Genomic DNA, 72,089 nt, shown 5'->3' with positions numbered 1-72,089 from the left:
ACCTTTTGCAGCTTATGCTCCAACATTAATAAAAGTCCTGTTTGCTGTGGCAGCTGGCATCAGCAACGGTCAGTGATCCAACAACCTTGAAAGTCTATCCTGCTTCATAGACTTCCGAGGCAAAGGTTGCATGCTCAGCAGATGCTGAAAATGTGTATGAGCTGAAGCCTTTGTTCTGAAGCACCTCAAACCTGGGTAAGTCCTGATATGACTTTAGATCCAGACTTAAAAGACATGCTGAATATGGGACATCTAGAAAGCAGTTAATGGAGGGAGGAGCTGGAAATTTTTTAAATCCACCTTGTCTATAGAAAAAGCATGTTTAAAATAATCCTGGATTTTTTTAGTAAGATGGAAGTACCTATTCTTTGAAACTGCTGGCAGTGTCAGACGTAGCTCAGTAGACCACTGATGGAGCACCTCTTGGATGGTGCTTTGATCCTTGAAGTTTCTACAGCTCTGAATGCATGAAAGGTATCTTTCTCCCACTACTTCATGATCCCTTTCCTTCTTTGCCAAATTCCAAGCAAAATTGTTGATGTATTTCAGCCCTCAAAGATGATCGAAGGACTGGCATATAGATTATAGACCCATAAAATGAGATCATCCCATGAATATTTTCTGTGGTTCAGAAAAGTTCAATTAACTTTCTTTGCTCAGTCTTCCCCCTTCCTCCCTCCCCCATCCTGTTTTGTGGCTTCTTTGGTGTTTCCTGGCTCCAGCTGAGATCAAAAGCAGAAGAGCAGGGTATTGTAAGGATGGCTATTTTAGCAGAACCACTGGGCCTGTGGAAAGCAGAATGGGAAAAATGGGCTTGGTTTGGTTTTGTAAATATCAGTCAATCCTTTCCCCCACAAAATCAAAAACAGGGATGTTTTGGAGTAAGTGATCCTTATACTGAACTGTTGCTTGGGGAAGGTCCAGAAATGCAACAAAGCCATATTGCTCATTGATGAACTTGTACTAAATGGGGGAAGGTTGTTTTAATCTGTTCCAGACTAACTTAAATAACAGACTTGCAGGATAGGATTCGGTTCTCTTAGCTGTAGAGGTATTGAGAAATCTGTAGGCTCCTGACCTATGTAATCTCAAAAGAAAACTGAAGTTTTTCAAGAAGGGATGTGATGCAGACCCCATTAATGGCAAAAATCACGTTGCTCTCAACATGCAATGAGAAGACCATCACCACAAGGACAACCTGGAAGATGATGATGTTCCAGGCAATGGTAAAAAGAATGAACATTTCAGCTTCCCTTTAGCCTTTGATCTTTGTGTTGGACATACAACACTGCTTCAGCTGAAATGGTGAGAATGCTAATGACAAGGGTTTGACAGGTAGAAGTAGGGGAGGAGCTCTTTCTGCAGGGAAGTGATGCTGAGGCTGGATTTATGCATACCAGAGTTACTCAGAAATGCTGCAACAGACAGGCTTTCTTCTCAGAAAATGCACTTCTATCTTAAATACTGTATAAAGCCAATTTCTTGAAGTACTGATATCACAAAAGTTGGAATCATCTTTTTCAATGAAGTGTTTCCTTTTTTCTTATATAAATCTGACTTTTGATTTTTGCTAGACGTTATATCAAATGACAGCAGTTTAACTGTCTTTTTAGTTTTTTTGTCCTAGAGATACTGTGGGGAAACACATGTGACCTAACAATTCCTTTCTTTTTGTCAGAATACCTCATTAACTTTAAAAGCTATCATTATTCATGTGGAGATGAAAGTTGGTCTTGTTGATAGGTTCCATCATTCCTACTTGATCTAAATTAAATATTTGTGAGTTGTCTAGTCTAAACAAGTAATATTCTGGGATTTCCATGTTGATCTGAAGGATATAAGACAGACAAGTTTTGCCAGGGGAGAGGCAGTAATGTTTGTTAGATGTATTGGGATAAATTGGTTGCATGGACTTCCCTCGTCACTGTAGACAGAGCCATACTTCTGAGAGACTTCTTTCTCAAACAACCTGCACATCCATCTTGGGATGGGACGAACAACCCTTAGGATACATTACTCCCACTCTCCTGACAGAGGGAGCACAAGCTGTGAGCTTAGGTTGAATGACTGACATGGAAGTTGAAAGTCAGGTGAGGTTAATATCACAGAACGAATACAAAGCATTTTCTTTAACCAAATGTGGCATACAGGAGAGAGAGTTTCTTGCTCCTGCTGGCTGCCCCTCTTTCCTTGTAGGGTGGAAAGGTTTCTGATTTCTGTGTCGAGACATGGGTCCCTCAATGCTGTTGCCCATCCCAGGATTGGATGTTTCTGAAGCTCTATTAAGCATCTGCAATTCTCAGGGGGAACTGCTAACTAGCCTGTTGCTATATGCTGGGGCAGAGATGATGCTATAGGGATGGGAGCGTGAAGTAGCTTCCTCCTAGCATGTCACACTCGAACTATATTTGTTCATACTGAGCAGTGCCCTGTATCTCCTCACCATTTTGTTTTTTTCCCCTCCCTTCTCTGGGTTATTTAGCGCCTTGGGCTGGGCTTGGAAGTGCTACAAGTCCATCCAGCCTTGGCTTCTGTCAGCATAAACTCACAGGTTCTTGAGTCAGCAATGTCTGCTCTGGTTGAGGCAAATGTCTTCAGCTCCAGCGTTTCCTCCCTCTTGGATTCTCACGCTGTCACTTGCTGGGCCAGGTGGCAGTAAAAGCCATCACCAGGGTGGGGCTGTCCCTGGAGCAAAAAATGGGTAGGAGGACTTGGAAAGTCATGAATGTGAAGTTAATAAGCCAAAACTAATAACATTTCCAGGGATGCCAGTGCTGGGGCCTGGGAGCCCGACGTTACCTTCATCACATGCTCGTTGGAGATGATGATCACTGAGTTTTCCCATCATAGAATGATGGTTATAGATTGGTCCCAGACTCCACTGCATGTTCTGCACTGGTGCAGGACTTGCTTTGCACTGGCAGTCCAAGGCAAACACTGCAAATAACAATACAGAAAATCTCCCAACAGGGGTGGTGCTAGTTAATTTGTAAGTTAATAAATTAATAATATTGATGTAGCATGGCTTCTGAAATTTAGGTTCTTTGCAGAACTCTTCTAAACAGGCAAATTAAAACCTTGCATCTCCATGCAGTCTTGATATTCTTTTCACACATATCCAGCATTAGCTCATTGTTTGGATCTATCTCTATATTCTTGCCCTTTGCAACATGTGGCAATCAGTTTCACAGTCTGATAATGCTTCAACTAAGCCTTTGTGTGGAGGGGACCTTTTTCTTCAGTTTTGTTTCAGTTTTAGTTTAAATGCTGAGAGCTAAACTGAATAACAGGCTGCCATCTGTTTTCTCTAAACAGAAGAAGAGAACAGAGCCCTCTTGTGAAGATTCCATATTAGCCTGTGTAGGTGAAAAGTGATTGTAAAATTTGGTGATTTTACTTGTGAAATTTTGGGATCTCTCGTGTAGCAACCCTTTGATATGCCAGAATAGTAATGAGATTAAGAGAGAGTTGTTGCTTTGTCCATGTGATATTTTACCTTGGTTTTATTGAGACACAAGTGAAGTACTGCGTTTTCTTCCTGGGTTTTCCCAAAGAAAATGCGCACAGTCATTTGACGATAACATAGCTACCTTCAATCTAGAGGTAAATACCACATAGGGAACATTTGAAAATCGATCCCTTATTAAGTAACTGAGAAGAATTGTGGAGAATCACCTCTGTTTTGCTTTAGCTGAAATTTTTACTGTAAATTTCCCACTGCTCTACACTGTAAAGATGAAAGTACAATCCCTATGGCTGGTCACCTGGTACCTATGTCATTTACAGACTGAAACTTTTCCAGACTTCTATGAAGAATGAGGGAGAAACTGTATTCTCAGCTTCTGGGTTTCTTTTCTTTCCAGACTTCTTATGAAAAGCTTTCTATGCATGGTTACACAACAGAAATCAATGCATTTCAACAATATTACTGTTATGGTCAGTCTGCCACCCCAAAGCTCAGCTACCTGCCAGAGGATGTGCCTGTACTTGGAAACAGGATGGCTAAGAAGCTTTTTGGCAACACCAGCTTTCATCTGGGACAAGCATGCCAGGACAGCTGTGTTTAATATCTTCATTTGGCCCTTTCCACTCCAGTTCCAGACAAAGCTTGGGTTAAAACAAGGAATGGTCTTGGGCCAAAGAATTGATCAGTCTCAATTCCTTACATGGTCTCATCGTTGTATATCAGAACTGAAAATCATCTGGGGTCATTGGGCTGAAGTCCCTGTGGTTGAGGGGTGCTAGGTTACATGGCAGTTAAATGATCCAGCTCTCTTACAACTCTGGGAATGTTTTGGCCCTTCTCTCCTACTTAAAACATTTCTTCAGAGCCTTCTTGTCTCGGTGGCTGGAAACTTGCTGGTAATTCTCTGCCTAAAATGACTGAGTGATTTATACCTATTCTTCCCTAAACAAACATTACTCTAAGGGTTGTTTTTTTTCTCTATCTTGGTGCTTGTCTCTTCAGCTCAGATCTTATGTCCTTAAAGCCCAATTTCTTCTGCAAAAGACAGGTTATATTCTTTCAGTATATATTCCTTATGATACCTGAGTATTTCACAAGCTCTTGGGAGGAAGAAACAGCACTCTGCAGCAGTATGGCTGTTGCCATTTTGTGGTGGGACAAAAGGATATGAAGAACTATTAAGTCTTCAATAGCGATATCTCTACCTTGATTTTAGTTTGTATTTGGTGGAAAAAGGATTATGACTCCTCCCAACCTCTGTTTCAGAGAGAAGTGTTATGACCAAGATCAGAGTTACTGGAGGGAAGAAGTTTGCTGCACCTTCTCAAAGCCATGTCACATACAAGAAGGAAGCCATGACCTCCCTCCTCAAAAAGAGGTACCCTGGCCCTCTTCAGGGTATTTTATCATATAAAGGTAAACCTCTTTTTTCTCTCTCTTTATTTCTGTTTTATATGAAGAGGTAAATTCATAATATCCGTAGGGTCTAGATTTCACAACTACTCACTTTGTAACTGGATCTTGGATTCACTCTTCCCCTGCTTCTTCCAGTAGCTGTGAAGTCATGAAGCTTATGCTTTTCTTTTTTTCTCCTGGAAAAAAAGCTCTTCAGCTTTCCTATCCCCTGGCTTGCACTCTCCTCCTTGGCATACTGTTTCTTATGATTCCTGTTTTACAGGACTGACCCTCCTCCCCTTATTTGTCATGTGATGAGGTGTAGATGGGTTGGGGTCACCCTCTTCAGCAGTGCCACACTTTTGCAAGGCAATAGAATTGTAGAATGGTTTGGGTTGGAAGAGATCTTTAAAGGTCATCTAGTCCACTCCCCCTGCAATGATCAGGGAAATCTTCAACTGGATCAAGTGCCCCGTCCAACCTGGTCTTAAAAGTTTCTAGGTATGGGGCATCTACAACCTCTTTGGGCAACCTGTTCCAGTATTTCACCAACCTTCTTCCACTAATCACAAATGGGATAAAAGGGCCAAATAAAGTTATTACCTTCTACTGTTTTTAAAACCTGTATTTTCATGCAGACAAGCTGCTCGTGGTCCCATGATATTAAGTCCCCTCATCCCTTGGCTGTTGATGGGAAATAGGAAACTAACTTTGCAGGGCTGTTACAAAAATCTCATTCTGTCTCAGTTTCAGTGATATATGCTGCCTTTGGTACAGATCACATCTGTAACTCTTAGAAAAGGAGCTTTCCTATAGAAAAAAAAAAAAAAAAAAAAAAAAAAAATAGACAAGTCCTTCTCTAGGACTACCCTATGTGACTTGCCCAAGGGCATAAAGGAAGCTTTTAGTGGAGCAGAAATACATCCTGGACCTTTCAGAGACCCCTCTCCTTCTACTATTGCCTTCCTCAAGAAGGCAAACTTGCAAAGTGAATGACATTTCAAATCTCTTTCCAGAGACCGTAAGAGGGAGTATAAACAATCCCCAATGCTCTTTGTAGGCAGGTCTTCTGCAAACAGTGACTTTCTGTGTATGCAGACACGGAGGAAAGGTAGAGTGGAAATAACTGACTGTAGGTTCCACGAGTTTGAAGTTGTCAGAAGTGAAACCAAATCATGTGCCTTGGCTGGGAGACATTACTCTTTTAAATTCTCCATCGACATTAATTAGGAGTCCCTTACATGACCTTGCAGATGATGGTTTCCCCCCTTCCAAATTGTATTTAATGAAAAAGCCTGGCTTGCCAGGTGGGTGACTTTTCCCAGGATCTCACAGCACTCAGATTTGTACTGATGAAAACCTCTTAAGCTTCCTGAGAGTTTAGATCCAAGCACTGTTTTTTCTTTAATTTCCCCATGATTTTCCATTCCGAGAACTATCCTTTTGAACATATTTATTCCAGCTTGCACAGTTCAAGGGCCCACAATTTGACACAACCTCTTCTACCTTCCAGATGCTTGTCAGAATGGGGCTGCTATTCCACCTCCCGAGGGTTGTATTTTACAGCACAGGGTGTGTCTCTCAGTACAATTTAAATCAGCAATAATTAGGGGAGACTGAGAGCTCTGAATGTACCAAGGAAGGGGAAAAAGGACTGTCCTCACCCTTTACTTTCTGAAATGAGACATTTTCCCCATCAGCCATTGCTTGATTCCTCAGTCTTTCTCTATGGAGTGTTTGGAATCAGGGGAAGAAAGAGGAAATTGAATGATATGTCAAGTCTCCATGAAAGTTATCCAATGTCTGCGCCCTACCTAAAATGAACAGTCTCAAAAGTGCGATGCCAAATCCGCCCTTTTCCTGCCTCTGCCACTCTTGCTGTCTAAGATGGCTTGGCTGAGAGACAAATTTCCTTGCAGTCAGGAAAGAAAAAAAAAAATCAGAAACAGAAGTACTTCTGAGCCATTACCCTGTGAATTACATGGACGTGCGGTGGGAAACAGAGCACTCATCCTCGGACCCCGCAGTGGCTGAGGTCTGCCCCAAGATGCATGGAGCCTCAGCCTGTCACCAGGAGATCTTCAAAGGCTCCTACATTTGCTGCAGATCTGCAATACAGTCATTGGCTGCTTACACTAGTTGGAGACATGCCCAAAGGGAGAGGAATTTGTTAAAAACAAGAGCTGCAAAATACCCTATGCTTCAGATCTGTGTCTCCTTTGTGGAGCAGTAATACATACTAGACATGATCTGCAAGCAAATGCATCCTCTTCTAGACTGTACCATGTCCCCAAAACCCAGTTAACTGAAATCCAGTGTCCTAGAATAGAATAGTTCTGCTAACTCTCTTTCCCGGGCACTGCACATTGTTTGAGTTTTAGGTAAAATTTCCTTGAGAAATAAATTTTAGGTTGTCATACCTTGTGTGCATGTCCTTCTGCTTGATTATGCATTTCTTCTGAACTTTGATACCCATGGATGATTGTAATTGCAGTGGATTTGGGGCTGAAGTGTCAAAGTTATGAGGCTTTGGCCTATTTTAGGCAATAAAAGAGAGCTGTGTGATGAATTACATTTATAAACATCCCAATTGAGTAAGGCAGATGTGTTGTAGATGTTCATGTGTTATTAGTCAGTGCAGAGCCAGTAAGGGCAGAAACTTTGTGAAAGAGTGGACTGGGGGAAATCTGGAGCTGGGGGCTGCCTGGCTGGGGAGCAGCTGTGCTGACCAGCATTTGGGTGGCCAACAACATCCTGGACTGTATTGGCACCAGCACAGCCAGGAGCTTGAGAAGAGCAATTGCCCATCTCTAAACAGTTCTTATTGGACTACATGCAGAGCCTGCATCCAATTTTGGTGATGAGCATTGCATGGTGTCACATCAAAAAAAAAAAAAAAGACACTTTCCCTTCGATGCACAGGTTGGTGAGATCCATGGGATCTATGTGTTCCTGGGAGTTGCCTCCCCAGTCATGCATCAATCAACTCTTCTTTCTTTTCTTTAGCACATAATTGTTTTTTTTTAACTGCCCTGTGATTCTTTTTGCTTGGACTTTCAGAGACAAGAAAGGAGGCTTGGAAGTTGCTGCTTTGGTCACTGCTAGGCTAACAGGCAAGTTGGAGCTGCTGACTGAATACAGCACTGCTCCCTTGCTTCTACCTTAACACCTAGCCCTATCTCACCTGTCTAACCTATCCTAGTGTCTTTTAAAGAAAATGAGCTGTTAAAGGTAGCAAGAATGATTAAGTTTATGTCTATGTTGTTCAACCACAAGAGGGACTTATAGCCCATCAGGCCACTAAATCTCACTGTCTACCAGTCCTTTGCAAGTCCATAGTGCTGCCTGCACTCCGAGGAAGGCTGCGTCAGAGTTTGTAGGGATAGAGCCTAAATAAACATATTGAATGGGAACAAATGTTAGAAACGTTCCTGGACTTTTACTGTACGGTATTTTGAATTGCAAACACAAGCAACTCAGACTTTCTCTCTCCATGTTCTGGCCAGTATTGAGACTTGCCAAAGAGATTCCTCCAAGAGAATTAATTCCTGGATTTGTCTAAGGCCTTGTGCATCATGGAAAGGACTTAATGGAGAGATTTAATGTGAGCAAGTTCATTCCTTCTTCTCAAGGCCAATTTCACAGCTTTAATACTGAAAAGTTGTGTTGTTCACAGCTTCCTTGGAGCTCATTGCTGAATTGCCACTGTAATGGCTTTACTCCTTTTAACAGCCTATGGCTAAGAGTGTTGGGAGAGTGAGAAGCACAGATTTCAGGCCCAGAATTAGTCTTCTGGCAACAAAATGACTACCAGCAACAACTGAAATTGCAAAATGGACATTTCTAGGAAAAAATAAAATCTTTCATGTTTTCATCTCAGGTTGGGCTGTTTAAACTAAAACTTAAATTGTTTTGATCCAAATAAAAAAAACCAAACACAATCCAACCAAAGCTTTTGAAAGATGAACATCCCCAGACAGAAATGTTGTCTCTGTAACTTCTAAGAGTTATCATTTAAAGGTTCATCACCTCTTTTTTGCTTCTTGAAGGTAAGAATCACATCTATCCTGTCTCTCTGAGCTGCCAGAGAATATCAGAGGAGTGCTGTGACTGGGGTTTCTTGCACAGCTGTAGCCTGGCCGAGGAACCAGATTCTTGGGGGGACTACAGCACACATCAAGCACTTAAGCTGCCTCTCTGAACCAAAAATTGCAGATGTGAGCTGAGAATGGTTTTGGCTTGTTGCAGACCAACATTGCTTGCACATTCATAAACTAGGAAGTGCCTCTTGACCTGTAGAGCTGGGATGTTCAGGGTTGAGAACCAACATGAGTTATAAAGCAGAAGGTACATAACCAGGTACATCCATCCTTGAGCACCTCCATGGACAGGGTGACGAGGGCGATGCAGTGTGTAATGTGCTCTGTGGAGTGGAAATTGCTGTGAGAGGTGTGCGTGTGTTTTGGGGGGGGGGGGGGGGGTGTGTGTGTGTGCAGAAGGCATAGCATTTAGTCCCACTGGGAAAGCTTTCAGGAGGAGGAGGTTGACACATCTCCCTTGGAAAGAAAAACAAAGCAAAACACAGACATGCCAGAGCCTCCTGAAGGCCTGAGCTGGGACAATGCCTTTTTCTGTCTTCTCCTCTGCCGGCGCAGCGCCCTCTAGTACGGAGAGGACAGTCCAGTGGGAGATGGAAACCTGCCACCCATTGAGTCACCGACGCCACCTCCCACATCACTTTCCAATGTGCCTGTCTCCTAATTAGCCAATAAATTCACAAGCGCTTTTCTGTCATCCGAGGGCCACTCCAGCAGCCTCGCGCTGGTAACGTTTCAATTGTGAGTCTATGTACGCGCCGGTTCTGCCAGCTTCTGGGGCTCGGGGCAGGCGACGGCGCCCAGCCAAAACCACAGAAAGGCTTTAGTGAAAAAGAATATGCTCCAAGTACGAGCAAATTGGTGTATTCCATTTGAGGTGATATTAACTGCTTTCTGCACAGTGGCTTCTAGGGCACAGTGCCTCGGCCCTGGAAAAAAACAGTGTTTTTCAGTTGAAAGGGTTGCAAAGCCCATGGCACACAAATGCTGCACTGTGCTGAGCCCAGGGAACTTTGTGCCTGATTGCCTGTTGATGTCCAGGTCATCTCAGGAGCTGCTCTGGGGTTTGCACCTCAAACAGAGACAGAAGGCTCAGGCTGGTGCCTCTCTTCACCCCTGAGTCTTGCTGCCTGATGATTAAAGCTCAGACAAGTTCCCTCTTTCAAGAATCCTTCTCTACCCTGCCATAAAGACATTCAGTGCCTCGAGTCTGTCGTAAGTTGGCTGTGGTACAAGGACTCAGAGGCTCCTTTGGTATGACAGCTGTGATTGATAGCAGTTTGTCTCGCTGGTTGCAGCCACTGGGGCTGGATTAAGTACCTAAGCAGGAAGGGGAGCATCCAAATGGCGTGAGAGCATTAGACCTGAAGTTACAAAGTCTTCATCACAGGAAGAGGAGACAGTGTCAAGAGATTTTCTTCAGCGTATCTGGCTGTTTGATAGATGTCCCCATGCAGAGGTAGGTTGAAATGTGTTGCTGATGCTGTGTGGACGCTCTGGCACTCACCTGCAGAAGGCTTGCAGGCTGTATTTCCAGGCACAGGTCCCTTAGAAACTGCAGGAGAATGGCATTTCCTTGGCAAAGAAGGGACTGTGGGTGTTAGATTATGTGAATAAGGGGTCATCTACACAAACACAAAGGACAGCCCAGGCCCAGCTGCCCCCATGGATGGGGTAATTCCTCTCACTGTGAGTCAAGGCAAGGTGGTCTCCAGGCCACCTCACAGACTAAGTGATGTGGAAGAAGACCATTTCAGGATTGTGTAAGACTTAGTGTGGTAAGTGTAGCATATAACGTGACTTTTAGGGGAGAAACCAAAGTCAGGCAATGAGAGGGATCAAGGTGGTTTTGGGAGGAACAAGTTTGGGGAAAATAGAGGGATAAGGGGATGAAAAGGGCTGGCCGCATGTAGACATGTGGCAGGCTGGCATAAGTCTGGCCATGCTCTGCTCCTGACCTATCCAGGCTGTCCCTTTTTCTCATTAAACTCCATTTCTAGCCGGTTTACTGTGTGAGGGACTCTCTGCTCTGTGTCCAAGTGTGTGCACAGAGGGCCAGGTGCCAGAAAGTGGAGTGACATCACGGGTCACAGCCCAGATACTCAAGAGACCGTGGACCCTGACAGTTATCTGCTGGTGAGGTCCTAAGTCTGAACTAGCTGGTTGAGAGGCATATATTTGCGTTTGCATGTCTGTGCATGAAGCAACTGGGAGACGAGGGATCTGGGGCCAGCTACTGTGTTAAACCTGCAGGAATCTGTATTGTTTATGTATTTACATACGTATGTATTTTGCACCTTTAGGATTTAATCCTGGTTGCTGAATATTACTGAGCAACCCGAAGGATGTTACATCTCTAGGAGACACATCCCAGGCTGGGGTGTGGGCTCTTCTTAGTCACCACAATGGAGTGTGGGCTAAAAAGCTCTGGAAGTGCTGGATGAAGGTAGGGTGAAAGTCTGAAACCCTAGCGCTAAATGGTTTCTGCAGCCAGATGCTAGACGCTCCCCGAAAAGGAGAGCATGGCCTTCCCATCCCCTCTCCTCTTACAATTTTATTTCATCCAAAAGCATTTATAGTAGGAACATTCATTTTTATAAACTCTTCCATCAGCTGGATGTGTCTCTGTGGGGCATGTTGACACATCGAATTAGGTTGTGGTTTGGGTGGCAGCCGCCATGGGCTCAAGGATGTGAAGATGCGAGTAGGAACATTGCAGAGAGGAAGGAGGAAGGCTCCTAACAGCTAAAAACCTGCGGTCAAGAGCTGGCTCTCAGCAAAACCACCTTCATCAAAGCTGAGCCATCCTTGCTGCTGAGCAAGGAGCTGTGATCCTTGCAGTCTGCACGTCCTCGTTGTCCCTTGGGCATGGACAGGAGGGATGGTGGGGATGTTCAGAGGTGCCCCTGTGCTTCAGCCCACGTCTCATCCCACACTGACCTGCCTTTGTGAAATATTTACTTGCTTCACTCCTCTTCCTCTACTATTTTTCATGTCTTTGTGCTTCCCTTTTCTGGCTGGAAACATGAAAATCTATGCCAGGAAAGGCTATTTTCATAGCATCTTGAAACTGGCTGACCCAACCCTGTGAGATTCCCACTTCCATCCAAAAGCTTGTCCTAATTTCAGGCCAGCCTGGGGAGATCACTCATGGTGTGAAATGCATTCCCTTTCCCCTCCTGCCCTGGGGACTCAGGGACTCACTGCAGCTCCCACCTCTCTACTTGCAAAGACCCCAGTGATACCCCTTTTCTGCTGCTCCCCAGCTCCTCCCCACCTGGTCGGCACATCCTCAGCTGGGGCTTACTGAGTCAGCAATGGTGGTGAAATGCACAGCTAGGGAGGGGAACAGAGAGGAACAGAGGGCATTTGGGAGAGCTGGGCACAGTGGAGACAGCAAAAAACCTTAACAGGCTTTTGCTACTAGTTTTGGATTCAGCCTTTCGGCACAACTCTGGTGTAGGTTGAAGCTCCCTGAATTTCTGTCAGATCATCATCCCTGGAGGTATTTAAAAGACTTGTAGATGTGTTGCTTGGAGACATGGTTTACTGGTGGACTTGGCAGTGTTAGGTTTATGGTGGGACTCAATGATCTTAAAGTTCTTTTCCAACATAAATGATTATATATGCTTGATGTAAGAGACTCATCCAGGTGCTTCCTGTGTCCTGCTCCTCCTCCTCAACCCAGTTTTGCAGTTTCTTCCCTATTCTAGAAGCCAAGGAGCATCTTACTGGCTTGCAAAGCCATGGTGTTGGGGATGCGCAGCCTGGCACAGTGTATGTTTGCTTGACTCTGGCTGCAGCCTCTCAGGCTGTCTTCTTGCCTGAAACATGCTTGGATCTGGAGAAGGCAGCCCCTGCCCCATGGCAGGACAGGGAGTAGTGTGTGGGTCTTGTCTCAAAACCCTGGCATGAGGATGCCTGGTGTAGACCATCAAATGCTGATAAACCCACAAATATCCATGGTATTTTTTTCTCTCTGTGGAGTTAGACGAATAGACGAATAGGTTGGTTTGCTAGCAGAAAGTTTTAAAACTCTGTGGCTGGACAGGACAGAGCAATCTCCAAGAGTGGGACCATACCTTGTAACCAGACTTGCCACTGCCAGGTAACCCCGACCCCAGGCAGATGAGACTGCCTGAGGCCATCCCTAGAAAAGCCCAGATGTTTCCTTCTGATATGGCAGTTATGATGTCTAGGCAGCCTGAATCCAGTCTTTAAAGAGTGTGATCTCTTAAATATTATGGATATTGGCAATTGGAGCTGCAGGCTACCTCTCAGAAGCTGGGACAGGATGCACTCAGAGCTTTACCCACACCATAGCTTTTCTTTCTTCCCACAGCAGGGATGTATAAACCACCCTCTGTTCAAGACTAGTAATGGAGACACTGTGGAAATGTCTTATAAACATGTCTGCTTCCACCTCTCTCTTTGTTGAGACTTAGCTTAGCTGGAGATTTCAGATTTGCAATACCCTGGGACTAAAGACCAGCCCCAAACCAATGTACAGATGTCATTGTTAAGGATAAGAAATAAGCTCTGTTCTTGCAGGCTTGCTGAAATCTATGCACGTCTGCAGCTGACCTGCAATTCCTAGCTGCTCTGCAAAAATAAAGGCACTGCGGCTTTAAAGAGATAATAAAGAGATAATAAAGAGATCCTGCGGCTAAGAATTGTGTGGAAGTTGGTGGTTCTGCCAAAAAGAAACCTGCAGGTTAGATATGGCAGATACCTCACTACATGCACCCTTGTAAGAAGAACCAAAGTACTTCCTTCCATACTGATGGATGCTTTGGAGGGTCCAACAGAAAAAGGGACCAGGAATAATTAGTTTTCAAAGACAAAAATGTAACGTGGTTACTCCAAGACAAAGCAGGAGGAAAAAGCAGTGTGGTGAAGAGGACATAGAGCTGGCACTGAAGTCAGTGATGGTATCCTCTCCCTATCAGGAAAGGGATTAGAAAAGAAAAAAAAAAAATCTGAAATGGATTGATAGACTAAAGGAATCCTGCTGGACATTAATCACTTGAAATGCAGCCTTTCAGGGGGAAAAAGGATCCAAGTCCTGTAGCAAATGGTAGATTCATCAAACGTAAGACAAAAATAGATCTCTGACCTCCCACATAAATCCCCTTGCCTGCCCCAGAGTTCCTCTGCCGTAATTTACAAGGGAGTTCATGCATGTGTTTTACAAAGACATCCCATCTTGATTTCAAAGGGAGAACCCACACTAGCCTTAGGTAAGTTGTTCCTGTAGTTAAATATCATACTGAAAGAGAGTGTGCTTTATTCAGGATTGAATTTGTCTGGCTTTGGTTTCCAGCCATTGGATGTTGTTAAGCTGTTGTCTGCTAGATTAAAGAGCCCTCTACTGAATACAAATTGGCAATCATCTAGAAATGAGAAGGTCCAAGGCCAAGCTCTGTTCTTTGTTAGATTTTCACAGCCTGGCTAAAAGGAGGAGTGCAACACTTGGGGGTGCGGGGTGCTGAGCTCAGTCACTAAGGACTCCCTCCTTTGACATCTCCTCTTGGTTATGCCAGTTGCAACGTCTCTCCAGTTTTTGCGTGGCAGGTCAAGACAGTACCATCAGATGCAAGGGAGGAGAAAAGGCAAACAACCCTTCATCCCCCACCCGCCCTTTATTTGCTGTAGAATAAGCGAGCTCAGAGGAAGACAAGAAATGCTTGGGGCTGCAGCATGTGTGTGTTTTGCAGAGTGAGCCACGCTTTAGATCTGTTGTGTTGGGTTGGACACTTGGGTCTTGGAGTGGGAATACATGGGCCATGCATGAGGTCAGGCTGCATGGACATCATGCTACTGGCTTGGCATGAAGACTGGCAAATTGAAACATCTTTGAGTGACTTTGGCAGTTAGAAAAGAAAAATTATCTTATTTAAAAAAGAAATCAAGCTAATCAATACAAAGTCCCATTTAATGTGAAACAGATCAACTCAGTGCTCTTGATGGCTGCTCTTGGCTGGGCAGATCAAGAGGCATTAGAGGAGAGACTTGTCCTTGGGATACTGCTGTCTCTGGATGCTGAGCAGAGCAAGGTCTTGTGGTTTCCTCTGTAGGTGGGGGACTTGGGCACAGACTCCAGCAACTCTAAAGCTGACTCTGGAGAAAGGGCAGAGAAGAGACATATCCAGGAGGAACCTGGAAAAAAAGAGGCCAAGGATGGAGCAAAGGGCCCCAAATTGGAAGGCAAAAAAAGAACAGTTGTCCCTCTCTGCCCCCCTTTCCCTCCTCCTCCTCCCGGGCTGACACTAAGTACAAGCTTCCTCTCCCACAAAATAAGGGCCTTGATGACAGGCTGCCTTCCCCAGAACAGAGTGTCAAGTTGAAATCTGGCCTTGAGGATTTGTGGTGGCTCAGGGCAAAAGTCAAAACAAACACAAACACATTCCCCAGTGCCGACGTCGATGCAACCCTGAAGAGGATCCGGTGAACCAGAGTTAACAAGCAGGAGAGATTTCTGTTTGCATGTGCCGGGGGGACACAGAGGATGGCCAGGAAAGCAGCAGGGGAAATTGTGGCTTTCCTTCAAGTTGCTGGGGCAGGGGGCTTGCCTTGTCAGCCTCTGAAGAAAATTGGTTTAGTGCCTTCTTTCCAATTGCAACATTGGCGCTTTTCTTTTCCTCTTCCCTTGAAACTGCTTTTTGCCAGACAGGTCCAGTGGTAGCCAGATCTTGCCAGCTTTGCCAAGAGGTGGCAGTGCTGGAGCTTCATTGCCTGGGTAGGCAGGTGTCTGTGCCAAATGCCTACGTGTATCCTTGCACAGCGCAACTGGTGTCTTTGGATGTGATTAAAGATTTTGTAGTACAGCAGAACCAGAGCAGTACTTATTTAAGACAGGATGGAGTAGAGTATAAAAGTCTTTTCCTTAACAAATTGAGTGGCTGGTCAAGTGTTGGCTCTGACAGCAATTGCTAGCACCAATTGAGGTCTCTGAATTTTTGAACTCTCTGAATATAATATTATCCTACACTGCTTTTCAATCAAAGTGTTTTGCAATGGTAAATGAGTGGTAACATCTACCCTATTGCACCATAGTGGAAATAAATGTTGGGAATTACCCTGTCTCCCTCCTCAGAGAAGGGTTTCCTAAGCTTTGGATACCCCATCCATGCAGGGAAAATGACATTCAGAGACCCCCAGGGAGACCTCAGAGTTGTTGAGGTTTGCTTGGATGTCAGCTAGGGCTGGTGGGTAATGGTTGCTTTAGAGCATCTTTACTCTGTTTGGATGTGGGGGTGAGGATAGGGGGACAAACAGATTTGGCATCCTTTGGATAATTCATATTCAGACATCCCTGAATGGACCCAAGCTGCGATATTCATGGTCGCCCTTATGACATCCAGGAGAGCCTGGGTGATGGAGGCCCACTGAAGTGCCAGGTTTCATGGGTGCTCAGTTGTGGATGTCTGTGTTCTAAAACAAAATGCTTAAATGGGGCAAGAAAGAGATGTTTAAAATTCACTCTTCATTGCAAAACAAGTAATGAACTTGCGTAGCAGTCAGTCATGCGGAGTGTGAAGTGCTTTACCTGTCTGCAGTGCCATTTAGGATCTCAGTGATCATGGTAAGTCACACAATTAATCCTAAGAATATCAAACATTGTAACCAAGGTTCATATGGAATACTTGATTTAGCTCTGGAGTTCTTTAGGGAAGGAAAATAGAAGCTGCCTCCTACCAGACATCTCCTCAAACCTAGTTGTGTGTCAAAGTGCAGTTTGGAAGCAGGCAAAGAGGCTTTTCTGTGTAATCAAGTGATTAATATAAACCATGTGGTCTAATGATCTGACATGTAAGATGTTGCCCTGTGCCACTTCAGATGCTGTGGTTTGAAAGAGCACCAAGCAGAGCTCGGCTCTCCCCTTCCTTAAGTTTATAGAGTTTCACTGGGTAACACATTTCAGTGGGTTTGTGCTGTGCAAGCGGTGACGGATGAGAATCTGGGATACATTGAAATAACAAGCAGTGTGTGCATGGCTCATCCTGCTCCCATGGCAGTTCCCCAGTGAAAGATTAAAAAAAAAAAAAGAGGCTTTCCTCATTTCTCTGTTTGTTGTCAAGAAGGATTCTGCTCATGTGGCAGTTGGCTTGGGCACGAAGTAAAAGAATAAAAGGACCTTTCAAAGTCTTTTTTTTTTTTTTTTTTGGCCTTATACCTACATGATGTTTACTGTCACAGTATCTGACCTCCTCAATGAATTAATTAATAATGCATTTCTCCTCAGAGCCCCCAGGAGCAAAGGGGCATGGAGAGGCAGTGTGCCCCGAATGCAAAAATGTCTACCTACTTCCACAGTGACCTCCTCTCTGATCCTAGGTCCTTTTTGAGCAAGTCACATACTTTCTTTGGCCATGAGTTCTTTTCCTGATATCTACTGAAACTGAATTTTCCTTTTTCCCTTAGGAGTGTTTTGGACCATGGGCTAGTTCAGTCCAGGCCAGACAGTGGAGAAGATGTCTTTGAGGAATATTTTGAAGCTCTCAAGGACATTATAAAGGTTTGAGGAATATTTCTAAGTATTTTTCATGTTTTGAGAAGAAAGGATTACTGCTTCCAGACTGCTGGAGTGATTTTGATAGGAAATGTTTGCTTTTGAACCCATGAATGCAAATGTAACCAGTCCCAAAACTGAAGAATCAGGATAACTGTAGAGACAGAGACAGAGGTATTTAAAAGACATGGCTCTTAAGGATATGGTTTAGTGGTGGACTTCCTAGTGTTAGTTTTACAATTAGACTTGGTGATCTTAAAGGTCTTTTCCATCTTAAATGATTCTATGATTCTAAGTCCTCTAGACTCCCTCGAAGAGGAAGAGAGAACTCCAGGGAGCATCCATCCATCCATCCATTCAAAATCTTGGGTCTGGGAAAGCAGAGATGTGCTATCCTCTACCTGTCATGACAGTGGGGTTTAGATAGCTAGGTCATAGCAACACCTAACTGTTAGACAGAAACAATTATTGAGATTGATCCCATGCCATTCTGCAAATCCCACAGTTAGTCAACTTTAACCAGAACTCAGGAGTTCTGCCTCTGTTTCTTATGTTAGCTACCAGATTTTGCTCCTGATTTCTGGATTATGGTGCCTTGGAGAAAAATAGTCCACCCTGGACATCTCTCTGCCATATGGCAAGGTCAACTCTCTACAATTCCTCACATATGTTTAGGGCAGGGAAGGGTGACATAATATACATGCGAGGACTTTCTATATGTTCTTCACAGGGCAAAGGCACAGTGTATCTTCTGGGAGAAACCGAAGGTCATGAGCAAGTCCATTCTTTTCCCACTCTTTTTCCCCTTCAGTATACAGCTGTCCTGTGCTAGGTGGGAACCTGATCTCATTCCAGGTCTGCTATAATGCTGGTGAAAGGCTGCTGTTCCTCTCCACAGGAATACAGAGATGTAAGCACTTCAACAGCAGGATATACCTCTGTTTGTATATAGTTTCACCTGTACGCAAGCAGAGGTAGAAAAACCCAGTTGAGAAGTAGATCATAATCAGGTTGTCAATCTCATTGCCACAGGATGAGAGTTTTGCAGAAGTACTATCATTTAAAAGAAAAAAAATTCTGCAAGGAATAGAAAAAAAATACATTGCATGTTTCTGGGTTTAAGCCAATTTCTAAGTATAGCGATTAACAGAGAGGGTTGATACTCTCTTCTGTGGATATCCTACACCATTCTTACAAAACACTAGGATTTTACAGCTGCAAAAGGCAGGATATTGGGTAGATTGGACCTTGGGGCTGACCTGGCTTGACGTGTTCTTCCATTCTTTCCAGTCAGGGGTTATCAGAAGATGCACTTGATTACTCCACCAACTGTCTCTAATCCACCTGGCGAAGCACAGGTCAAGAAGATTCAATGTTTTCTGTGGGGAGAGAAACAGGTTATTTCCCTCAGAGCAGGATGTAAAGTGTCCAGCCTCTCTCTGTCCCTCCTCAGCCCTCAAATCAAGAGCACCTCTTGCAGCACTTCTGAGCCCAGTCCTTGCAGCTTTATACTTTATAGTCATATATTTAGCACTTAAAACACTATATTTTATCCTGAACTTTAAATTGTGCTCCTTCTCCTCACTGCTTCTGTCCTTTCCCATCAGTGACAGTTGTAGTCTATTTGATACAGCCCAGGTTACTGAACCATGACCATGTAATTATGGTTGGAGCCACAGAGCTATTTTTATGCCCTGCCAGAGATTATTCACTTATCAGGAATGTATATTTAAGTGGCAGGCTCTGAACTGTCCGCTATAAATAGGCAAACCCAGCGCCCTCTGTGTTTTCTTTCAACTCTGTCATCTATCACGCCTTCAATTTCCGCAACCACATCAACGTCTGTGCAGGGCAGGACGAGTCAGACTGGAGAGGAGCAGCTGGTGACCTCACTTAAAAAAAATAAAGTGGAAGGAAAGGGAAGGGAACATGTAACACCATCTTTGCTTGACTGTGGCGGTAGCCTGGAAATGGAAGAAGGGCTGTCATGCTGCTCAGTAGGGTTAACTTTCCTTTCAGCATGGATATTGCTTGATCCCAGGGCCTCTGTCCTGCTCTGCAGCTCTGCATGGCAGCTTCTCTCCATCAGCAATCAGCAGCCAAGGGCTATCATGAGGACATCGGTGTTGGGACAGACAGGACAGGAGCTGATTGCACCTGTCCCAGTGTTTCTCTCTCTACAAGTCCTCAGGTGATAAAAGCTGATAAGGAAAAGGCAAGAAAAGAATGCTTTCAAACAGCATTGAGTAGGTTTATTCAGGTTTAATGTCTGTAACCCATCTGGAATGCCAACTGCTTTATTTAAATACGTGTGTGGTATCACCAAGAGTGGACACGACCTCTTCAAGGAGTAGTCCTCAGCTACCAGTAATTTCCCATCGGTAGTGGCCATCATGTGTTGCACCTTCTGTGATGTTTCCACCGGTTTGCACCTGGCATCACAGATATCTCACACTGGAATTTTAAGGGCATGATTCCTGCATGTTGGCATGAAATCTCAGGGGGGTTTGTTGTCTTTCAGCCCATCATCTTGTCTGGCTTCAGTTTTGGTTAGTTTTTTGATTGTTTTTATGGGGAGAAGAGACCTTTTTTGCCAATCCAACAGGGGGCAGTGGAGATGGGAAGAGGTTTTTTTCTGCAGTATTTGTAATACAAATTTTGATATAGGTACAGCAGATGTAAAATTCACTTTCTAAGACATAATAAAACTGGATAAAACCGACCCCAGTGGGCCCAGACAGTCTCCTCATTGCCTCTCCAGTGCTGCCTGGGCATGCTTCTGTGTAGGAAGTTCAGTACCTTGAGATAGAAATCCTGGCTATCTTCATTCACCTTGGATAGTGTCTGATTAGAAAATTATATATGTTTTGGGGGCTATTCTCCTGGTTGGGAGGGAGGGAGTTGGTATACACATGAAATACCAATTATTATAAATTCTTCACATCTTCTCATGTGAAGAATTGTCCATGACTTGAATGAAGAGCTTGGGCACCAGTTGTACCTGAGGCAGCTTTCTTGCAGGTGTAGAGTTTGGCAGAATCACTTCAGGAGAAACAAAAACCCAAATCTAATCATCATTAACACCTAACAGTACATCTAACTTTGCTAGCCATTCAAAGAAATCTGTGCCTACATAGTGAAGAGTACGGCAGGAATAAAGAAAGTCTCCTTGCTTTACCATCTTGGATACTGAGACGCAGCAATCCCAACCAGTTCTTCAACCTGCAGATTAACTCAAGCTGACAAAATATGCTTCCTCCTGTCTTTTGCATAGCACATCATGTCCCTCCTGACTCTTTCTCAGAATTTCTGGCTGCACATTCCTTGGACTTGCTGCTCAGTCCCCTTTTAGCACAGCTGATACTGTACAGTAACTCTGGTATTCTTTCCCTTCCAGACTTCTCCAAGTGCCAGCGGAACTTGTGGTTTTATGCAGACCGTTGTGACTTTGTTGTTTCTTCAAAAAAAAAACCAAAAAACTGGCTGTATCATCACTGAGCTAATTTCCCTATTTCTGATAACGTATTTCTCGATGCTGGTAAGAGTGATAGTGTGGCGCATTCCTGTGGATCTTCCCATGGCTTTGCATTTTGGCACTGCAGGAGAGAGGAATTTCGGAGGGGATTTTCCTTGCATTTTCCCTGCCGATTTTCCCAAAGGAGCAGTAAGGTCAAACACTGAAGTCTCAGTAAAGCAGACATCAGAGGTGTGAACTTGGGATCAGTTTCAGTTGCTGCACCGCAGCCATTTCTATGTTATGATGAAAATTCTGGCATCTGAAGGCAAACGACAGTGATTTCCTTCCGCCATGAGCACACCTTGTTGCCCGGGCGGAAGCCAAACTCCTCTGTACACTCATCTATATACTGATATACTATCTGTACATCTCTATAAGCTTTGCTTTGTGACTTTCCTCTTTCACAGTCTGCACACTGAGCATCTCCTGGCGGTGCTATCTCTATGTTTCATCTCACATTTTGGTTTTGTTTTGAGAGCTGTGCAGCCGTTTATGTTTTGAAATGTCCTATACAGGCAGCAGTCCCAGGATACCTTGCTGTTTTCTCTCTCTATTCTCATTGAGGCCTTAGATGTGAACTACCCTTTTCTAATCTGGCAGTTTTATGGGAGTTGTATGCATTCACCTTGGATTGTGTCCAAGCCATCTCTTTCTGGAGATATTTCTAAGTTAATACTGTTGTTCTGTGTCACTTGGCTGCTTTCCTATGCTTTCAAGTTATACACCCTGCCTCTCAGAAATACCACTATCAGGATTTTGTCACGGTCTTTTCTACTGATGTCATGCTACTGATGGGGATTTCTGACACTTATCAGTCCCACTGCTGTTGCATGCCTGCTTTCCTGGAAGGGTCTCTTGTGTCAATTCTCTTTCAAAAGGGACATTTTCTTCACACCAAATTCCAAAGCAAATGCTGAAAATAATTAACTTTTTCTGCCTTTCCTGGCCTGGAGATGCTGATATGAAGATGGAGAATGAAGTTTTATCTAAGTTTAACCAAGCTGGAGACAAATTCCTCTAATTCCACCCAGGTTTCTAGTCTCAGCCAATCACTGTGGGTCTGTCTCTGGTCAATAGAAGGAAGTTGATACTTATAGAGGTAGCTGTGTTGGAGAGGTCAATGAGGCTGTCTGCAGGCTTATACTCTATACCACCTCCATTTAAATGGCTTATTAAGATTAAGTGCCAAGGTATCATCCTGCATGCAAATTATGAGACCAAAATCAAAGTCTTGACCTAAGTGAGCTGTCCAAGCACCTGCTGTAGTCAATGGTGATCTCATCAGTTCAGACCATGGGCAGTAATCAGCTAAACATAAACGTTTATTGCTATTTGAAACACCCTAGGAAGTGCTTCCCTGCCTGCAGCAGTCACTGCAGAAAGGTCATAATCTCTTACTGATCCTGTGTTGTATCTGTCAACCCTATATGGATGTCTTGAATACACTAGAAAATCTGAAACAATGTTAGACATCTGTATTCAGGCAAATGAATCATTCTGTTGATCTTTGTTGACCAGAAAGGAACATCAAATATGCTACTCACCTGTAGACACTTACATGTTATACATTTGAGTGTCTCAGTATACAAGTCAATACTATCCATGTCTTTCAGGAGAATAAATAAATAAGAAGGGGAGATCAAGGAAGCAAGCACACAGGAACAAGGAAAGTGTTAGATTCATAACTCTACCATGGTAGATGGGTAGAAGGATCCTGGGCTATGTGTCCTGCCTTTGATCTCTAAAGTGCTTACAGGCTTGTAAACATCCCCTCTCCAGGGTGTTCTTACTTTGTTATGGCAGAGATGTGAATTTTTCTAATACATGGAAATAGTTAAAAAATTGCAGTGAATTCCTATTTATGTAGGACACTAGTTTTGGTTCAAACCCTACAAGAGCATGTCATTTTTACAAGTGATTTACATTCATTCCCCCTGCTTCCTGGGATAATAAATGTTGCTTCATATCTAACTGAGCACCAGCTCTGACCCAGGTCTGGGCAAATCAGGTTTATGTTTTACATCTTTACACTTTGCAGCACGCCATAGTCCAAACAGGGCAGAGCAGCCTGTTCGCTTTCATGTGCAGTAGAATTAGGAGTCAGGTCATACATTATTTTCCTTGGCTGACACCTTGAAATAGGTTGAAATGTTTCTTCTTTCCTGCAGAGATGAAGGGAATTGTTTGTGATGGAGGAGAAGCAGCTGCACATCTGCCAAAGGGCAGGGGAAGATTGTGACTGCAGCACCATTCCCTCTGCACTTCTGTCCTCCCTCTTTGCAGAGGATGTGTAGGTCTTTTAAGTGATGTGTTAATGTGAAGAGCAGCCTGTATCTGAAGTGATGCATGGCTGGCAGGCTGCCATGCCTACAGGAACCACATCTGTATCCCAGCACGTCCAGCCACCACTGAGAGGAATTCAAAGGGAGCTGGCACAAACATGAAGGACCGTGGAAATCCCACTCTTGTGTGGTCTGAATTTTGGGCCATCTCTCTTTTGCAAGGGGAATTTCACCCTGTCTGCCCAGTCTTCCTGCCATACTCTTGCAGCATCTCGAGATGTTTTGTAGAGGATGGACCCTTCAGCTCTATAATGATAGTGAGAAAGAGGCTGTAGCTAGCCCTGTGTCTCCCAGGAAGGAATATTAGGAGCTCTCTTTCTTTCTGTACAGACACCCTCTTCTCTTTTTGCACCCAGACAGCACTTCCTCTGAAACCAGACCACTGGAAGCTGCCCTAAATTTTACCAGATGATCACTTCTTGAAAGTCTAACTGGGGTTGTATGTCTTGAGCAAGTTCCAGGAGATTTTGTGAGATGGACGGGTCCAGTTGATGACATAACAGCAACTAAAGCTCTTTTTTTCCCTATTAAAATAAAATAGCAGTTTTGCAGGATTTTTCTCAAACTCATGACTGCTTCCTAGCAAACAAAGATTTTTCCTTTTGACAAATAGCAGGGTGACCTAGTGACAGGTGAGGTGACTAAGGAGGTAACATCCAAACTCTCTTTAACATATGATGTCTTTAACCAGCACTGTCAAAACCTTCCCCTCCAAAACACACATTCACTCACCTAAGAAAATAACAGGGCCATGGGAACAATAAACCCTCTGTTGCCCAAATGCATTTATGTTGGCTCACTTAAGCCTGAGCACTGACATCGAAAAGAGTACATAATTTTTTTTTCTTCTGTTCCTAAAACATACACACTTTTCCCACTGGAGTTACAGGAAAGAGCCCTGTACTAAGATTTTGTTTAGAGGTCTCCAGGAAGAATTGCAAAATCCAGGAGAAGGTGGCACCTGCCTATACAACATGTCATCTGCCTCCTACTCCTCTACATTGGCAGACCATTAAGATATACTTGTGCCTGTCTTTGTCTCTTCCACAAATTAATTTCGATTCATGTGGCTTATGCTGCATCTTACCTTCTCACATGCTGTAATTTCCCTCCCTGCTAATGGTATTTCCTTTATTTCTGATAAAGCTGGCACTCTGCTAATGACACATTTGCATGACTCCTGGAACCCAGGACCTTTTGCTGCTGATGGACATCTCAAATCATCTGCTTTGTCTGCCAGAAAGGGGACAGAGATGCATTAAACGTATCCTAATTGTTTGGAAAGACTCAGATGAAAACAAATATTTCTCAGTAACTGAAGGTTGCTAAAAACTTACGTGGTGGTGATGTTGGTTTGGTTTTTTTTTCATTGTATCAATGGGAAAATGAAACTTTTCTGCTTTCTTTTGAAAAATTGTGTGCATCTAAGGAGAAACAAAGGAAAAAATATCTCTTTTTCATGTATCTTTTTCATTAATATCAGTAGGCAGACGGAAAAATTTCACACAGAAGCAGAAGACAGTGTTACAGAATCAACATTAACTCTGTCTAGAGTTGAAAGATCAGATGAAAGTCTGGAATGTCTTCTTTGCAGAGTTCATGCGATCTCTAACTAAGAAGAGATATATGAAAGAAGAAAAGGTCCCCAAAAGACAGGGCCAAGTTTTGATTCATTTTCAGATGAGCCATGCCTCAATAATAAAAAAAAAAAGACATATTCATCTACTGGGAATATCACAAAAATGTCATCCCTGAACTGTGTCAACTAGAAAAAGTTGTTCTGGCAGTTTCAGCAACACAAGTGTGTGCTGAAAGAACATTTTCAGTCCTCAGATTTATTAATTTGTTGCAGACACACAGTATGACAGAGGATATATTAGATATTATTTTAGTTCACTAAAACAAAGTGCTCTTAAAAAAATTTCATTTATTTGACAAGACAAAAAAGTACTTGGAAAATTTTTGTCTCTAAAGTCAGAAAACAAACAAATGGTCAAAACCCAATAGTTTTAATTTTGAGTTTCAACACTCTGTTTTGAACTAAGACTTGAGTTTGATGGGTGTTGGTTCTGACTGGTTTGTTCTGGTAACCAAACATTTCAGGGTTTTTTTTTTTGTGATGTCTTGAACTGGTTCTGAACCTAGACTGGATACGACTTCACCCAACTCCAAAATTTGTGGAAGAGTTGTCTGTCGTTGAAGACCTTCTTAGCTCCCTTACAGATTTAGTATTCTCTTATTCTATGAATGGCTTCTAGACGGAGTCCTCATCCAACAGGTCGCCGGAGATATCATCACTGCAGGTGAAGGAGCAAATTCAAGGTCAGACCTAACTGTGCTGAGCCTTTGATCCATAAAATGTCTGTCCAGGCTGTTAGCTTGGTTATACTACAATCCCAAAGCTATATGTATACTAATAAACAAAATAGATTAAGAGCAGTCCTTTGCTTCCAATGTCAAGATGCTTAGCCAGGATTATGTCCTCATGGCTAAACTCTTGTTCCTCCAAAGATGGTGGCCTCATCCACCCCATCAAGCATTGGAACAGGCTTCCCAGGGAAGTGGCTGAGTCAGCATACCTGGAGGTATTTAGAAGACCTCTAGACATGGTGCTTAGGGACATGGTTTAGTGGGGGGTTTAGCAGTGTTAGGTTTACAGCTGGACTTGATGATCTTATAGTTTTTTTCCATCCTATAGATTCTATGATTCTGTGTGTTAGGAACTCTCCTTGTTGCCCCCTTAACCATGCATGGGAATACCTGGACAAGCCCTGGTGGACAGAGAGAATGAAAAAAAAATATCTGGAGGCTCATGTGCCAGCACACAAGACCTTACCTTGCTTACACCTTGCTTACTAGTACAGTAACCAGCTAGTCTAACCTCTGTGCAGAAGAAGAAGAGATGCTCAGGCATAATCTGTCCAGGCACAGGAGGATTCAGAATTACTGTTTTATTCTGAACATAGTCAAACTCTGCGTCTCCTGAGAGCCTGGACTTGCTCCAGACCCAAGTGTGAGCTTGAATGTGAGCCGTGCAGAAGCCAAAGGAGCATGGACATGGGAAGGGGTGCATCCCATGGGCTGTGTCAGTGCCGGCACTCCATGAGGGCAGGGGTTCAGAAAACCTTTGAACAACTTGCCTTTCTGGGAAGAGGCAGCAGTGGAAAGGGCCAGGCAGTCCAGCTAGGCAGGGAGTTTTCCCTGCGGCAAGGAAGCTTGGCAGCCATTTCACAGAAGGTGGCAGGTCTGCAGATGAATTTGCCTCAGCAGAACCCTATCAAAATCAATGCAAAATAGTACTCTGAGGTCAACAGAGTAACATCTGGGATGAATTTGGCTTACTGGGGCTGTCTGTATTAAAAAGTAAGCAAACAAACAAACGTGCCAGTTAACCCTGCTCCCCCTCTCAACAGAAGTATGTGTTGCAGGGTTAACTTTATAGGTTATTTTATTTAAGGCTAGAAGATCAGCTTGCTAACCCCAAGCAAAGGCTGGTTCTGCATTTAAGATCCAAGCCAGGAAGAAGACGATTGGCTTAGATTCCTCCTGATCGCCGTCCAGAAGAAGTAATGTCTTAGTTTATTAAGATTTAAGGGTTCAGGCTTGACTGCTAGCCCGGACTCAGGAGTTTCCCTTAGAGATTCTTTATGTGCACTCATTTTCACATATAGTTAATAAAGAGCTGTCCCCATATTTTATGGCGACTGCTCTTGATTTTATGAACAGGAGAGAAAAACATCAGAGGCTGCCTGGAACATACTAAAGTAATTTAATCTAATTTGCAGTTCATAGTTCTTTTTTTGCTTTAGATTTCATGGGATGAAAAATCGGATATCACTTCCTGATCAAGAATCCTCTTCCCCAGCTCCTTATCACCATCTCTTCATTGAAAATTCTTCCTAGTCTAAACATCTCTCCTTTCTAACAGGTCTCTTCTCCATTGAGTGACTTTTTTAGGATTAAGAACCTAAATCTTCAGAGCTATCTATGATTGTACATACAAACAGAGCAATTTATCCCCAAAATTTCATACTGTTTTCCATGCTGTCTTCTCTGCATCATTATCTATCTTGATGAGAGAGGATGCGATAGATGCATTACATTAATTTGTTATAAAGCTGTTCTTCCAAAATTGATTCCCCAACAAACACACACACATTTATAATGTGCATGAAGAAATTCTACTATTTTGATGGGACATAGAAACAACAGTATTCTGACCAAAAAAGGTCTGCCTCTAAGATTAATGCTCAATTATGAAGCATTAGGAAGTCAAAATAAGTATTGAAATATTGGTTATCTATTCAAATTGAATATACAGGCATTCTTGTATGATTAAAGCGCAGTTCACTGGACTGTGATAGAAGGGATAAAAGAAAAGTAATTTAAAATATGAAAAAGTTAAAATGAGACAGTTTTTCCCTGCAGGCAATATTTTCCCCCATGAACTTTTAAAACAAAAAGAACCAGGAATTATAATTCAGATTGAATTATTTTAACATATCCCAGTCCACTGAATTTAAAAGATCTTAGATAAATTAGGGAGGATAAATCCATCCATGGTTATTAAGTGTGATAGTCCAGATGTAAATTTAATCTTAGTAAATTCCAAAATTGTTGACTCCCAGAGCCTGGGATAGTACAATCCCGGAGGACTGCTCTAATCTCACTTAGGCACTTTTCCTAGGTATCTGGTGCTGGTCACTGTCAGAAATGGGATAAGACCTTTAATTTGACTTGGTGCGGCTGTTCTCATGGTCTCGAACCAGCACTGTAGCTGTGTGCAATGCAACCTCAGCATAACTTCTGCACACACTGAAGAAACCAGACATTTTTCTTACATCAGTTCTTTTAGATTAACAATTATGCAAGGCTCGGAGGAAGAGGTAATGCTTCTTATCGAATCTAATGATGCATTTTGAAAAATAAAAATAAAAACCAGACTAGCTTTCAGAGACAAGTTCTTTTTCAGTTTTGAAATAAAAGCAACAATTGTCTCAACTGAATGGAAGTTTAAAAACAATTGCTTGCAGTTGAGTTGATCAGGTTAATCAGACCATCTAAGAGTGAAAATGTCTGGTACTTGTAACCAAGAAGGAGTGTTAGGAAGGTGAAATATATCTATAAAAAGATATGCCAGTTACGGAGGGGAAACATAAAAAAACAGTAAATCTGTATTTGAATCCATTCCTTTCACACCATTTTTACTGGCTGAACAATCATTTTTAATAACAGGTTTTAAAACGTCTCTGTCTAACCCAGATTATTACTAAAACTTTTTGGAAAATCAGATTTCCCTCCCAGGGGAGAAATGCCAACATTTCTACTTCTATTTTTATTCCAAATTGGAACGCAAAAGTGAAAATCTGAAACTCCTTGTGAAATGGCATTTCCAAAAAAACTTTTGTTGGAAATTCTGAAATATTTATTGTCAATAGCATTGACTGGTTGCTTTTCAGCATCATGGGATTACTTCTATTTGATAGTATATGATTGCTTCATTTTGACAAAGCCGAAGATTTCATTTCAACAAGACAGAAATGCTTTACATCAAAATAGTACCACACCGAAATATCAAAGCTGTCACTGAATGCAATTTCTAAAAGTCCAAACAAAACTATTCAAAGCACCAATGTCTACACACAGTGGGCTTTGCCTTATCAGATAAAATGCGTTGGCAATCCTAAAGAAAAGGAGAAAGTTGAAAAGGCAAATTCAAGTTGCAGCAACGGGGGGAGCAGTTCTGGACAATTTTTGTCAAGAATTTAATGGCAATTGTGTTACACCCACAAAATATTTGGGTTTCATTGATGCAGCTTTTGCCAATTGAAAATTTTCCCATCCAAAATTTGCTGCCAGGCCTGCTCAGAACGTGCCTTGGCCCAGCAGTGCAGGTAGGCAAGGAGCCAGGTTTGAGAAACCTGGGGCCTGATCCTGGCCTCACGTGGAAGTCCAACAGGGACCAAAGAAGGAAGTGTGATTAATATTGAACCACTTGGTCAGCCAAACTGTGCCAAAAACCACAAAGTTAGCAGAGGCTGCTCTTTGCAAGTGTTCATCATGGAGTAGAGCTGTGAAGCTGCAGTTGGCAAGGAACTGCCTGATGAATGTGCTCATGGTGGATATTGTCCCATGTCATACAACAGCATAGGCTGGGGCAGGGTTTGTGCAATAATGAGCAAAATAATACCTTTGTGCAATGTTAAGATACATGGGTAAAGAGTTGGTCTGGGGGTTGCTTGAATGGGTGTTTAGCCCTCAGCAGAGCTGTATCCTACATGTTCAAGGTCTAAACCCAGTATTTTCCTTTGGGGATTAAGAACATGCTGCAAAACCTTTCCCAGTGCATGAGCCCAGGTAGGTTAATAGGTACATGAAATGGCAGAGTAGCTACTTCCAACCCCCACGCTTGCTCTGATAACTTTTATCAGACGGGTTTCCTTCAGTTCCCAAGGTGCTTGGGAAGGGAGAGGGAGCAGAGGCAGAAGATGGGACACGCCATTTCTATGAGCTTTTTCCTCTTATTTCCACATGGAAGGGCCGGTTTGGCTGGGGAGGTGTGACATTGTTCTCACACCCCGCAGGCTGTGCCTCTGATGTCCCATGTCTTCACACATGGCAGCAGCCAAGCTGTCCTTAGGACAGGGAGGAGAGCAAGTTACAGCCCCTCCAGTGGAGGAGAAACACTTGTTCCAGGAGAACCATGGGAGCAATTCCACCAAAAAAACCAGCCAGATGGCCCTGATTGCAGCCGACAGATCTTCAGGCGTAGCTGAAAACCAGAGTCTGTCTGTCTGCTCCTTTCTTGGAGACCCCAAGAGCCAACACCTCGGAGCCGTTCCCAGCAGGATCCCTGTTCCTGTTAAACCACATCACAGGAGAGCAGGGCTGGCAAGGCCTGGGAAAGCGATCGTTGCACCCATTCAGCTGTCTTAGGGCACAATTATCTGCTTATAAGTAATTGCAAATGACATGGCTCTGCTTGTACCCTGAACCTGGCTTGTAGGCTTCAGGAAAAGCAGCCGAATAGGCGAGTGCACTGAAGACCCCCATGCCACTGTCTAGTGCACAGACTGCACCTTCTCCACAGCATGGGTTGGATGGAGATCAATGCTGTGCAAGGTCCAAAAAATAGAAGGGGAGGAAGCCTGAGATGCCGCAAGCTCTGGCCTCAACATCTCTCTCCAAGGAGGCTGTGTTCTTGGCAGCTTCAGGGTGTACCATTGATCCCCCTCAAGAGCCATGATGCAGTTGAGGAAACTAGGCATCCCAGTTACACCGAGACTCTCAAAGCCAAGCAGAAACTCCAAGGCCAGCACAGTGCTGGGTTTACACTTCTTTGAGGGCCTAATAAGTCTTCCTTCCCTCCCTCCGTCCCTGGAGAGATGGCTGTTTGGATTGCTACCATCCTTAATTGTTGATGATATACGAGAGCACATTGCAAAGGTTTGTTATTCTTGGAAGAGACATGAGGGGGACCTTTCCAGCAATATGTCAGGGTTTAGTGTACAGAGCTGTGTGGCTCTGGGCCCTTTTTCAGAGACAGAACTATATTTCAGCTGGAGGCCATTTAGGATGATAGGATGTGTCTGCTGGAAGTACCAGAGAGTGGTCACTTGTACTCCACGGGGAGGAATGGCTGTTTTAATGTTTTGAGGATGGACACAGACATCTGCATTTTGCAGATGCTGTGGGGAAGGGAAGTTGTGGATGTAGGTAACAACAGGTGCAAGCCCTCCATCCTCATTGTCTCTTCCCGTTCTGCATTTCTCCCAAAATGAGGGTAAACCCAGAGGTAGGATGAAAATATGAGACCCTTTCCTTCTAGAAGAGAGTCTTCAATGTCTTCTTAGGGGCACCTCAGGGAAGGAAAGAGCTTGGGAGAACATAGAAAATAATTTTACACCTGGTTGTAAACATCCAATTTGGAACCATGCAGATTGTTGGAGAGCTGTCACTGCTTTGTGGAGTACTGGTCACACATAACAGCTCTACCCACTGCTTGGCACAGTGACCTCCACAGCCCATTTCCCACACCAGCAATACTCTCTTTCCCAGCAGTTTGGGACTATAGGTTTTTGCTGGCTTTGTGTGTCCTTAGGACCAAATGCATCTTCCTTCCTTCCTTTCCTGCCTAGTTGCTCAACTAGAGCAGCCGACTATTTTTGCAGCTTCTTTTGAAAAACAGCTTCTTCTGCAGTAGCTCCAAACAGGGATTCAGAGATACATTTAAAAGGATAGGTCCTAAATCCTTCTCTTTTTATGTATGTGCGACAGGAAGGCAGCCCAGTCAGTGCTTTCAGGATGTAGCAACTTTTAAGGGTTATCTGCATTTTTGAGTATTTTACAGTGGGGATGGATGACATCATTGAATCAAATCAGGTCTACCACTGTTCCAAAGCCTGGCAAGACACACATAAACAATGTGTGCATTTGTGTTTGTGTGTAAACCTGGACTGGTAAATACACAGTGATGAAATATAATGTGTGTAACAGGAATGGATGAATAAATAGATAAATGGATAGATGAGAATACACGAGAGGATGATGGAATCTGAGTGCATAAATGGCTAGATTAAAGCTTTATTATTTAGTCTCCAGTTTATATTTTGTTATAAATAATGTCTTTGTATTACTGGATTTTGGAGGGATGAGGAGAAGCTAAGTGAGAATGTTCTGGAGGGTGGGAATGTTTGAAGCAAATATCCCCTTTGGGACCATTATGGCCAAAAGTGACTTTATCTATTGAGAACAGTGTAGCAGGGCACTTTAAGGAGCTGAGCTACTTAAATTGCTCTTGGAGCCAGGTTCTCAGTTGCATCCCCATGACACAGCCTCTTCTCACAATGTCTGTCACTCCCTGGATGCAATATAGACATCTCAGCACTGCTGAAAACCAAGGTTTTGGTGATGATTAATAACAAACAGATTTTTTTCCACCAGGGGAAAAAAACAAAACAACTCACAATAATTAGGATGGGTTTCCAGTCTGTGGGCGTTTGCTGGGCCTGATGATCAGAAGTGTAAACAATACTAAAATAATGTCCCGCTGCCCCCCGGGGCTTTCTGTGGAACAGAGTGTCCAATTTGCCTGCATTTCAGGGTAGGGAAGAGGCGGTGCTGTTCCTCATGGTGAGAACAAACATGGGTGGAAAATAACAAGGGGAACCATATTAAGAAAAATGGCCATAAGAAGAAAAAGAAATGCAAACTAGAAAGTGGTCAGATGTGGGGAAAAGAACTGGTCTTTTGCCTCCAGCACCACTTCCAAAGGATCAGAGGATGTCTTTAAAGCGCAAACAATGGCAGCACGCTGGGCTGCACTTGCCCCAGTACTGTCCAAGGCACCATGAAATTGGTGCACTCAAAGACAAGTGTGGGGTGGCTTGTCACTGCCAAGGTTCTGTCTTGCTTGTGACTGGCACAAGAAGGTATTTCTCTGTTTGCTACATTCTTCACAAATGGGATTGCTGTCTCCTCCTAGCACTGAACTCTTTTTGCATTTAGTGTGGAGCTGATGCCCAAATGCCAAATTCACCTGTGACATATGGTCTGGCTCTGTAGAAGAAATGGCAGCCACCTGTAAAATAAAACCACTAGTCTCCACCAGGAGACTAGAAGTGGCTTATCGTCCACAAGCTTTCTGGTATTCCACTTACACACGCCAAAGGAGTAAGAGAACTGGGAGCTTTGGAAAGATTAACCTGGTTTATATTTACCTGAGTGCACAAAGATTTTGTGTATATAGCAGACTGCACAGATGAAAAACATGTAACCCTTAAAAGATTTAATTTGTTAGATATTTTGTTGATTAATCAATTCAGCCAAGACAATTCCCTGGGTCTGCAAAGCTGCACTTGAGTGGATTGAACACAGAATCCCCAGTGGGCCACCAAGCTCAGGAATCAGTTGTGTAGACGGGGGAAAGATCAGGGACAATGTACAGATAAAAAAATCTGAGCCAATCCTGTAGAGATGGCTCATGACTTGGAGAAAAACCCATGTGTGGATCTCTCTCTCTCTGTCATTGGAAATTCAATATATTCATTCCAGCTTTCACAAACATAATGATATACTGTAGAACATAAGTCATGCCTGTATTGATCTACCTAGCTGCACATTGTTGTTTTATCTAAATTGCAGGTATGACAATTTTCACTTCCAGTATTGCTAAGTGAATTTTAAATTGCTAATCACTAACTCTCTCCTGTCCTAGCAGTCAGATTATCAAGAACAAACCATTAAGTTTAGCAAAGCAAGTGTGGTAGGAAGGTAATGTGGAAACCCTGAGAACTTAAGTCATCAAGATTATGTTTCAATCAGCAAATCCTTCAGTGCAAGGGTCAGTTCTGCAGAGTCAAATGGTTGTGGACCATTGTGGCCACGCCATCTCTGTTTGCAGGGAGTACTTTGGACTTGTTTTAATCAGATCCTGTAGCTTCAACGCTCACAAGAAGTCTGTTCTGATAGCACGCAGTTTGGGTTAGTTTCACTGAAGAGGAATGCAATTTGTTCACTCTGAGATTTCGCTGCAGCATGAATCAAAGCTTGATAAAGTAAGAGATCTGGGAGTTGCACTTTGGAAGTGTACTCCTTATCCAAACCAGGAAACCAATGTAATTGTACTGCAAATGTCTCAAGCTTTATCTGATCTCCAGCATGGTGGGGGTCTCTGTCAGTATCTGGCAGGAGATCACCACGCAGAAATAGGTCCTTCAGCTCTGGTTGCTGAGTCTGATCTGCTTTGGACCTTAGATACTCATGGATGAATTGGGGTGCACCAAGGAAGCCCATCAGGTGTTAAGCAGTGTGTTTCATGCTTGAAATAAGGAGGACCTGAGCTTGATCCTGGTGAGGTCTTGGATCCTGAGAAAACCTCCAGGTTTTCTGCTCTGGAGGTTACAATCTACAACTGATGCAGTCGTGTCTCTATCAGGGAAGATGCACTCCATAGCAATTCCCAATTTATCTACAGTAACAGTGACAGGGCTTAGTCCACCTGAGTCCATTCCCCAGCTATCTGGGGACATGTGAATGTCCCTTTGGAGATGACCATTTTCATTAATAGGCCCAGACAAATGACTTAGACAAGATGCCCATCTGTATCAGCAATCACAGTCAATAAGGTGGTTCTTTCCTTACAAGCCAGATCCATGCTCGCTCTTATATGTAGTAAAATTACATATTTCCAGGAACAAGGGCAATTTAGCAGGATTAGACATAGATAAACAGCTAGAAAAAAGTGGAAAGATGAACTCTTCCATTGTATTCCTTTCTGGGCTTTGGCAAACAACCAAACAAACAAGAACCTGTATGGTGTTTATTTAACCTTCTGGGTCTGTAGGTTTTCATTCTCTGTGAAATTGCCAATATTTTCAACATCCAGCTGGTCCAGGAATGCCCAGGAGAGAATAGGGTTCTTCTGTGGGTGGGTTTGGGTTTTTTTTTTAGTTTCTATTTTTGTTTTTGTTCTCCAGAATTTTGGCACATATGCTCTCAATGTTGGCCTGAACTGGAAAGCGTTGAGGTACAATGAAAATATTGAGCAGAAGAAGGTTATTCAAACTTTTTCAAACCTCAAATAATGTTCAGTATGTGTTCGTTTCACATTATATGCAAGTTTGGGAGAGAGATACTTCTTTTGTAATGCAAAAACTCACTTCTTCTGGACACGTTCTCCTCTGAAGGGGTTGGAACTGGTTTGCAAAGATATTGTTCTCAGGTTGGTGACTGTGTTTTCAACCTAGAGAAACATTTCTGGTTCTTGAAGTCTACTCCATGGCTGAAAAGCTCAACAAGTGTCAACAGAGCCTTAGTCATGTATATGGACAACAAAATTACTGAGAGTTAAAATTGCTAAAGAAATAGGGAACAGCTTAGAAAGAACACAGAATGCTTTTTAACTTGGAGCACCGTACTGACATCTGACTAAAATTCAGAGAGAGGGAAGAAGGAATAAATGGGAATGTTCTCCATAAACAGGTGAACATATATTTTTTCTGTGAGAGGTTTCTCATAGCTGCCTTTAAAGTGTTTCATCAGGACATCTCTGCAAACAGATACTCCCATGAGATGGACCTCTGATCTGATCCAACAGGGAACACACTGATCTTCTCCATATGACACATACTCAGACATGTCCTGGACCAAAATAAGTTATTTTTGTCCAAATTTTTATTGTAAGGCTTATTTTTCATCTTTTTTTTTTTTTTTTTTGTACAGACATTCAAAAAGGGGGGAGAGAGAGAGAGAAAAGAGAGAGGAGGGGGAATGGGTGTAGCAATACTGATTCAAAACTGAAATGGAAGACAGTTTCTCCCTAGAACACTTTAGGGTTTTCAGAGTCCTTATTCCATAAAAGGAATATACTTGAAACACATCCCATTTAGGTGAGATGAGATTGCTAAAATACATACACAACTAAAAAATATGAGTCTTTTTTTTTTTCTCTTTTTTCCCATCTGTTTTTTTTTAAGGGTTTTTTTTTTTTTTTTTTTTTTTTTTTTTTTAAATAAATCAGTAGATTCCAAAATTTTGTGGTATTTTTAAAATAAAATTCCAGACTTCAGAAAGAAACTGATTTTTGTTATGGTGGTTTTTTTTTTTTTCTATATTCCAACTCAAAAATATTTCAGTGGCAATCTTCAGCTACCTCTTCCTTTTTCCCCTGCTTCATGTTAAGGCTAATTAGTTACTCCTACACATCCAGGAGGCATCTAAGGCATTTGTATGTTCACAGCTTCACTTCTCAGAACCCATTTTTAAATTTTTCTTACCTTGTAAAAGTTTTCCTGATACTGCATTTATGTTTTCCTCTGCTACACCCCAAGTCTGTTTGGCTCACCCATACCTTTTGCTCTTCTGTTCCCCAGAGGTTTTCAGTGCTCCTTACTTCTCTCTTTTCTCACTTGGCCTACTAACTGACTTAAAGCTCCTGTATTTCCAAAAGGAAAAAAAAAAAAAACCAACCATCCAATCCAACAACCAAGAAGCAAACTTCAGTTAAAATGTATTTTTTCTAGTACATTGTGTATGTTTTACCTGTAATCTTTCAATGGAAGAAAAAGAATAAGAAGAGAAATTTTGACAAAACCCTAAATTTAGAATTAGAATTGCTGTTTTGACTGGGAAAAGAACATTATATTCTCTCTATTTGGGCTAGGACTAGGCTGATTTGCTGCTGTTCACCAGTAAAACTATTGCCATTGATTATTTAATATTTTGCACTGGCAAGTATTAACTTTCATTTGCCACCTGCCCCCAAACTTCCTTTTCTTTTCTTTGCTTCCTAGGAAGAGCAGTCTTTTCTTGATGTTATAGGTAAGGAAGACACACTAAGGGGATCCCAAGCAACAGAGCAAATTGCTCTGGAAGAGGACAAAATAAGTGGGCTAGTCGTTTCTTCAGTGTTAAAGTCTGTGAATCTAAACATGCAAGGTTTTGTCCATCTTTTTGGATAGTCAGCATAGGGTTGCATTGCTCACAAGCTTTTAGTTTCACTTTTCTCCCCTAATTTTTCTCAAAATTTCTTGTCTTCTGCTTTCTGCTCAGAAATCTCATGTATCCTGATGCCCCACCACTGCTCTGTACTTTCCCAAATGTCAGAAAAGTTGATATTGAGATCAAATTCTTACAGTCAGGCTGAATCTTCACTAAGAAACAGTCTACTGGATTTGCTACCTTAATGAGCAAAATTTGTATCTGGAACAAAGCCTGAAACATATTCCTCAACATTGTTTTTAATTCCCTTGTCCTGATTAGCTGGACAACTGTATGTCCTTTGAGACACACTTGCAATTCAAAAAGGAACAGATTCGAGAAGTCGCTCAGCTAGGTGAATAATGATTTAAGAATGAGAGGGAGAGAGAAAATAAGTTACTGGCTTGCTATTTTTCCTACACATTTTCAGAATTTGGGAAATTTGCTGCTCAGATGATACGTGTCCAACATGTGTCATCACACCTTCCCATGAAAATGACTTTTTGAAGTCCTTGGCAACCGGACACGAACAAGTAAGTGTAAGTGCAAAGGTCTTCTCCAACTCTAATCGCTCGGAGGCCTTGAGTTAGCCAGCATACAGAAGACAGGAAGGCTCTGTCAGAACAAAATATTTCATCCTGTAAAGGGGAGACTGTAAGGAAAACAAAACGCATTTACCTTATTAAATAAAAGTGTAATTAGCTGGAAGGAAATGTGAAAGGCGTTAAGAACAAAAAAGAAAAGGAACCCTTTTTCCTGAGGTGGGAAGACCACCAATAGTCACCAAAGTGGAGAGAATTTATGGCAGTGTGAGGGAGACTCTGTTCGGAGATACTTTAATGGTAATTTTTAGGAAGAATTTACAAGCATACTCTGCTACCGAGTGGAAAAATACATTGGCCACAAAGAAATTGCTGTTTGCCAAGCCTAATGATTCATTTCTGACTCATAAATAATAGGTCCCTAATGACAAAGGGTATAAGAGTGGTCGTCTCTTGCCAACTATTTATTAGAAAATAGAGCTAAATCATTAGCTGGGAGCTCTCTTACCGGAAAGCTGAAACCACATTTCTCTATGAAAGGTCATAAGCTATTTCCACAAGAATTTAGACAAAACATTATTGCATTTTAAATCTTTCATCTTTAGCACCAAAAAAAAGCAGGGAAAAAAAAAAAAGCAATTGGTTCACCAGAGAACTCCAATTTGTCATGGGGCATCCCTTGAGATCCAAAAGGGTAAGTAAAGAACAGGGAGAGTTTGGAAATGTGAGCAGCAGTGTCTTCTGAGGGAATGGAAATTAATTAGCTTTACCTCTTCTGGATACCCTCCCCATCCTGCCCTCCACAGTCCGTGGCATGCTGCAGTACTGGAGGGAGGGAGAATTATTGGTAGACCAAGAGGATCCCATTGCCCAGCTTCTGGTCTGTGACCTCAGGGCCAGTCCTAGCTGATTGAACTGTCACCAGAGCCACCATCGATCACCCTACGTGCATTAGTAATAACAGTGCCTCAGGTTTTGAGGGCATGCATCAGCCACAGTTCTCAGAGGATTTTTTTAGCATGAATGAATAAACGAGTTGTTGGTTCAGTGAAGTTCCTTGATGGCTGCTTAATTCATGCAGATTTCAAAGAGGTTTGGGGGAGCACTGTAAGTTAAGCTCACATCAGTGTACTTTGCCAAACCAATGTCTCGTCTTCTTGTAGTATTCAAGGGGAAAAGGTGCAAGTAAGCTTGTTCTTTGAAGTGAGGGGAAACTGAGGCACAGAAGGACATGGGCCACCTGTAATGGCTTCTCTTGGACAGATGGGTGCCCAGAGAAATGAGCCATTTACCCGCTGCTGTGATGGCAGTTGAACACAGATTTGGCTTGAGGAATTCCTGAGAGTTTGTGTCAGAAGAGGAATATTGCTATATTTGCTATAGATTAATCTCGCCTCTCTTCAGCTCTCCAGTTGCAACCTACAGGCACTGTCTGGGCTCCTCTGCAGTCAATGAAGAGATACTTCATCCTTGGTGATGAGTTTTTTCTTCTACTTCAGTGAATCATAGACTTTCTGCAAGTGTTCCTCTCTCTGCAGCAAAGGGAGTGGGGATGACTGAAACCGGAAACAGGTTGTTATGTACCTATTGTATACCTAAATTTGGCTAAAATAACCTCTGACTCAGTCACATGCCTATCTGGGGGGGCGGGGGGGGAGAATATCTCTGTCTGTCCCAGCTCCTGAATGCCAGGTGTAAAGTATGGGTGAAGCAAGCAAATGAAGGCCATGTCTCCCTGACTTTGAACCAATCTGTCTCTAGAGGAGTTAATCAACTGCAACATTTAATTCTTTGCCATTCATCAGCTTCATTATCTGTTACTCAAATTAAGTTAGTCTTGATTTCCACCATTATGAGAGAGAATGATGCACAACACTTTTTTTGGTGACTCCATTTTCAGTTCAAATGTGTGCTGGCCATTGATGACTGAAATTTCAATTAAGATGTCAAATAAAACCAAAGTAAGATCTGACATGCCAGTGGAAGAGCTGAGAAAATTCAGTGCAAAGTCAGCTTTTGCACAGTCTCATAACACTTCAATTTGGGGATAGGGGTTTTATAATAACAATTGCTGGAGTAATGTGACTATGCAAAAACCTCAGGATTAATTTTGGGAGAAAAAAATGTCTGCTTTTCCTTCCAAATATTTAAAAGAATTTGTGCTAATGAAATTTTGAACCCCAATTCCTTTCCAGCAATTCACATCAGGCATTTGCTGTCTTCGACCTTTTATGTCACAGAAAAAACCTCAGGACTTCTTCCTTAAATTAGGCTAATGCACAAGGCAGGGGAGGAAGGTGGACAGGGGAACGTAACTCTTGGTTAGGGGATTTCATTTTGCTCTGCCTGTGTCCCAGTAAAATAATACTGATTCATACTGGCACACATTAAAAGAAAAAAAAATAAAAATCTTATATTTAATTTGCAGAATACAATTTTAGTTCTCTGGAAAAGTTTTCTTTCAACCAGTAGCTTCTAGCTTGAGTAGTTTGGGTTCAGCCTTGTTGTCTGCTCAGTCTGTGCCCTCTTTCTGGACAGAAGCTGCTTCCTTGAACACAGACTGCTTGTCTGCCTGTCTTCCCCCTCAGATGGGGTTCAAGGACTCTTCAGGAAGACAAATAACAACTTTTCAATGCTCTTCTATAGGAAGACCATGCAGAGACAGTGTCATTTGACTGCCTCTTTGTCCATGCCTCAAGCGAGTCTTGGTGATTTTATTTCCAACTCTCACACTACCCATCAGATGTATCCAAGACATGATATCCTAGCCCAAATTACTGAGGAATGCACCCTGGGATTAGTAGCTGTCCAACTGGGAAGTAACACCCCTCTTCTGCCGGCAGTTATTCCTAGGGGCTCAAAGATATTTGCTTTTTGGACTATCCATGGAAACAACTAGAGAATCAGGTACCCGACCATCCTTGAGATCTGAGACTGCATTTCAACCAGCAGGGATCTCTTTGAAACCACCAGCACTAAAAAGAAGAGTCACTGAGATTAAGCAGATCTCAGGAATGTTTGACCCCCGAAGTGTCTTGAGAAGATTGTGTGAGACCATCCCATTCCTGACCCATCCTGCATTTTCTTTTCCCAAGCACATGCACACATGCACGTACAGACATCCCAGACCTATGGCTTTTCCACCTTGAGTGCAAAGTGCAAACTGCATGGAATAAAACATAATTGCTGCATTTGAAAACCACAGGAAACCTTGTAAATCTTTGAGGAACATTTCCCCATTGACTGAGCTGGTTTTTTCTGGTTAGCTCTGATTGTGCTGCAAGGAGCTGAAGGATCTGCCAGGGGTTTATTATCATTCCAGAAGAAAAAAGCCAAGTGTGGCCCCGGTGTTAGGTGTTGCTCTACTTTCTTCTTTGCAGAAGAAATTGCTCTCTGCCTGTCCTGATAAGCTAGCTTGATTCAGCTCAGCACTGAGTCTGCCTTGTGCCATAAGTGCAGCTGGAGCCAAATGCATTTGCCACGGCATTTCACCGTATGGAGACACTAAACTCCCTGTGAACTCTGAGGTTTCAAAAAATCATAGGGTCATAATTCACTGGAAAGGTAAAAAGTGGAAGCTGGCTAGCATTACCGCGAGGGTTCTGCAGAACATCTGGGCATGGAGAGCAGAATAATGCACTGAATGTAGTGCCCTCCAGCCTCAAGTAGGGCTTTCTGGGAGAATAAATAACACAACATGACACTTACTGGGCTGTTGGCTTCGCCATTGTTGAACATGGGGTACTGGGTTAGGTGCTACAGTTCAATGCAGCCACTCTTCACTCTTCTCCTACATTGATGTTCCTCTATCCAAATACCTTGCACATACCCAATTTACCTACCTATGCTAATTAGTCTGATGCCTGTGCATCTATCCCTTCACATTTTCATGTCAGCATTCATTTCTACTACTTCAGTTCCTATCAAATCTTCATGTTGCTCTAAGTTACTTTAAAACTGCTCATCATTCTGAACATGCTGGCAACTAAAACTGAACAACTGCCTGTGAGTGGCAGGCCCCTTACCATGGCTCACTATGACACCGTAGAAAGAGGAAGAAATAGAGTCCAGGATTAGCCAGCAGAGAAATTTGTCTTTTAATATGGAGGCAGATGGAATTAAATTTTTTTAAGGAATAAATGTCAGCCTTGTCAGCCACCAGGTGAGACAGGACAGTATTAGGTGGGCTGTTGGTCTGGTGGCCATTTGAATCTGAGTTGATGCTTCTGTTTATTCTCTTATTTTCCATTTTTTCTGTTTTTTTTTTTTTCTCTTTTCTCTTCTTTCTTTTATATCTTCTTCTTTTTTTTTAATTTCTTTTTGTCCTTCCTCTCCTCTCCTCTCCTCTCCTCTCCTCTCCTCTCCAGCATTCCCCACTGCCAGGCCTGTGCTGTTCTCCACACAAGGGAAACTATGACCACCCTCCCACTGTCTCCAAAACAAAGTCACTCCCACTGTGGAAAAAAACTTGGCCATGCAAAGAAAAGTCCATTTGTATATTACTAACCAACTTTGACATTGACGTTTATCCTCATGCTCCTCAGAGCAGTCAGGGAAACTGCTTTGCTGAGCCATGCGCAGCAATGCAGTGTTTTGGTTTTTGTGGGAGGTTGCAGCTGTTTCATACTGTCTTATGTTATTACCTAATGTAGGATCTGGCTGCATTGCTTTTGACAGGGCAGGACTCCCAAGATACCTATGGCCCTGATTCAGAAAAGTAGTTAAGCACATATCTAACTGCAGCATGAGTCAGGGAAGGACATGTGTGTGTCCCATTGACGTATGTGGGAATTAAGCGTGTGTTTAAGTGCTTTTCTGGCACATGATAAGCTTATGGATGAGATGATATGACATGGTTTCCTGCACGCGTCAAGATGCACCTTCCAACCCTATATTCCTGACACATTTCAGACAGGAATTTCCAAATACGGGCTACTACACATAGTTCCCCAAATTATAACGTTTAACCTTTAAACAAATTTGATATGGTTGTTAACGGATGCTGAGTATAGGAAGATCCTTTTCACTTCAATGTGGCAATGACAGATGGGGCAGGCCACTTCTGAAGATTAGACTGTGTCTGTCTTGGAACTGGAACATACAGTTATATACGATCCTTGCTTTTCTCCCACATTGTAAATCAAAGTTTGACTTTACCTACTGCTCTGAAATTCCCTGAAATACCCAGGCAACACTGTGCTGTGAAAGAGCACATATAGAAAGAAACATATAGAAGATATCTGGGTTCTTTGTTTTTTTCATTCTTATCACTTGAGTTTTATTATTTGTCTTTAGTGACAAAGTACTGGAATATGCTGTGTGTTTCACTTATGTTCTCAGAAGAACAGAAGAAAACAGGTGCTCATTTACTCATAGCACCTATAAGATGGGTCAGCTGACCTAAAGTCAGCTGGTGCTTAAAGAGGTCATGTGACTAGGGGAAACATGAGTAATCCCTCCCCTGGTTATAACTTCCCAGCATTCCGCAGTCAGCTGGGGATTGCACTGGGGTCTTGGCCTCTGGAGATTATGTCCTCCAGGAATGTATTTTACCTCTTCTGACCCTGAAGACTAACCTAGTATGGTGTGAGAAGGTGCTGCCTTCTGTCTGTGTGAACCTCATTCTCAACTTCTGATGTACCCTGATGCCTTGGGTTTGTGGGAGAAACAATGTTTCCTTGCCCTGGGTCAGCCAGAATATAGAGATCCTTGTCCTAGACCAGTCACTGCTTTTCCAGGATGAAGCACCTTCATCCAACTGATGTCCTTTCCAAGACCTTATACTAGAAAGCTGAGATTTAGATTCTCAAGTGAACTGGAATATCATGAAACCTTTTGTTTACCCTGGAGTGGGAGTAGTACAAGCCATCATGCCATGGTTGGAGGGACATGGCGAAGTAGAAACACTTTTTGTAAAAAATTGTTGGAGAGATTGCAAGAGAAGCAGACTCCATCAGGATGCAGTTTGCTGAAGCTGGTGTGCTTTGCGCAGAGAGACATGTTTCACAGACACTTCATTCTGGAAGAAAATCTTGAGAAAAGATCAGGCCATGCTGAAACATCCCATGCTGATGTTTTCTGAACCAAATATTTCATTTGCTCACTGTAAAATACGATTTTTTAATTTTAGCTTTTAGTTTAAAAATGTTTTATTTTTGTGACATTAGATACCTAGATCCTCATCTAAAATACACAATCTACAAAAAGACATAAATCATAAGAAAATGGGTTATTTGCAACACTTGAATCAAACCAATGCTTTTTTTTATTGTTCTTTGCAAGCATTTATAAAATTCTCTATTTTTCTTCCCCTATTTGTATCCAAACCACATCTCAGACAGTCCAGCCCCATCCAGAACAAAACTTCTTGTCTTCACACAGACCTTTCTATTTCTCTAAAAGCATCTGGCCTGCAGGAATATGGACATGCTACATTATTCCCTTGTAGTTTCCATGTATTTTATGGATTATCAGTATGATGGGAATCATTAGTTCTTTAACACCTTATAAATATGAAAGCAAATTGGGTTGCATTGTTTTATATACACTGAGGACTGAAAGCATACATATATATAGCCAGGTATTGATGATGCTTTTTTTTTTTTTCTTAATCTATTTCTGGAGTTTGTTTTCTTGTGACTTGGCCATGCAGATTTGAATGTCCATGGCCTTGAAAGCTCAGAGGACCTGCTGCTGTCTAGTGCTCCAGTGGATGTCCACCTATTTCAGCCCAGATATACTTAAATCTGGTGCAAAGGGCTTGGTCAAAGACCTAGAAAACTCTGGCAAAGACCCTGCGCCACGGGAGTTGAATGCAGTGAGAGGCTCCATTTAGTGCTATCATCATAGCTGAGATGGAGAACATAGCAGAAAAAGAGAAGAAAAGGAATTGCTTAATATAAGGTACTCTCTATTAGGCTCCTGGGATGTAATGGTGAATTTGTACTGTGGTGCCATGCAGAGGCTTCAGCTGTGGTCAGGATTGCTTTGTGCTAGACTTCCCATTGCTCCCAGGCTGGGTTATTGCAAGGTGTCCTACACCCTGAGACCCTGCAGTGCTCCCTCTCTGCACTCAGGACTCTGACAACCAACAGATGAGCAGGTAGAGGTGAGTCAGGATGTTGCTGAAAGGATAGCACTGTCCTTAACAAGGCATGTACACAGTGATTGTCCTCAGAAATACTCCCAGCCTTTTGGGATGTGTGTTCCTGAGCGAGGGGACTTTAAATTTAGTAGACCTTGAAGGACTTTCCTCCTATAAACTTCTGCAGTTGGGTTTTCAATCCATGCAGGTGCTTAACCTGCACAGTGTCTTTCTGTAAAGAGTCCCACAGTTAGAGTTCCGTGAGGTTAACCACACACTTTGAGAAGCACTGCTTCTTTCTGTGTGCCTTGAACCCAAAAACTGCTTATTTAATTGGATACAGTTCTCCTGCTGAGAGGGAAAGAAAATTCCCAACTTCTATGTCTTTTCTATAAGACTCCCAAGATTTGATAGACCTCTTCTCTGCTTCTTCTCAGGCACCTCTCTTCTGGGTTTTGATGAGTTAGGGTCCGTCTAATAACCACTGATCTAATAATCCATCTGATAACCACTGTCTTAGTCACCGTCCCTGCATGCCTTACCACCATACCACAGTCTGCTACTGCTCACAATGAAAGTTCAAGCTGGCTCTGATTGCTCATGGCCACTTTGGACCATATCTGAAAATGGCCACTGAGGGATGTGGGTTGAAGGAGAGGCACCCCTGGGCCCAGGATGATCAGCATCTGAACAGACCCCTCGGAGAAAGCAGAAATGACATGAATGGAGGAGTCCACAGCACTTTGTGTTACCTTTTCCAAAGGATTTGAATCTAGAGATAGGGTTTTATTACTTGATGAAAAGTCAAAAGGCAAAAAGGTTCTTTTTAAAATTCTTTTATTCTTCACAGATGTGAGCAAAAGGGAGAGGAGAAACGATCATGGGTCCTGCTAAATTCAGGCAAAAGGCTTAATTTAATGAGGGATGAGTTCCCTCATGCATCCCTGCTGGACTGGTGACAGCAATGCCTGCAGCCCAGAAACTGATGTCTCCTGGCTTCTGTGTCACCAACTCCCTGCTGTCTGAGAAGACAGCTCTGCTCCTCTCTGCTAAGGTAGAAATCTGAATGAAAAAGCAAATCAAGTGAAAAGGCAAAAAACGTAGACTCTCTGAGACTACTTCTGATTACATACATAGGAAGGGATAGAAAGAGGAAATTACACCTATGGCTACACCTATGGAAAAAGAATTTCCTTGTAAGCCTTCTTTTCTTCAGGGACCCCAGGGAGAAGCCAGAAGAGACACTGTGCAATTCCCACTGCTTGTGAAGGGAAAGCTGGACCACGGTGCCAGGGTGGTTGGTCAAATACACACACACATATATATCTGTGCTCATATAAGTATTATAGCCAAAAGCACCTCCCTCTTTCTAGATGCACAAGGCACCTGGAGGAGCTATGGGTGCCCCGGGGTGGACAGAGGGTTGCTCAGTCTGCAGGGCTGTGCCAAGGACCCTGGGCAAGGAGCTGGAAGAGAAGCTGGCATCTCTATGTGTGGACTGGCCACTAGAAGGGGATGGAGAGCCACGGGCTGGGAACAGGGGACAAAGATCCCAGAAAAGCACCAGCCCTGCAGTTCAGAGTGGTCCTTTTACAGGTGAAGGGTTGGCTGTGATGCTAATAGGGCTGTGGGGTGGGAGAAGGATAAGAGCAGTGGGAGAGATGTTAGGGATAGGCTCAAAGTGGTCTTTCTAGGGTCCTTTCATGGATACCCTGTGTCCTGCTCCAGCCTCCCTTCCCAGTGGGCCCATCACACCTCCCTCCTGTCCTGGCTATCATTGCTGTCCTTTCACTGGGAAAGACATGCACCTGAGAGAGTTGTCTGCAGACAGGTGGGAAGGGAAGGTAGGCAGGGAAACAGCAGGTATTTTGCTGGCCGTTTCCTCCAGTCCAGCACAAGCCTTCCTGCTACGCTGACAACTAACTAGCTTGTATACTTGCTTTTCTTTTTGAAAACACTACAGTGTCATGATATAACAGCCCCTACACCATTCCTCTCCCCCCGAGAGCAGCCTGCTCAGAACCAGCATCTGTTTTGTCTTGGCAGAACTCTCGCTTTCCCCAGCTTTCCATGTGGGACGCACAGATACAAAGGGTAACATGACTTTCCAGAGATCATGTGTTTTTGCAGTGGACTCTGCTCACACTAATTTCTAACATCCCTGCCTGGCCATTGTAGCTGTCATGTGCCTTTGTCACTGCTGGCCAGGGAGACCAAAGTCCCTAGTGGCAGCATCTACCGACGGCCAACACTTTGCGACAGAGAAATAGGGCGATGCTAGACTTGCTCTGATTTTCTTAGCCACATACAAGGAAAGAGTCTGAGGGTCTGAAAGCCACTACTGTATTCTCTGTCTCTAGGGTAGTAAAACATACCCTTCCTGTGGATAGTGCAGCCAGCGCTGTCTTATTTAACTGCTTTATTAACTTAAGTAATTCCAGCCATAAGTCCCTGATGAAAAAAGATGTATTTTGAATTTTAAGGGGGAACAGACAAATACACAATGATCCCATGGGATCTCACAGGAGGAGCTGGATGAGGGCTTGGAAAGGTCCTTGGGAAAGGGAAGGGTGAGAAGGAATGGATGAAATCCCTGGTGTTAAGCCAGGCAATGAATAGGAAAAGTGGTGGTTTATATTAAACCGCCCTGCTTGGTGAAGGGCTGGTGGCCCTTCCTGTGCACACACTGCCCCAGGGGGCGTGTGTAGGTGCAGTGGGACCCAGTAACAGAGCAGCACGATGTGTGCACACCCCTGGTCCACAGGACATGTGTTCAAGCTGGGTTTATGGCAGAAGGAACTGCAAGCTTCTGCCTTATGCTGCACTCCAGGCAGCAGCAGATGCAAGGTGTCAAACATGCCATGTTGCTGCTGCACAAGGATGCTCTCATGCAAGGTTAAGCATCATAGGGATGAAAACCATACCTGATTTCTATACTATGCCCTGATATTGACTTAGGCAAGATGCTTTGGCAGTTCTTGTGCCTCTGTGCACCAGGCTCCCCTGCCCGCAGGTAAGGTCCACATCAATGCTGTCAGAGATCTGTCACATGTTGCAACCACAGGAGTGGCTTCAGCATGAGTTCTGGCCAAATGTAAACTGTTAGTTTCAACAATTAAATCTTTCAATCCAATTTTTCTATGCATGTTAAAGAGGCTTGTGTACATGAAGAAATAGGAGGCTGCTGTGTATGACAGATGTCTTTAATTTCGGTGCACCTAGCCCAACATGTGGCATGTAAAGCACTTTGGGAGTATGGGTGTCTGTGTGTGAACATTTTAGGGCCACCACAAATGCAACATTCTTTCTGTAGGAATTTCGGCTGGATCTTGCAGAGCATGGACAGGAACTCCTCACTGTCATTTCCAGTTGTCTGCTGTTCTTCTAACTGGCAGTTCAGGGGTGCAAACATCTGCAGTCCAGGGGTGCAAACATCTGCAGCCCCTGATCAGGCTCAAGGACTCACAGCTGCCCTGGGAACAATTATTTCTGAGTCTGCTGCCTGGGACCTGGCTGCAAAGAAGAGCTTAGCACTTTTTAGGCTTCCACAACATCAAGAGGAAAATCAGAGCCAATAGTAGCTAGCAGAACTAACACCAGTCCCCAGGTTCTGGCCCCTTTCACGTGAGAGAAGCGAATGCATTTAGTCTCACAAAACTCCCATCTCTTCCTGCGCTGTGCTTTGAAGATTGTTTTGCACAGGGTAAACTGAGGCAGTTGGTGGTGGAGAGGCTTGTCTGGGACTAAAGCTCTCTTCTACATCCTTCCACAGGGCTGTTCTGTTTCTCCTGATGACCTGTTTCTCGTAAAGCTAAAAATGAGATTTGAGGGGTCACCATCACTGAATTGCTCCAGCCTGGCTGGAAGAACACAAAATATTTCTGTCTCCCGCCCTCCCCCGTGACCTTCTCCAGGCATTGCGTGGAGACCCATGTGCTGAAGTCAAACGTGACTGAAGACAAGGCTGAATTGTTTCCCTGTAAACAGTCTGCTCTCTGTCTGCAATGCCTCTGTGGACTCCAGCCCCGATGCCTCGTGCCAAAGGGCAGCAGGATGGGGGGGCTGCGTGTGCTCAGTGTGTGTGCCTGGGTGTTCCTGGAAGCCACAGGAAGGTGGAGGACCTCCTCTGAGGGCATAGTCTGCTCCCTCTCTGCTGTAGGTGAGCATTTCTGGGCATGAAATGGCTCTCTGGCTGCTCTGCACCTCCTCAACCTACAGAGCTGGAGTGGGACGGCTACAGTGCTTGCAATCCCAGTGGTGGAAGGGAGCTGCTGGGGTATAGGGTGTGCAGAGGCTTGAGTCAAGGGGATGGGTTTCTGTATGAATCAGGCAGACCAAACTGAGAATTTGAAGTCAGCTTCCCCAGCGTGGTTAAATGAATAAGAGACTGTCACTGTATTAGCACATGAGGCAGGAGTCTGATCCCCAGACTTTTCCTCCTTTGTCCCTCCCCACCTCCCCACCCCTCTAACTCCCTTCTGCTGGGTTTATGGGGGACCAGAAGGATCAGTGACAGTGTTTGTAGAGGGCCAGGTCCTGCGCTAAACACTTCCCTACAATTATTCAATTATGTCAACTGTCAGCATGCTTCCTGGTAGAGCTTTGACTCAAGCAAACAAGTACCATCAAAAGAAAATCTGATAGAGGTCAGGAGATATCCAAAACCATTGTCTGCTCCCACTGGTAATTATCACAGCCACCCTGTTGGTGAGCACATGAATTTCTGTGTGTGGCATGAGTCCTGGGGTACTTAGTGCACTCATATTGATGTGAACAATGCTTCTCCAATAAGCTAGACTATTCCAGAGGCTGGGAAGATCTACACAGCTATTCAAAGCACTTAGTTTGTCCCAGTGTAACCATTCTTGTTTCCTTGGTTTGCTGTGAGCCCCCAGGGAAACCACTTCCCTGCCACTTCCCATCAGATGACAGTGACCTCCTTCAAAACATACCTTGAGATACATATATATATATATGTAAAGCATCTCAAATGGTCATACTGTTATCAAGCCTTCTTTAATTTTTCAGATTATATCACAGATTCTCAGAGGCTGAAACTGCCTTTTAGCAGCTGGGTTGCAACATCAAATCGCTCCAACCTTAGTAGATCTTCTGTGTGCTGCTGTGATTGAGATGACCGAACAACTTGCAGAATGTTGAAATTTGGGCAAGGAAACCTGCAGCCGGTTTAGAATTCAGGGAAAAAGAAATATTGCAAAATATTACAGCAAACAGGCTCCAATTCTGCCTTGCTGATCCTTGCAGGGCAATATGGATTTTCCTATTATTCTTATTATTTAATTTTTAATGGAGTTTACTCTTTCCCAACCAGACTTGACAGTTATTGACACTTACTTGGCATCCAATCCAGGGGCTGAAAGGATGGTGAAAATCTCTCAAGACAAATATTCCCTGGAACAGCTTTTGTAGCCCTGGTTGCGCTGCTTTATCACACCCACACTTGCATTACCTAAGAGGACAGTTAGGCTTGTGGTGTACCAAAGCCACAAAAAGCAGTCAATTAACTTGTTAGCTTGAGTCAATAGAGCAGATTGTAATTAGAATTTGGCAAATGAGCCATGTTAACATAATAGCACACCTCCTCTGCTGTAAACCTTCAGCCAGAGCTAGAATAGGAGAAGGGGGACCTATCTGTCTGTCTGCCTGACTGTCTGTCTAACCGCTGTCCTACAGCTTTTCCACTCACTGCCCTCATTCTTTGAACACCAAATTGGTCTGGTTTTTTGAATCCCTGACCTGTTCTACAAGGTAGTTAGGTGCTAATGGTCTGTGAGGTGGCAAGTCCTTGATTTCCACCTCTGCACAAGGTGATGGTAAGACCTAGGCTGTGACCTTGGGAGGTTGGCAGACCCATGACCAGCAATCCATGTTGTACAGACCATGTTATACACCAAACTGTTCTGTGGAGCATTTTTTTTTCCATTATTTGCTTGCTATGGAAACTAAGGAGAAGACAGGCCAAAACAACTTCAGGGAGCACCTCATGGTGCTGGTGATGGTATTCCAGTGCCTAGACTGCACCACCACCCCTCACCGCCCACAGCCCCAGGTGCTGTTCCAGGGAACAAGAAAGAAGAGATGAACTGGGATGATATTACTACAACTGTGCAATTCAGTGTGAAAAACAGAATGAGCGGAATTGGTTTCTGATGAAAAATCCCTTTCCCTTGAAAAGGTAAGGAAAACAAATCTTTGGTGGGTTTTAGAGAAATGTATAAAATTTAATGAAATTGGGTTTTGAATGGGAGGAAGTCATCATTCATTTTAAAAATCATGCCTTTAAAAATCAAGACCATTCAGCTGGCCAAATCAAGACCAAATCAGACAAAAATCATGCCTTTAAAAATCAAGACCATTTTCTGTCTTGTTCAGCTGCCAACCAACAGACAACAGTTCCAAAGCCATGGACAACAGAAAGATGAATAGTCACAGTTTTAGATGTGCTACATATTAAGAAAAAAAAAAATTGCTGTCTATTTTACTTCTTTTTTCCAATGGAAATGAGAAACCATGTAATAATTGATAGTTCTATATTGGCAAAGCAAGTGAAGTGATGCTTGTCCATAAGCTCCATTTCCATGGAGGTTAAGAGTAAAGTCTAAGCATTGCCATATCACATGAGAATAAGAAAGGATGAGATTTTGTTCAAGGAACTAAGTAAGTCAATGGGACAATAAAAAATTAGACACAAGTGTTCCGCTCTAACTACAAGGCACTGTTCACTTCGTCCAGCTGAGGAATCTCTTGCTCTCATTGCTAAACCTCATGCCTTTCTTTCAGCTCTATGGGATGATTTGCCTGTTACTTGTAATGCCTTACTGAAGTTTAACTTAAAGTTGTATCACTTGCTGAAGATAATGTGCAGATAATGAAATAAAAAAGTCTCTCTGAGATGAATCAAGTATATATTCCTCCTGGATCATTTATTTTGCAGGGAAAAGACTACTTCCCTGTGATTAAAGTAACTCATGACACTATACCCCTGTTTCCTCCCACCACCTCCTGTGACCACAAAGAGTCTAGGATTATGTTAACCCGCTATTAAGAGCTCGGTGGTGTCAGATGTCTTGAAATATTGTGCACAAACTGAGCCCAGCACATTATCCTGGCAGGAGCACGTTCCATGGGAGCCCCATCAGTCTGGTACACTGGGCTTTCTCTTGGTCCAGAGAAAGTGTGTGGCTTTCCTCCCTCCCTCTCCTGCATTTACCACCCCCTCCCCACATGTCTTCTAGCTCCTTCCCCTCTCCCTTATGTTATCACCAGCCTTATGAACACTGGGTTTTCTTATGATTTGACCAGGTTTATGTCATGCAAAGATGCGGGATGGACATGGTGTGGGAAGTTTTTCAATCATTAATGTGGCTCTTTTTTCATACAATTTTAATGTCATCTGATTCTCATTCTCCTGGCTCTCGTTTTAGGATATTCAGAAGAGGGAATTACTCTCCCCACTACTATGCCAGCACTCTCAAGCATCATCATTTCAACGGGGATAAGAAGCTTCAAATTCCCATTCCCCTGTCCCCCCAAAACAAAATGCACAAATTGCCAAAGAGGAAATGGGACTGGATCCCACCTGCTAAATTTGAGAAAGTCATTGAAGAAATCAATCCCCTTCCAAAACCAAGAAGGACATCCACACCTTCCTTCTGCCTGGCACCCAAGGTCTCCTACAGACATTGTGCTGTACGTCTGGGAGCTGTGGGTTTAATGTAGATAGCACCTCTGGGTTTTCAGCCCCAGAAGCCATATCATCAAGGCTTCAGGTGGGATTGGACTTCCTATTTTTAATCCTAGAAAATCAAGTTGCTTATTCAAGCTGATTTCCTAGGCTCCTTCACAGGACTCTGGTTCGAACTTGAAGCCTTATCAATGGAGAGTTCGTTTGCCTACATGTGGACACCTACCGCACAGACCTCTCTCAGAGGTAGGCACTGTGCAGGGTTTGTGTTCCGTGTTATCCAACGGATAGACCATTGCCTGCTCCATCACTGAGAACAAAGGGATCTCCTGAAGGTGTCTGTGGTCTGGCCAAGTCAGGGAGATTGCATCCAGATCAGCTTCAAGGGATAATGGCTCAGCAGGAACTAGTGAAAAGCTTCTCAGTTTCCAATGCTGAAATCCCATCTTCTTGCAATGTCCACTTCTCCCTCCCATGCTCTTGCCCACACTTCATCAGGGAGTCTAGGACTGGCCTCCTCACTTGGTGGTCACCCTGCTTCCACACTGTCCTACGGATATGAAATGCACCTTCATTTTGCTTTACTTGTCCTATTCCTCTGATTCAAAACTTCCCATTGCAGAGCCACCTGACATGAGCCCAGGGATACACTGCAATAGTGGAACTCCCCAAATGGTCCCATACAAGTCACCTTAAATAGTCTAAGAGTGCAAGAGCTCTTGAAAAATGTCTGTTCTTGAGGTTGATAGTAGTAGTAGTAGTAGTAGTAGTAGTAGTAGTAGTAGTAGTAGTAGTAGTAGTAGTAGTAGTAGTAGTAGTAGTAGTAGTAGTAGTAGTAGTAGTAGTAGTAGTAGTAGTAGTAGTAGTAGTAGTAGTAGTAGTAGTAGTAGTAGTAGTAGTAGTAGTAGTAGTAGTAGTAGTAGTAGTAGTAGTAGTAGTAGTAGTAGTAGTAGTAGTAGTAGTAGTAGTAGTAGTAGTAGTAGTAGTAGTAGTAGTAGTAGTAGTAGTAGTAGTAGTAGGAGTAGTAATAGTAATAATAATAATAATTTAAAAAAATAATAATAATGTTGGAAACCTCTGATCATGGAATCTCTCTGCACTTAAAGCACACAGTGTCATTTACTCCAAGTACCCTCGTAAGTTTCCTGAGAGAAAAAAGACAGAAGGCATTTTTTCCACTTCAGCTGGAAAGGCAATCTGCTGAATAGGACCGGGGTGTTAGTGTCTTACTGGTCTGCAAATGCACACAGTACCTGTGTAGATCAAATTCTTGGAACAAGTAACTGGGGATGCCCACTGATGACAGGCATGGACATAGTTTATGAGTAACTGCATTCCTGTTAGTGAGCTGGATGGATGGAGCAGGGGGAGGAGGCTCTGTGACCGCTCCATCTTCCTCTGTGGTGTGTTTCATCTCCAAAGTATGAGACAGCAGCTGTGAGCAGGGCTATTATCACTTGCTACTAATTTATAGCTGAGGGCTGATCCCTAAATTCCTAAAAGCAAGGAGTTAAAATGATTTATTTGCTGGAAACTGTCACAGGCTTGTGTTGAGAGCTTTTATCATAATTACAGGTGTAAAATGTCAGTGTCCATAATTTTTCAAAGAAATTGCACAGATTAGGTTTCTCTTCAAAATACACCAAGCATTTTATGTGTGAATTTAGTACTTTAGAAATGGAGCTGACTGATAGCCCAGCAAGCTCCATATCTGGAAAATGTACTTGCCCAACACCAGTATGGCTACATCGCTTCCAAGAAGGGAGTTTGTTTGCTATTGTTCTTGAATGGCTCCATTTGTCTCTCCCAAAATGATGCCCACCAGCTTCAGCGATTTTTCCTCTGGGAGAAACCACACAGCAGATTAGGAATCCAAATACCATGTGCCACTGAGTGAAGCAGCTGCTAGACTAGTGCTGAAGTGGGATCTCATCACTGAGAACTAAAGTATCCAGATCCGCAGGGGGTCTACATTGGGTCCTTTGAAGGAAATTTATGAGTCAGGAGCTAGCAGGGGCTTAAGAACTGCATCAGAAGAAAAGGGTGTGGGTCAAATCCATCACATACCTTTGTCTAGAAGACAGCTAGCAGCACCTCTGTTCAATTTGGAGATATATTACTGGCAGATCAGTGGATTCCTCTCTTTGGCTGTGGGTTGCTTTGTCAAATGGCAGAGTTTCCCATCTGATATGGTTCACTTTCCCATGTCAGAGGGCAGCTCCCAGATAAAACTGGTCTCTCTTCAAGAGACCAGAGTCACTCCTCTTCCAGTCATCTCTACTTCTGGATGCAAGATAGGGTAATAATGGAGAGGAGGGGAGCAATATTTCAGGTTTCTTCAGGGTAACATGGACTCTGGGAGGCTGTTGAGCTGGAGCAGAGGTGGGGATTTAATTCTTGATCAGGGAAAAGGTGTCTCTAGCAGGGCAATGTTAAAGTCCACAATGAGATTCCATAGAGCACATGCAGGAATTAAAAACTCTGCAGGAAAAATCAACAGCAGGAGTTTCCAGGGGGCTAAGAAAGACCTAGCAAAGACCCTTCTCCCTGTTGAACTCAGTGCTTGCTAAACCCCTGCCTGCCACATTTGTAAAACATTGTAACACACCTTTTTGCTACATAGGCTGCCACAATATCTTCAAAAGTCTGAGGCTCTTTAAATCATTACTTTTTTAGACAATTCCTCAGCTAAACAGTAAATATTTGCAGTATCAGGAACTGTACCTTGTCCTACCACTTTGGCTGACTCAGGAGTCTGTAAAAAAACATGTTGAGAGCTTTGTGTCCTCCAGTTTGATACAGTGGTATGTGTCTCAGGAGACATTAGCACAGCTTAAGAGGATTGAAATTTGCCTTAGAGCCAATATGTATTTTCTCTGCTCCAACCCATCTGTCTTCTATCCTTGTTTCTCCCTTTTTTCAGCCTCTGGATACCTAGACACAAAATGGTCAATAAAGTGAAAATCATAAATCTTTGAAATGAAAGTTTAGAAGCCTCTCCACCAAGGTGGAGATCAGGCTTTAATGCCAAGAGATCGATACAGACCAGGGTTTACACTCAGAGGAACTAGTCTTTTTCCAAGATATAGTAAGGATGATGGGACAATATAACCACTGAAAGACTCATTTGCCACCAATAGTAAAATGACATAATACTAGAGGCATTGGCCAGCAGACCATGTGGAGTCTTGGGTAAGGTCTTGGTTGAGATATGTTGCAGAAGGCCAAGGAAATTGGTTTTGCTGTTTATGCCCATGTGGGAGGTTTGGAGAGCTCACAGTTTACTCAGGTTTTGGGTAACCCTGGTCCCTGCAAAACATCAGCTCCTTTGCTGTAGTGCTGTTGAACATGCCAGTTCATTTTCCCACGTTTCAACTCACCCACCCTCTGGGAAAATAGGGCAGAAATAACAAACCACTTCCAGGGGCTGATGAATTCATCCCAGTTTGCAAAGAGCTTTCAAATCCTCAGGAGTGGGTGGTTGAAGATGCAGTGAAAGATGAGAGATGATTTTCATCACAAGCCTCCGCTGGGAAATTGGTGAAGTTCCTTATCCTCTTTTGCTACTGTTTCCTTTTGAAAGTGGGTATTTCTCTACCTCACAGAACAAATATGTGAAAGACTTTGATATTCTGGAGCTGAGGGCCATGTCTATGCTCACAGAAGACAGCCATTCCACTCCTGGCTCTGTTAGCAAGGATTACAGTCTCATCTGAAGCAGTCCTGAAGTCATATAAAACCTCATAAAATAAAAATTTTGAAAGCCCTAAATAAAGCCCTTTATTTATTGTTTGTGTGCAATTAGAACCTTGGCAGCAAAAAAAAAAAAAAGCATTACGCCTCAGGAAATTGCCTTCTGAAAGTCAGGTTAAAACTGGACATCTTGCTGAGAGCTTGTGACCGGACAGTTTCCAAGTTCCATCTTCCATGACAAAGTATTTCATTCCTGACACACAAGAGAGCAGCCTGTTTGATAGGAGAAGCAGGGAGGAGATATCCATCGATCAATATTATAACACAGGTGCATTATCTCAGTGACTGTAGGAGCCTCTGGAGTGATAAACAGTGATTTATAGGTCGCCAAAGGACTTTTTCCATTAAAGTGCTGTTAGGTCTTGAATAGAGAACCTATAAAAATGGTATTGTGCCTATCCATAGCTGTCCTCTCTGTGTGACTTTCAGGTAGGGAGGGAGTTTCTCAGAGATACTCTCAGAAATCTCGGGCATCAGCCATGTCCCATCATCATTGCCACTAATACAGTTTTGTTCATGCAGGTCAGAGAAGGGCTGGTTGTAACACATGATTTGAAGCAGAAGAACGTAGCCAGGCTTTATGAGTCTAGGTACCTCCATAAGACCTGGACATGTCCTGAGAATCTGTTCAACAACTAGTTGTGTGTCCATCCTGGTTTAAAATAGAAATTATCTTTTCTAGATTGTCTGAGGCTCCATGAAGGGTGAGTTTTAATCTTCTCTATTGCCTGATTCACTAAGTTATCTTTGTCCTCATCTACTGCTGATTTTCATGGCTCCTACATGAACAACATGCTCTGGAGACATTCTGAAGAACTGGACAAGATTGGATAAGAAACACATTAGAAATCATTGACAAGGACAGAGACATAGACATACACATGACAATATGTTCATATAAGATCTGCATCCCTGCAAGACTGAACTAAACAGATTTGGGTCCATTAAACCCTGTTATAAACATTTCAGCCCTGATATGCCATCCTAAACCAGATTCACCTGGTTCTAACAGATCCAACCTTTCTTTCTATCCATTTTACGCAGTTTTTCTGTCCCAATACTCTTAGTGCATTGAGCATTTGTTAGTGTTCCTCCTGGACCAATGTCTTTACATCAATGTGAAGAAAACAGTATCTTATTACATACGTCACTTTTACCTTCTCCCATACCACATACAAGCTTACCATTTCCATTATCTCTCTATGCAACCTGCATGTATGCTATCCCATCTTTAACCTTTTTTTGTGGCTCTTCCCTGAAGTCCTTGATGAAATGTCCTGATCTTATTAAGAACCAGATACCAACATCCTCAGATGGCACCAGGACACACAGGGACCCTGGTGAGTTGGTGGTCAGAGGGCCCTGGGGTAGCTCATGGGCAGATGAAAGCAGTTCCAGTGCAGTGTTGGGACACCAAGGGGTCCAGGTTAGCCCCACATGGATGGCCTCAGTGGTCTCAGGACTTGCTGTTTCCTTGGTTAGAAATGCAGGTAACCTTTGTGTCTGTGCCCTGCTCTGGTCATCCCACTGTGAAAGCCACAGGTGGAACCATCTGAGGCATGACAAGAACATAAGTCCCACCATTAAGACACCATAGCCCAGACAGTATCAGCAGCATCTGTGGTTTTTTGTGGCAAAGGCAATTTGTATAGGCTGCAAGGCTTTATATCCAGCCAAAATGGGGCTGGTATAGACTGGATCCAAACTCCAGAGATGTATTTTTTTCAATTTTCTTCCAAGCTACTGTGTGACATCGGGCTTGTCATTTCTGCTCTGCTTGCCTCTCTAGCATTTTCTCCTACCATTGCAGATGTGAGCAAACGTGATTCCTGAACTCTGAAAAATTTCAGGCTCTCACTCTCAGACTGTGACTGATGTAGCTGAGTCCTACTTTAAATACACTAAGCCTACTCATGTAAGTACCCTCAAGGTTTGCAGCACCTATGCTATATTCCTTTAGTTATAAGATTCTGGATTTGTTAGAAATTCTTGGAATAATAATCTATTCTGTTGCCTCATATTGCATTATTACAGCATCCCACTAATAGCCAGTTATTTGTATTTATCAAAAAACAAAAATCGCAAAACAATTCCCCCCAAAACATATTCAATATTTTCCTGTTACAAGAACAACCAATATTCCAAGTTAGATGTTTCTCAGAATTGATCCAACCAAGTGTCTTTCAACTGTTTCCACTCTGGAAGGTCATGCTGTAAAATAAAAATTAAAAAAAAAAAATTAAAAAGAAGGAAAGAAATAAATTAAAACTTTTGGGAATCTTTTCCCATCAGCATTATGAAATCCTATTCTCATCTACCCCTAGAGAAGACTACAACTGGCTGGAAAATGTTTGGGTCTTTTCTTTGTCCTTGTACAATCTCAGCTTTTTGTTGTTAAAAACCTGACAAAAATTGAGAGGAAAGCTTTTGTTTTTCTGACAACAATTATTCTGTTTTTCCCATGAAGAGAGACAACACAGCCCACAAACTGCCCGATTTAATTAGACAACCCTTTTTTTTTACCCGATTAACATATCTAATGGAAAATTTCACTAACTTAACATTCCTCCCAAATATTTATTAAGTTTAATGGGGCCACCCACCCCTTGCTGAGAACCTGTGATCAAATATAATCTAGGATCCTACTGTGGAACCAGCTACTCTCCAAACTATTGTTTGTTGGTGACTATTCCTTGGAAACAGGAGGGGAAAAAGGGTAGCTGATGCTTCTTAATTATAGTCTAGCTGAGTGAAAAATGCCTTCCCTCTACTTTCAGGCTTTCAAGATGTCTCTCACTGGGACAAAATCAAGACTTGGAAGTGCACATTATTTATACTGGGGTAAGACTCAGATTTCCCATCACCGTCATGCCCCACTACTGCCAATTTGTGACTAAGGGCTCGAGTAGTTGGGCAGTAAACTGCATTTACTCCAAAGAGCATCCTTGAAAGCCCTTCTTGGGACAAACCTGCTTCCTTTCTCCATGCTCCAGGCCACGTCAAGTCCTGCTGAGACATGACTCATTGTCTGTCCAAGACCGTAGTGGGCCTTCATGATGGACATGCAGCCAATACTGCAGAATGACATCACCAATTGGAGCAGACAGGGTATAGGATGTGGAATACAAAATAATGAATGATGTGGAGGAAGACATCTAGAAAATATTCCCTTGTAGCAAGAGGGCAAAGGGTCAGTCAATAAAAGGGACTAAGGGAAGAAAATGACTTGCATTTAATATAATACAAATGGCTTATGCAACTCAGAGAGAATGTTTGTTCCTAACCAAGAATGGTTAAGAGTCTGAGACCAAGATGGGGAGGGTGTTCACATAAGCAACAAGAAATTCAGTTCTCTGTAAGGGCAAAAGTCCTTTAGAAATGAAGTCAAATGATACTCAGTATGTTGGAGGACAGGTACAAGTGCCTGCCCTTCATCTGCTCAGGGGATCTGAGTGCTGGATTACATTTCCCAACATCACGGCCACTTCAAGGCACCAGATTTCTGAAAGAACTGAAAAAGCCCCAAATTAAGGCCATGATGAGTAACTCTTCTCTTCTTGTCCAGGGATCTTCCTAATGAAATGGGACTATAATCTGTTTCCATAGACACACTGATGACCGCTTTGCTCTTTTCAGAACTAAGAAACTTTGTCCCTCCCCTGCCTGAGACATTCGCATCCGTGGAACATTCTTGTTTAGTCTCCTGAAATGTTATTAACAACCCCAGCAACAGAGAGCCATAAATTCCTGCATCCCCCTGAACTTTACTGCACTCCAAACTGTTTGGATATTCAGTATCAACAAATCATCCCAATAAATATGATTTCTTTGATGGCATTTCATCAAAATAGTTTATGACTCTGACATTTTGAGCTTGGATTTACAGCAGCTGCATCTTGTGCAAGACTAGCGGTCACCTTATTGAAATTCACCTAAGGAAAAAAAAACTCTTGCAGCAGTTCCTACTGTGCAAACTTTAAAGAGATTCTTCTTTTTCCTTCCCCCATTTTCTTGGAAAGGGATGGAGTTTAGGGATCCACAAAATGAACATTAATTTTGGCTCATCCTAATCAATACAATGACGGGTCACGGCTCCAATTCTAAGTTCTCCATTACATGCAGGGAGAAGCTTCCAGATTTACTTAGCTTTACCTTACTCTAACTCAGTGATGGCAAAAAGTGTGTTACCACTTGCTTCAATGGGAAAATGGCTAGTCTAGTTTGTATATGTCTCTTGCTGTACTGAACTGCTTCTTCATTGGGAAGATTTCAAAACACCTGAGATACAAGGGGAAAATTTTGCACCAGGAGAGGTGTTTCTGATGGAGAGAAGGGTATAGTGCCATTGAAAAAAAGCACTGGTGATATCTCTAGAAAACATGTAAAGTCTTGATGACCGGTGTTCAAAACCAAGCCTGAGCAGGTAAGGAGGATGGCTAAGAAGTGGAGATCTGGCCACAAAAGAAGAGAAGAAAGTTGCTTTGTTTTAATTTTCAAGCAAGGCCTAAGAAGGAAGGTAATCCATACACGACTGCTGAAAGCAATCTTGGGAAAGCCATTATGTTAAAAAAGAAAAGGACTCTTGGGGTAGACTGTCTGTGAACAAATCACCACAGCTGTGAAACTCTGCAATAGGCTCTCATTAGGAAATGCAGGAACAATAGAAGTACATCTGTGTCTTTATGAAGAGTTTTATGTGGTTGGCTTTGTGAAGTAGACAGTGACTGTACCTCATGACCCATGCAGTCCCTGTCAAGTTTCGAAGTATTCAGTTTTAAAAATAATTAGGTAAGGCTCTTCACAGCCAGTTGAGAGGAAACTGGGACACTGTGATCCACATCTTCAAAGACAAAGACTCTAACTTCGGATTCCAGATATTTTTGGGCAATCAGATCTACATGGCTTGGTGAAGACCATGTAGGCAATCCACAATACCAGCCAGAAATGAGGAGTCAGGACCTTCAGAAACGTGCTGGTATCCAGAAAATTATCCTTCCATTTGCAACAGGAGAACTAAATCTGACAATAGACCTGCTCCCTGAAATATACCTATTTCCTGAAATATAAATACAACCCACGAAGTCAGAGAGGTGACTTGATCCATTAGCATGATTCTCACCTTGACTGTTATATGAATACATGGAAAATTTCCAGCCTGCAACCCTACAGAGAGGAGCTTATCTGTCATGGGTCCTGGTGGGGCAAGGGACTCCTGCTGTGCAGCACATCATTCCTTTGCCTCACCCACAACAAGCAAGAGTCCTCTTCAAGTTCTTTCCCCTTGTCATCTTGCACTATAACATGAAATGTGTGCTTGAGCCAGAATATTTCTTTCCCTGTATGATTCTTGATCCTGATACCTAGAAGGGTGATCCTGACCAAATAGAACTTCTTAGAAAAGGTCAGTTTAGATGAAATAGTTATTTTTAAATTGCCTTTTAGAAATGCACTTGTGTAACACATAACAAAGGTATTTTTCAGGATCTGTCTCAGATTTTTAATCCAGGGCATGACAATATTCTCTGTTAGAGTATCCTGGTTTTAGTTTAGCCTTTACAGCCAACACCCTGAAATTTCTCCATCTACACAAGATAAACTTCTCTGACCCTCTGGGTAACTGCAGTGTAATGCTCAGAGGTCTCCGCTTACCTCTCCCCAACTGGCTTGTACACGGAACCTTTTCAAGAGAGCCATGTCTCAGAGAAGTCCGTGAATGCTGGGATGGGGAAACTCATTCAAAGGCTTTTTGACAACTGCCGGAATGAAAGCTGCCTTTCCTTTATTGCAGTCAGTTGCAAAGGTCACATGAACTATCACTATTACTTCAGCATTCAGTTTTCTAAATTTGCATTATCCTTCAACTATCATTTTATAATTTTTTTTAATTTTCCCTTTACAGCACTGTGACCTGCTCGCATATCAGAATCATGTAGAAAAGAAGGAATAGGAAAAATGAATTCCATTGCACAATAAAGCAGCCCAAATTTTAATGAAGAAAAAAAAATCCTTTAAGGATCCCTTGAGACTTTTTTGGGTCTTTGACCAAGCTTTACCTCCAGTGCTTAACTTCCTAACCGCAGCTGAAACAGACAGCATTCGGCCATATCCTTGAATGGAGGAAATTAGGATGCAGCTGTGCTCTCAGACAGCCATGCTCTAGAGTTGAACCCAAGGCAAATCTTAATGCTTATCCGTATTGATCTGTCTCCAGACTCAGTCAGGGAGGAGACCAGGGGGTGAGGACAGGGGACAAAGTACATAATTCATATAAAAATGCAGAATGTGTCTGATGTTGTCACAGAATAAAGTGGTCTTAGCAGTGTGGATGTGACTTTTGGGCCATTCAAGCCAGAAATTGGAATAAGCTGGTTACATGTAATATCATTAGGCCAATAGAGCTTATACAGAAAATATCAGAAAAGCAGATATGTGATTCAGTCACTGTAGAAGTAAAAGCTGCCTATCATTACAGGTGGGCGTTTTTTGTTTTTTGGAGGTTTTTGGTTAAGACACTACTTTGGCAAACAAAACCTGGTTTGCTTTTTGATGAACAAGTAAGTTTGGCTGATGGAAGTACCTTTACAGAAGCCATGTTCTTTGATGGCTGAAGGTGTTCAACTCAGCGTTATGCTTTAGTTCTTATTAAACTAATGACATCAATAATGCCATACTTTTTGGTATCAAGGACAGAATGACTGACAGGTCTCAGGGAATGTATGTCACTGAAAAATCGTTGTGAGCTGAAGGAGTTTTGAAAGAAAGTCCCGTGATTTTCAACATTTTTAATGTTGATCTACAAATATATATGTAACCCTGAAAAAGTTACAGATAAAGTTTCAATAAACAGATAAAGTTTCAATAAATGTATCAAGTCAAGTAATGATGAAGGTTGGGCAGTCATATAGAGCTGAGTTAATAAAATGCATTTTATTGCTATGCTGATGCAAAGTTACGCATCTATAGGCTTAAGTCATGCAGGAAGGCTACAACCAGGGAATGACAGACCAAAAACCAGCAAATCTTTAAAGGATTTAAGGGTCAGAGAGGACTGGCAGCTCAGCACGAGCTGCTATTGCAACTGATTCACAGCAAATATTAATGGAATCCTTAAAAGAACCAGCCATGAATCAATGGCTCAGAGCAGAGACTGTAGTCCTGAGGAGACAGCTGCTGGGATTTGGTGCACTTAAAGAACCAACAAAACTTCAGAGGTGGTGCCAGAAACAGAGTATTGGTTGGAAAACTGGAAAAAATGTCTTTTAGTGAAATTTGGATTCTAAATCCTGGTGTCTGAAGCTAATGTGACATTAATCCTGTCTGAGGTGGGTTAGAGAGCTAAACATTGTAAGCTCAGAAGAAAGGTGTTTGAATGGCATTGTGGCATAGGTACGATATTTCTACAGGGTTTGGGTGATGACAGACTATCCTGACCATCAGAGATGAGAATGTCAAGGAACTGCAGAAGCAAAAAAAAAACAATTGCAAAAGAGAAATTCAAGACAATTATTTTTTCAGAGAAAGTAAAGATATTTGGACTAAACTCCAACGGAGAGTGCTGAATTACTTAATTCGGAGAAAAGCAAACTTGAATGGATGTCATGTTTTGATCAACAGCCTACTTGGTGGGCCTGAAGCCAGGAGAAATGGGGTGACTTCACATAGTGTTAGGCAGGCATTCAAATTAGTTAATCCTGTGATCCCTGTTGACCTTCCCCTCAGCCTACAGCTCTTTATTTCTTACAAGAACAAGTAGCTCTTTCCTTTCATTTAAAAGCTGATTTCCAGACATGAGGGTCTGCTGGGTGGACCTGCACTTCCGCAGAAAACTCCACTGCATGTTGTAGGCAAGGGATAAAATTAGTCTTCCCTGCATCAATTGTTTTCTAAGTAAGAAGAGGGTGTGGTGATAGGAGCAGTAAAATATGGGAACTAATCTGTGCACCTGCTGCAATCTCCCCTCTCGCTGCCAGTACGGGCAGCCTGGGCTCCTGATTTATGGGCGTAATTTATGCCTCCCTTCCACGCCGTGGACTGCTTGTGCACTCTCCTTGAAGCAATCTAAGCCGAACATGATATGAAAAAGGAGAGACTGCATCATATTTCTGTCACAGCGCTTGTCAGACAGAACCTGAAAAGCAAACTCTGGTGAGTTGAGCTTCCTTTCTTTTTAATCACAGGAGAGTTTTGGCTCAAAGTGCCTTCTGTAACTCTCTCAGGAAGGGCAAGGGGCAGAGAGTCTCCTCAAGTGACTACATGATCTTTGTTCTGCCTTTGGCTTTGGGGCCAGGGAATGAGCCTCTGTTTATTTTATTTAGTAAGATGGATCTAGCAAAGGCAGAGTAGATGCAGGCATGGTTTGCCACTCACCATGTCATGGTTCTGACTAAAAAAGAGGAAAGTGAAGGTTTGGTCCCACTCAAGAAAGCAAACCAGTCTTATTTCTGAGCTGTAGGACTGTGATGACAGTAAAGGGCCAAGATTCCCTCACAGGGAGCAGGTGATCATATCTCCCTGCCTTGGTGATGCTTTTGCCAGAAATGACAAAATCCTGCTATCTATTTTGCAAAGGAGGCATTGCTGCCTTTGGATAACTGGGAAAGAAGAAGAGGGCAGAAGTTTTAGAAAATCTCAACCAGAAAACTGTTCCTGTGAGCAGAAAAATTTACCCTGGTTTATGCTCAACCAAATTTGAATTAATGTCTCTGTACTTGTCAGTTTGTCAGACAGAGAGCAGAAGTGAGTATCTCAAACATAACGCGAATTCAAAGCTCACAATAATCACTCGATGATGACCACAGCACAGAATGAAGCCGATAGCTCATTAAACAAGAACATGTAGGCAATTACTGTTAATTTCAGTTGACAATTGTAACCTGATGGCTGACTGAAACACGATAATCTGTCCTAAGTATATAGTTCTCATAGCTGCTTAATTAATGATAAACAGACCCATTGTTGTTGCTATTGTTTAGAAAAAAAAAAAAGGAAGACAAGAATTAGTGCAGATTTTCCTTGCCACATGTGCAAAATGCATTCTGGAGGGCCAGCACTCACGAACCTTGGTGACAAAGCACATGCCCATTGCTTCATCCTTTCATTCCAATGGCATGAGATGGGAAGTGAAGCATGGTGTATGATCTGGTGTGTGATGGTGAGAAGCTGCTCCAAATGGGCTGGAAGGGAAATTCAGGCAGGCCTTGCGTGCTCTGCCCACAGTTTCAGAAAAAGTGCCGACATCTCCTGGAAACTCTTGACACAGATCATTGTTCTGTCTTTCTGATGCTTCATCATATGTTTCCTGCATCGCTTTTCTTGATTGTTATTTATTTTTGACCAAGGACATGTGTCTGTAAATAAGCTCTAACAAGTCTGCCTTTTGCTTTTTTTCTGGATTTCCAAATATATATACCCCATTGCCTCTCCCAGCAATGTCCTGGTGCACCCAGTAGACTCGTTCCACACCCATATCTGAGTTTTCCCAACTTATATTTCATTATGTCACCATTATAGGTACTTTAGATGACAGCAGAATTTGGTCACATGGAGTCTCTCTCTGGAAAGAGCCTGGAGTTATTATCTCTGTTCTGCATCACACAAACAGCCTTGCCACAAATCAGGACATTCCAGGGAAGACCACACTAAGGAAGGAGGTGTATAAGAGGTCCACCTGGGGCCTCACCTCAAAGCCAACTTCAAGTGTCCTCTATCAGATAGAAAACTATTGATGATTACTGCATGTGGCCTTGAAACCAGTTTAGAGGCAATTTGTTAAAGTGCAGGGTAGATTAGACTGATTTGGATCTTGCATCAAGACGTGGTACCTTCTCTGACTTTTGTATCACAACAATGCGGCTTTCACCACCCACAAAGACCATGTTAGGTTTGAAGCAATCCTTTCTCTTGCTTCCCTAGCTGGAACAGTTCTCTCTGGCACTCAAAGTAACCCCATGGGAGGGAAGGGGCACAATCTGACAGATGTGCAGCGCTGGGAGGCCGGTTCTGCAGTAGGTTAGATCTCCATCCAAGATGGTCCTGCTGCAAGGCTGTGGCTCTCGTTCCCTTCCCATCAGTGTCAGGCAGTCTTCTTCCTGAGGCATCCTTCCAGCTGTTTGGAAAGGGCTAAGAAATTAATTTCTGGTGCAGCTTTGGATGCGTGGACAACTTTTTACTCATTAAACTGCTCGAAAGGCTGGCAGAGGACTGCTCCCTGGGACTCTGGGTTGCCCAGATTTGCTGCTGGTATGGTGCAGGGGTCCATTCATGAGTATACCTTTGCACAGAAAACTCTTTGTAAGTGCCATTAACTTTTTATTAGTACTTAACCCTCTGGGAAAACAAAACAGAACAGATGACTATTTACAAATGCAGTAATTCCTAAGTGCTCTTGGTAGCCTTGTGTTGCAAGAGTACCAGGTGAAAAGAGACTTTGAATGCTGCTGAACAGAAGCTGTGGGCTGGAAGCAGGTATTAGTGAGTGACTTCTCTGGGCTATGATGAGCAATCCTTGAAAACCTTAATTGGCAAATGGAGAAACTCATCCATAGCTTCTCAAGAAAAGAAAGCCATATAATCTGCATTTTGTTCCTGGCTTCATTTATGGCCTGGTGATTTCCTTTCCTATAGCTCATTTCCTTCACTGCGAAATGCAAATGATGATGCTTGTTTATATTTGGGGATGTCCAGAAATAAAGTGGTAGAGTGCAGGTAAGCATACATAGGCTTGATTTCAGTTTTCCTCTTCCATGACAGAAGAAGACAACCTGTTCTAGATCCAGAGGTTAAGCATGGGGTAGATTCTGCATAGCAGTTTATTTACTGCTGTTCTCACTGCAGTAGTCTCCACTTCTGAGTCCAGACACCTCTTTCACAAAGAGGAACCATCAGAATTTCCACCTGTTAAAATTTCAACATCATCTTTGGATCTGATGCATACTTTACTGTTAGCAGCAGCAGACAGGTTCCCCAGACCTCCACCACTACACATTCATTACTCCAGTATTAACTCCAAGTCCCCTGAACCATCCTTGCTTCTGCCTTCAGGTCTTGCAACTCCAGCTCCCCACTTACTGTAAACCCACAACCAAGAACACAGAAGAGATTTGTGAAATGGTATCCAGTTGTGAAAATCATACAAGAGGCAGGATTGTTGTCTTTTCCTCAGCCATCTGTCTTCTCCCCAAGCCTTTCTTTTCTTTCCTCTCTCAACGCAGGTCTTAACTTCTTTTTGGAATTTCCCCTCCACCTTCTCCATCATGTTCAGCAGCTGTTTCTGCAGTAATTGTCTGCCTTGTGAAGATTTCTTGGTGGAGTCACTGGATAATAATCTGAAACCACTTACACTACAGCTGTAAATTTTATCTGGAATCCCACAACACAAGGGCTGTCATGTGCTCTGCCACAAAAACAGAGGAAAAACCTTGTCAGACCCAAAAGCACAAGAACCTGAAGACCCTAGTTTGCCATCACTTTGCAAACATGCAAGGTCTCACTGCAGCCATGGGTCTGTAACACTGAGAGCTCAGCCTGAAATACCAGACAGCTAGTAGACAGCACAGCCATACAGAGCCTCATGTCTGGGCTCTGTAACAAATCTCCAATAGATATAATGGTGCAAGTGCTGGAGAAACACAGGGGCAAGTCTATGTGAGTATTGTGTAACTCCGACAAGTGGGACTGCAGAAGGGACTGGATGTGGGATGCTACAGAGGAGAAGGAAAAGGCCACTGGTGCTGTTGAAGCCAGCTAATTCTGCCAAGTACCCAAACTCCTGTTTTGTTTTTTTTTATCCATGGGAGCATTGTTGCAGGGCATTCTGCCTAGTAGAGAAGAGCATGAAGGACCCTCATGGGTTGAATCCCATCATGCTGGGCCGGCAGGAAAAGCCTTGCTTTCTTTCCAACTCAGCCATTACAGCTGAGATCTGTAGGTCTGAATCCCCCTCTCTCTTCTTTTCAGCCTGCAGCAGAAAAAAACCCTCCATTCACAAGGGTTTCTGCTGACCTCACTCATGTTTTACCAATACCAAAGTGGCTGAGTGAACAAGGGCGGGATTGGAGCTACCAGGAGGCAGCCTGGGAGCCAAGATGATTAAGTCCATTGGCCCTGGTCCAAATCTAACTTGAAAACCCTCCTCCCCATGCTCACCTTCCACAGTCAATGATCCCTTTATCAGGCAGGCAGTTACTAATTCCCCCTTGGCTCTGACCACTCCAAAATACCTCCAGGGTCTGGTAAAGGGAAGAAGAATACCCCATCTCCACTGAGACCTCAGCGCTGCCTCTTAACTCCTCAAGTTTCTTGCTGAGGTCCTCGCTCTCTTTTATGTTGCTTCAAAAAAGGAATCATTATCGTCTCTTTGCCTATATCCTTCCCGCTCCAGCTCTATTCAGGCATAATGGGGTTTCTCTGAGAAAAGAGATGATAATATCACTTCTCAGGCAAAGAGGCTTAACTCTCACCTCGATGGGTCCACAAGGGTCCTGGCACGGTGGTCTGGCAGCCCAGAAGCATGACCTGTCTCTCCAGGAACGCACGCTTTGCAAGGAGTAATGCTCTGCTGGGTAACTGCACAAAAGCCACCAGAACACAGCAAGTACACAGGGCCAAAGCTATTAAAGCTTGGAGAGCACTGCTTATAGGTATCACTTTTTCTCCCTGAACACATAAGAACAAAGAGTTCCATGGAATTTGGATTATTTAACATAGTAAACATTAAGCAACTTGTGGTTGATGTAAATGCTTCCTTAATAGGCTGGTGAAATTCCTTGGGACCTGTCCAAGTTCATGTATAACCTCCAGCTCTGCTTTCGCAGACGTCGTCTCCCTCTTCCCCCTAGATGCTTTTTTTAATGTCACAGTAGCAGACTAACATAATTTGCAGCAGAACAGATGCCTGCTCTCCCTGTAAACTGAACAGGGAGCCCCAACACCTAGCTCAGGACTCGGTCTCCCATTCACTGCGACAGCATCTTGGATGCCTGGGCCCCCATCCTTTCAGCAATGAATACTGAAGTACTTTATTCAAAGTGAAATAGCTTTGACAGGAGCTGTTGTGGTAAAAGTCCCATCCAGGATATCCTAATGGTCAATGGTTGGGTTATTCTGGTGTCAAAGTAATTTGTACTCTAACTACAGGCTTTGTAGGTATAAAAAGAGTGGGAGGATTTTTGTGGTTAGGACACGTGTGAAAGCCCATGTAGGTGTGCCTAGGACATTTTGTGGGGAGGAGGTTTTATGAGATGTCTGAGCTGATCCAGCAGCTCACAGCTGCAGAGAGGCTCCTTGCCACATGGTCCTCATCCTTCCCTTGCATTCCCTCTGGCACTCTTTTAACCTCTGTTTTGGCTCATTTAATTGGCAGAGAACTAAACTAGAAAAGAAAGGTCACTAACTTTTTGAGAGTTTAGTAAGCATCAGAGCTCCCATAATACTGCAGATGGGACCAGGAAAAACTGCAATTTTTTTGACTGTTAGAGCATCTTATCTTTCCTCTGAAGCCTCATCTGAAATTCTGCTGAGACATTAATCTGGGAATCCTACCAGGGCTTTCTTGGGAGTTAGAATTTTTAGGAGCTCTACAAGGATTTGGGTGTTTTAGGGTACATCCACAGAAATGTAGGTCCTTAGTGAGGCTTCAGGTATATCTAACAACAGGCAGGGCATGTGTAGACATGATACTTTGGGACATGGTTTAGTGCGAGACTTGACAATGTTAGGTTTATGGTTAGCCTCAATGATCTTAAAAGTCTTTTCCAACCTAAATGATTCTATGATTTGATACATAGACTGGGGTTTGCAATACCTTTTTGGTCTGCTAGTCATGTGCGATGGTGCATTCAGTTCATGCTGTTTAACTCTATCTGTCCTCCCGTAAAACAATAGCCACCCTCAAACAGGGCACACACACGTGCTCCTTCTCTGTCCACAGTTCTGCTGCTTCCAGCTCCATAGGCGCCTTCAGGCTCCTGGAGGCAAGCTGCCCAGGGTCAGGTGTAATGCATAACTGCCATGATGGTCTTGCTTTTTTTTAACCTCCTTTTTCAAAGGTGCATCTCGGTAGCAAATCCACATATTCTTCCTTGCATGGATGACTGCGATTGCTAACACATTCTGCGAGGCAGCTTTTGATGGCCAAGTGTTTGGTACAGAAGCAATCTTGCAATCAATCCCTGGGGAAAAGCTTCCTCTCCACATGGTATGTAACTCCCAGCCTGTTTGCGTCTCTTTTTCTCTCCCTCTCTCTTGGATGTCTGTGAGCAGTAGAGAGACAGAGTGCTTATCGTGTCACGGGAGCCTGGGTCTGCGCCAGGCTGCCTGGCTCTACAGGCTCTCATTGAGCTCCCTCTGTGCTGGGAACAGAGGGGCTGTCATCCCCGTGAAAAGCAGGTGCTGACTGAAGCCTAGGACCAACCTCGCTTGAACTCCAGCGCAATTACACCTGGCTTCCCTCCCTTCCAACCCGCAGCAGGAGGAAGAGCAGCTAAGCTTACAGCTTTGTCCCATATTTCCTTATAAATTGCTACCCCCTCCTCCTCGTCTAGTTGAACTCAAAGCCAGTTGCCACCATCAACAAAATAATTTGCAAAGCTTGTCTTTGCTGCAGACAGTCAAGGTGATAAGTTGGATTCAGCTGCTGCCGAGTATGGCCCCAAAATCCCAAAAGATAGATCCAGCTCCCTCTGGCTTGCCCCAGAGATGACTGAGTTGACCTTGGGCACACAAAAAAGGGAGAAGCAACTTCTCTTTCCTTCCTTCCATTAGCCAGGTGAATTATTTATCTTTTGATGTAGAATTTCAAAAACATTGTATATTCAAAACAGACCTAGGGAGGAATTCAAGGTATCAGTGCAGAGAAAAACAAGAGAGGACCAGGGATCAAGGGGCACAGGCAGGTTGACCTCTGTGCTGCTTAGGTCTGGTCCTCTCTAAAACAAGTTTGGCCATATCTCCATCATGTAGCAGCTGGACCTCACTCTCCTCTTAGTTCCCCCGTCTGAGTCTCATATTTTCTGTGTTTTTTTCCATTCAAAGTGTCTGAAATTATGTGGACTCTGCTGCAATACCTCAAGACAATACATTTATAGCATGAGTTTATGTGTTGTAAGCCTGTTTGAAGATGCAAAGCCTTCTAGGCTAGGTTTGGGACAGTGCGTGGTGTGACCAGAGCCCAGCTGGGTGCAATCTCACCCTTCCAGGCTACGGGGTGGGGTCAGAGGATTGAGTTATCCCCACAACCATGTCTCTGAGGGAACAAGTTGGGGTGGTCCGAAACAAAGCCAGCAAGCAAGGCGCGAGTGAAGCAGTGTGGATAGGGAGGGGCGCAGGGCTTGAGTAGCCTCCATGTCCTCCCTTCCTCAGCAATGTCTGTCTATCCTGAATTTCCACTTTGGGGAACATTCCACAGTTTTAATGTATTATTTTTTATGACTAAAACCCAAAGTGCATAGCTATTCGCCAAGAGGTGACATCTGGCTAAATAAATAACAATTACTGGCTGGTCCAGCACATGTTTTGTTTCGACTGAAACTTTGTTTTTAATAACTAAAACACAGAATATAAATATGACTGTTGCATATTCAGACACATGCACACACACACACGCATTTTTTTTGTGTTTGGAAGGCAGAGTAAATTCCACATGAAAGAAAATAAAACACAGAACTTTTATCCATGTGTTTCAATAATTCAGATCTAAATAAAAATGGTGCGGATGTCATCCCACTTATTTTTAGTCATTTTGATTGCAGTTAAAATAAGACTGAAAAGAATATTTCACTAAAATATTCCTGACCTTGTCTAGCCCTGCAGAAGACAATTTATTTGCTGTTGTGGCTATTATGTTTGCTGTGCTCCAAACAAGTAGAGAGCCATGTAGAGAACCTACAGAATTTGAGAGTCTGGTTCAGTTTTTCATACAACATGGAGATTCCCCATGGACTGTTTGTTTTTCCTGCTTACACAGTACATCACAGTATATAAGGCATATCAGTTACCACCTGTTTTAATGGTAATGGCAAGTCTGAGTCTCCCACCACAACCAGCATCTCAATGTGAATCACAACCTGCAATTGGGATTAAATAAAGATGAATAAACAGAGCAGATGGTGTGGGCAGAGATGAAATGGGATGTAGTGGCTTTCCCTGCATCACACAGTGGTCCAGGCTCAGAAGAACTGCTGGAAACTCCAGTTTTGGCTT

Source organism: Calidris pugnax, unplaced genomic scaffold (assembly GCF_001431845.1).
Source record: "Calidris pugnax isolate Ruff unplaced genomic scaffold, ASM143184v1 scaffold14, whole genome shotgun sequence".
NCBI lineage: Eukaryota > Metazoa > Chordata > Aves > Charadriiformes > Scolopacidae > Calidris > Calidris pugnax.
Note: the sequence above shows the minus strand (reverse complement) of the source record.